This window comes from Adiantum capillus-veneris, chromosome 21 (genome assembly GCF_014529385.1).
Source record: "Adiantum capillus-veneris isolate H3 chromosome 21, ASM1452938v2, whole genome shotgun sequence".
NCBI lineage: Eukaryota > Viridiplantae > Streptophyta > Polypodiopsida > Polypodiales > Pteridaceae > Adiantum > Adiantum capillus-veneris.
In genome coordinates this window covers 62,345,954-62,418,042 of record NC_140951.1, presented here as the reverse complement: position 1 = coordinate 62,418,042, position 72,089 = coordinate 62,345,954, and the positions used below count along the sequence as shown (strand labels likewise).

The following is a 72,089-nucleotide window of genomic DNA, read 5'->3' as shown; positions in this document are numbered from 1 at the left end:
TATTGGGAAGTGGAATTAGTAAATGTGAAGGCAAGCTCCTTGGATGCAAATTGACATTACTATTTACTTATCTTGGCATGCTTGAGATACACAACAAGGTATTTCATTGAGACTTCATTGAGAGTGATTTTTACATAAATCTTGGCAAGATATTCTCCACTCTTACTTCCTCTCTTTAAAGGGAATCCAAATTATTGATGGTGTGGTTTAAAATGACAAATACACTCTTTCATTTTTGAAAGCCTTTGGAAATATGGGGCATGCATAAACCAAGCATTGGTGGCAGAATGTTGTATAGGGCATTCGGCACAATAAGAAAAAAGCAAGATTTCCTATGGAGAAGTATTGTTGGTGTTTTGCCTATTGCAAGCCTTCTTTATGCTTGAAAAATTGCAAGTTCTTGATGTGCAATGTTCTTTTACGCCTCATTCTGTTCCTCATTTCCTATGTTTTGCAAACATACCTGATCCTTGGTCTTTCAAATTTGTATGTTTCTTCACACTTGTTCATTGGGTAGTGCTTTTCAAAAGCACTTCTTAGCTGTTTGGTGGTATCATCTCTTACAATTTGGACTTGAATTACAAGAATCTTAGTGAGTGTGTGTGTGTGTGTGTGTGTGTGTGTGTGTGTGTGTGTGTGTGTGTGTGTGTGTGTGCGCGCGCGTGCACGCGTCCTAGCCATTTATTGTGTGCAATGGCCCAAGTGATGGTGTTCAATAGTTCATACCTTTTATAACCATTTAGGAAAAAATTATGAACAAGGCAATAGATTTTGTCCCATGCAATAAAAAAGTTGGATGAAGAGTATAGGATCATGTGGAATAAACCTAGACAAGTGTTAATGGCATCTTTAGCAGGCCTATTACTTTTCTTCTTATTAAACTCAGCAAGGGTGATTTTTAAATTGTCTCTTTTCCAAACAAATCTTGTCATAATTTCCAGTATATGGGTTATGCAGGTAATATAGAAATTTAGAAACTATATAGAGGTAGAAAAGAAACCAGAGAGAGTTTTCAAACCTAGAACCAAACATGGCTTCTATTTTTAAATAATTAGGCTAGATTGAAGAAATTTATGATTGAAAAGGATCTATTATTGATGCTAAGTAGATCATCCATGTATCTATAAGTATGTGAAAAGTGAGCAAGGCTCTATTTGTTCTCCATGGTACTTAAACACCATATGTATTCAAAATAGGCAAGATAAAGATTGCACATTATAGGTGAACAAGAGAAGCCCATTGGAATGCCTTGACATTGTTTAAAATAATGCCCACCAAATTGTATGAAGCAGTTTTTAAGCACCCAAGAAATGATATTACAAAGTTCTTGCTCATGAAAGTGTGATGGTGGTTTTAATATTAGATTTTTTTAACTATCAGGCTTTGTGGAATAATGAAATTTTTGAGAATCCATGGAGCCTAGCATTATCAAACACTAATTTGACTTTTTTTTTTTAAATGTTCATAAACCAATATCTCTGTCAAGAGGAATATTTTCATAGCATTGAGTAATATCATCCAAAAAAAGGTGATAAATTTGATTCAAGAGATTAAGAGTAGCTTTTGTGAAGTTTTTGATCAGCCAAAATGGATTGTAGTGGATTTTTAGAAAATCTTTACACATGTTTTGTTTTTTAGCACACTCAAGTTCAAACTCGATGAGGATAAGATCAAGACACGCGGTAATTTTTGTGATTAAAGGCATCAGATATTCATCTTAACTTATGCTTGTGAATTTTATAAGTAGGGAGTAAAATAGGAAGTTTACTTAAATCCATAGAATAGCCAATATTGTAGTAATGGTCTAAAATATTGGTGGAGATAGCACTATGAGATATGTTGAGGGGAATGAATTCAACCCTAGTAAGTCGGATGTGGGTGGCAGTCCAAGCTAGGTTTTTATATAAAATTGTAGGCTATTAGAGCATTTATCAAGTCCCACAATTAGCCATCTTTGTGAAAGCATTTGAAAATAGTTACTAAATTCAGGGGTAATCCAACAGTTCATGGTGGATAACCACATAGGTGACATTAGAGCTATTTTTTGTAAGAAGAAATATTTTACCAGATTGGCTAAGTCCTGTTGGACTGTCATCTCCAATCAAAGAGTATTGACAAAGCAAACAGCCAAGTAAATTTGAAAGGGCAAGATGTGGATTTTTTGGAGAAACTGGGGTTGTTTTAACCCTTTAGCAAAAAAATTTGGAGTTTGAGATTTTCTAAGGTCTTAAGATCACAAGTACAAACTTGATTGCCAAGATCATCAAAGCTTTTATAGAACTTACTATATTGTGAGCAAAAGCACTCTAGAATAGTCTTATTTTGTAAAAATTCAGTGTTGCAAAAGATAGATCTAGGTAAGAACCAATCCAGGAGTTCATTGTGATAGAGATAGTGTATATAAACCAAATCCTTCTTGCACGCCTTCTTGGAAATTGTATTTCTCCCATACGACCAAAAATGAATTGGAAATCACTTTAAATTACATGTCATGGAGGTGTCAACTAGGGGCATTCCTTCCTCTCCCTCTAGTAACACTTCGAGCTTTCCTCTTTAATGGCTAGTTGAGGAACTAGGGTTTAGAAAAGAAGTAAAAAAGCTATTGGGTGTAGTAAGAGAATTTGGCCTTTTAAGAGAGGGAGTTCTATCTTCATCAATGCATGGCTTGAACAAACTAGTGGCAGTTTTGACTCCTTTATAATTAGCATAGTTAGTAAGATAAGTGGCAAGTTCATCTAATTTTGAATTCTTTGAGAATATCGAGTATCATGCCTCTAAAAGAATTCAAATAAGTTTTGGGGCCCACCTCATTTGCTTATCACTTAATTTAGTTTGGGTCAAAAAGTACTTAATACTTAGATGGTCTGTGCACAAAATGAATAGAGTGCCTATGAGATAATGCTTCCAAGCATCTAGGGCATGTAAGATATTTAAAAGCTCTTTTTCATATATGCCTTGATTCTTTTCTTGGTCATCCAATCTCCTACTTTCATATGATATGGCATGCCCTTCTTGAAGCAAAACAGCTCCAAGGCATTGTCCACAAGTATCACAGTGGACCTCAAAAGGGCTTTGAAGATCTAGTAATATTATAATGTGTTGAGAGATAAGCTTTGCCTTTAAATTTTTAAAAGATTCATTCTCTTTGCAGTTCATACAAATTTAATTTTCTTCTTAGTTAGATCATACAATGGACCTACTATGAATGAGAATTTTTCTATGAAGTGTCTATAATATGCACACATTCCTACAAAGCTTCTCAATTCATGTAGATTCGTTGGTATAAGTCATTCCTCCAACTTTGCAGGTTCCATTTGCATCTCTGCTTGAGAGATAATATGACCTATATATTGAATCTCTTTTAAGAAGAACTCACATTTATTTTGATTAATGTAAAGCTTATTGTCTCTCAAAACTTGAAATAATTACCTAGAGAGGTTGCTTATGTTCCTCAATAGACTTTGATTAATGTAAAGCTTATTGTCTCTCAAAACTTGAAATAATTACCTAGAGAGTTGCTTATGTTCCTCAATAGACTTTGAGTAGATGATTATGTTGTCAAAAAAAACTATTGTGAAGCTTCGATGAGGTCTGACGTTGGTGAGTCCAAAAGGGAGTACGAAGAATTCATATAGGCCAAAAGTTGTCCGAAAAAGGCCGTCTTATAAACATCTTCATACACTATCCTTATTTGGTCATAGCCACTTTTGAGATCTATTCTACTAAAGTAGATAGACCCTTGTAGCTTATCAACTAGATCTTCTATTCTAGGAATAGAAAATCTATTCTTTATGGTTATTCGATTAAGCGCCCGATAGTCCAAACATTCTATAAGTACCATCTTTCTTTTGTACTAGTAGAATGGGTGAATAAAATGGAGATGAACTAGGCTTGACTATCTTTTTTTCCACAAGCTCGTTCACTTGCCTCATAATCTCCTCTTGTTGAGCCGGTGGTGAGACTCGATAAGGAGCAGGGATTTAAAACTCACGTAATTACTCAAAATGACATTAGAGTGAACATGTACTTGGTAAGGTGAATCTGTTGTTAACATTGACAAAGTCATGCATTTAAACTATTGGATGAAGGGGAAAGAAATCAATTTTGAAAAACTCCAATTTATATGGTTGTTAACATTTCTTAATGCTTTGTGATCACATGAAATTTTTTAGTAATCATGTAAATATTAAATCAAGGATAAGGAGACTTATTAGGAGGTATAAGTTCTATGGAATGATCATCTTGTCCCCTTTTGGGAGGGAACTCTCTGAAAATGTCATCAATAAACACATCTGAAACTTATTTACGAAACTAGAAATTTCTAACTCCTCTTTAGTTTCATCTTTAACTTCATTAGAAACACATGCATCTTTCTTAAACTCCTTGACAAAACCATGTAACAAGAAAAAGATCTTTTCATTACTTTGTCTAAAGTTTGAGTCTGTACAAGAGGTATATTTTTTCCCACACTATTAACAGAAGTGAAACATCCTTGCCTCATTAGGAAAAGAGGACTTTTCTCTCAGGAAACTTCATAGTGGCAGCCATGCGATCAAACCAAGGTGCCCCTAGGATAACATCTCTATGCTTGAGTAGAGAGATGAAATCTTCTTTATCAACATAATTTTGTGCATGAAGCCTTAGCTTTCCAATCAACGGAGTGGCTGAGATATATTTCACTTTGAAGGCTCCGTCTGCTTGTACTACATCTCCCATCTCAAAGTCATGAATTTCAAACTTGGTAACTAGCTCCACAAAAATGAATTTGTGGATAGAGCCAAGGTCAAACAATATGAAAGTATCATGCTCTCTTAATTTTCACCAAGCATACAAAAGTGGTGCTCCTTTGTAATGGCCTTCCTCATTTGGAGCTTCCATCATGGTGACTCTAAGAGGGTCATTATGTTCATTTCTTTTAGGACATGCCCGAGAAACATGACATTGCTCTCTACACTTGGAACACTTATTATCTTTACGATAACGTTCAACCTCTTCATCAAAAAGTTTATTTCTACCTTTATAGCCCGTTTCTTTTGCCTTTCCTTTGATGTTATTGTGGTTATCCATGGGAGCGTCGCATTATACTTCCCCTTTGGTTCCGTTGATTCATTTGCTTTTGTTGGCTTTGTGCCCTTCTTGGTCCCTTGTTGGAAATCAATCCTCGAAGCAACCATTATATGATGTATGACCTCTGTAATAGTTTTAGGTCTTTTTAAGTTGGCATACTCACTCATCTCCTCATATAGGCCAGCACAAAACTATTGTTTTTGTTCCGCAAAGTCTATCTTTTTGTAGACAGTGGCTTTAGATGTAACTCCCAAAACTTATCCACATTTCACAACTTCATATCAACGGAGTTGGCCACCAAGTTGGGCATTCAACCTTTCGAGATGGGAGATATGGTGATGGCTGATGTAGCTTTCAAGGGACAGCAAGCCTCCGTTACTCCCTTGATTGGGAAGTTGAGGCTTCATGTCCAAAGCTATGTCGACAAACAAGACTTCTTCATCTCTCCTCTCCAACATGAGGATGCTATCCTAGGGGAACCATGGTTTGATTGCATGGCTACCAATATGAAGTTCCCTGAAAGGAGAATCTACTTCACCTATACAGGGGAAAGAATATGTATATAGATGCTAGTGAGCATGGTCGCACTATTCCACTTGTAAATTCTCCTACTTTTGATAAATCAATGAAGAGCTCAGTTTCTGCGTATACGATTTTTGCCAAAGAGTCTCCAAAAGATCCTAATATTTCATCAAATGTAGATGAGAGGAATCAAGAAGAGTTAATCTTGTCTAATTTTCTAAAAGGATTCCAAGATGTGTTCATCGATGATATCCCTATGGACTTACCTCCAAAACGAGGGGATGATGACCATCGTATTGAGCTCCTTCCAGGAAGCTCACTGCCTAACACGCCTCCTTATCGAGTCTCTCAAACTCAACAAGAGGAGATCATGAGGCAAGTATAGGAATTGGTAGACAAAGGGATGGTGAGGCCTAGTTCCTCTCCCTTTTGTTCTCCAGTCCTTTTAGTGCAAAAGAAAGACGGTACATACCGTACGTGTGTGGACTATCGAGCACTAAACCATATTACTATCAAAAATAGATTTCCCGTACCTCGGGTAGAAGATCTGTTTGATAAGCTACAAGGCTCTACCTACTTCAGTAGGATTGACCTTAAGAGTGGATATCATCAAATAAGGATAGTGGATGAAGATATCCTAAAGACCGCGTTTCGCACAACGTTTGGTCTTTATGAATATATAGTCATGCCTTTTGGTTGGACTAATGCACCGGGTACATTTAATCGTCTAATGGAGAAAATTTTTAGACCGTACCACAAATTCACTGGAGTGTTCTTCGATGATATCATCATCTAATCCAAGTCTTTGGAGGAACATAAGCAACATCTCCAAGTGATTTTTCAAGCATTGAGGGAGAATAAGCTTTTTATCAACCGAAAGAAAAGTGAATTTTTCCTTCAAGAGATTCAATACTTAGGTCATATTATCTCTCAAGATGGTATCCGTATGGATCCATCGAAGTTAGAGGTAATAAATTCATGGCCTAACCCAAGGAATCTACATGAGCTAAGAAGCTTTATTGGTATGTGCGCATAGTATAGACGCTTCATAGCAAAATCCTCCCAAGTAGCAGGACCACTACATGACTTAACTAAGAGGAACGTTAAGTATGTATGGACTGCTAAGGAGTAAAATGCTTTTGACATGCTTTCCTCATGCTTCCCGATCTCTCAAATCCATTTGAGGTCCAATGTGATGCTTGTAGTCATTTCCTTGGAGCAGTTTTGCTTCAAGAAGGGCATGCCATAACATATGAGAGCCGACGACTCAATACTGATGAACGGGTCTTGGGCATTTATGAGAAAGAGTTTTTTAGTTTTTCTACATGCCCTAGACACATGGAAGCACTACCTATTGGGGACTCCATTTATTCTGCGAACCGACCACCAAAGTCTCAAGTATTTCATGACGCAAACCAAGCTCTCCGACAGACAAATGAGGTGGGCAAATTTTCTTTCGCAATTTAATTTTCATATTGCTAACATTGCCGGTAAGCACAATCAAGTGGCCAATGTACTTTCACGACGACCAAAAGTTAATGCGGTGTCTATAGCTACTCACAATGATCTATCTTCTATGATAGATGAGTATGCTACTGACCCTGACTTTAAAGACATAATGCCAGCCCTTGCTTTGGGGAAGAAAGAGGAACCATTCACCTTGCAGGATGGTTATCTTTTCCATGGCAATAGGCTATGTGTTACCCATTCCCTTCTTGAGAAAGTGATGTATGAAGCCCATGCTCCTCCCTATGAGGGGCATAGAGGTATTCAACCTACTCTTCGAGAAGTAGAGAAGTATTTCTATTGGCCTACCTTGAAAGTGGACATACAAGAGTATGTTTCAAAATGCGTAGTATGCCAAAAAACCAAATATGATAGAGGGAAGCAACCTGGATTACTCCAGCCATTGCCTATCCCAAATTCACCATGGGAGAGTATATCCATGGATTTCATCTTTGGATCACCCAAGTCTATCCATGGGAATATGGGAATATGGACAATAGTCGACAGGTTTAGCAAACAAACAAACTTTATTCTTGTCAAAAAAACTATTAAGGCACACCAAATAGCAACTCCCTTCATATCACAAATTTTCAAACACCATGGATTACCCACATCCATTGTGTCAGATAGAGATCCTAGAATGACCAGTAATTTCAGGAAAGGTCTCTTTGAAAATCTAGGAACAAGATTGAACTTCTCTTCGGCCTACCACCCACAAACGGATGGCCAAAGAGAGATAGCCAATCTTACGATACTTGATCTACTAAAGACTTATGTTACAGAAGTAGATTAACGCTCACAAAATGGGAAAAGTACTTACCACTTGTAGAGTATGCTTACAATAATATTGTACATACTTCTACGCGAAAAGCACCTTTTGAGATAATTGAGGAAAGACCTAAAAGTCCCTTGCTACTGAAAGTACATGGGAAGATCTTCGTCACCGATGAGTATAGCCATGATCTACAAGAATCTTTTCAAAAGATTAAGGAGACTATATCCATCTCTCAACAAAGGCAAAAAGTTGTTGCTGACAAGCAAAGAAGGGCCTTAACATTCCAAGAAAATGATTGGGTCTTACTTAAGTTTCCTAAGGCTCGATTAAGGCAAACGATGGGAAAAATCCTACGGGCCATCAAAAGTATTATGCTAAGCTAGCAAAAAGATACTATGGTCCTTTCCAAATCTTGAAGCCTATCAATGAGACGGCTTACCAACTCAAATTGACCAACCATTGGCTCATACACAATGCTTTTCATGTGAGCCTACTCAAACCCTACAAAGGAGATCCACCAAGTGAACCAATTATTGAAGACCCTCCAGAAGTTAAAGACCAAGAAGAGGTGCTACAACCCAAAGTTATACTTCGGCATGAAGACAAGGTACTATGGCATGGTAAGATTATCCAACGGTATCTTATTAAATTCAAAAATTATCCTTTTGAAGATGCTAGATGGATGCAAGGAATACAACATAAGGAGAGTATGAACCTTGTCAATGCTTACAATGCTACATTAGAATAAGCAAATGTACAAATTTCTTATAAATGACGCATGTTTTTGTCTTATAAGACTAATTCTCTTTTTATTGTGCATAAATTTAAATAGTATGCATGCTTAGAATCATGTTTGTGAGGACCACGTTTCTCAAACACCAAGTAGAATTTGTCACTCTACTTTGGGAGAATGAAATGGACTAAAGAGCAGACATGCTTGCGGCAGCTATGTCCCCCAAGCACCAAATGGATTATTCATCCATCTTGGAAAGATTTCGTAGGGTAAAAAGGGATCCTCTACCCGCTAAGTAAAATTGACTCATAACTATGAATTTATCTATTCTACCTCGTAGTCGAGGACGACTATGATTTCAAGAAGAGAGGTAATGTCATAAAATCTAATATCTAACCAACCCAAATGATTTTATCATATTAAATTGATCACTTACTGTGGGAGAATAAATGGGAACAAGGGTTAAGATACAGATATGCTTATAGATCTATTTCAACACGGCGCCAATGGTAAAGGGGTCCATATGGTCTATCAAAGAGCAAGGTTAACCAATGGAGCAAAATACCTTAGGGTTGGCTTCATTAAAGCCTCCAAAGGTAAGTGTTGAAAGCCTTAGGACATAGTGTTTAAACTTTAAACTTTAGTCAAGTATAGTCCAAGCAGGCAAGGGGGCAGCTTGCTTAAGCAAGGGCTGTGCTTAAGCAGGGGGCCTGCCTGCTTACCAACATCAAATATCTTGCTGCAAAGAGGGGGGCGAACCCTACAAAGGAGGGATGCATGTAGTAAGTATGCACCTCACCAAGGACCCATACTCTTATGAAAGAAAAGGGGCCACATGTCAAGTGTAGAGGCACATTGCTCAAGCAGGCAAGGGATGTGCTTAAGCAAGGGGGGTGCTAGCTTAACCTCACAAGAGGGAAAGAAGAACACTTGTCAAGAGACTACACATCTTGCCCCAAAGGGAGCCAAGCTCTCATTGGCTAGAGGGCTACATGGCCCAATGAGCTTCAAGGAAAGCCTAGGGAAGGGGGTCGACCTAGCTACCTCTCTCTCTCTCTCTCTCTCTCTCTCTCTCTCTCTCTCTCTCTCATTTGAGCATCCCACGAGCCCTCTCTCTCTCTCTCTCTCTCTCTCTCTCTCTCTCATTCTTCTCTTCACACACTCTTGTGAAGCAAGGACTCCATCTCCTTCTCAAAGCTTGAGAAGTTGAGTGAGTACTACCACAAACTCTTGGCTATGGACACAAATCTAGACAAGAGGATACTTATGCTTGCTATCAATCTCTCTAATCTCCTTAACACTATGCTAAGCTATGCTACAAGAGCTATGAGTGATTATGTGCAAGGGGTTATTGCTTTCTCGTAGAGCTACTTCTACTTCTCTCTTCTTCTTCACTCCCTGCCAGCTCTCCTCACATTTCATGGTGTTTGAGGTCTTGGGATTGAGGATGGGCATTCTTCAAGTTCATGCTAATCATGTTTATTGTTGTTACCAGGCTAATGCTTGGTGAGTGAAGTTTACCATCTTCACCTTATCAAGAAGATTTCAAGGAAATACAATGAGTTGTATTGTAAACAATTATTCCGTCATGGAAGAATCTATAATACAAATGCGTATTGGAGGGGGAACGGCTCCAACTAATCCGGTCCTCTATTGGTGTCAATTTCTCTAAACTCTCACTCTCTTTTACAAGTATTGTTCATGCCATGTTAATGAAGTAATGTGTTAGTGTTGCTCTTTCCATCCAAGCACTTTCTTTCTCAATCTACATCTACACAAAAAGAAATGCTCAATATGTTATTCACTTTCCGCTCCAACTCAAGTTAAAAGGCTAATTCCATTACATAGCATAACATAATAGAATAGAATAGTAGAGATGGAGAAGGACAAGATTTCGTTGGCTTGGATTTATATCCATAGCTAAGAGCTTGAGCATAGTGTCTTGTCTCTAGAGCTCTCATGAGAGAGAGAGAGAGAGAGAGAGAGAGAGAGAGAGAGATTGCTTTGCCAACTTAGACACTTGAGAGTGTGTGAGAGGAGCAAGAGCTCTAAAATCCAACGAGCCCTCTCTGATATACCTATACAAGTGTGCAACTAGTCTTGAATGAGAATGTTTTACACTTGACCAATGAGGTGGGAACACCTCCTAATACAACTCAAGATGCCTAGCACTTGTCCACTCTTACCTTGCATGCTAGAGCTCGCCCCCCCCCCCCTTCTTGGAACTCATCTTGACAAGTGGCACACTTGTTAAGTTCATTTACCTTACTAAATGAGGAAGGGTTGATCTAACCTCAGTCTTTAACTTTCCCCTTTCATTTAATAAAAACCATAAACTTATCCTTTTATTAATTAGCTCAGGTGCAAGACCTTTGCACAAACCTTGAAAGCTTATGAAGCTGACCCGAGGATATAGCTTACCTATTAATTTAGGACTCCTAAACTTCATATTTAAAATCTAAGAAGTTATTTAAATGACTTGAGCTTAACATAATCACTTTCTATTTTTAGACTCCTATAATTGTCCGAAATTGCTTGACTTTTACCTATAACTGAGACAATTAATTAGTAATTACCCTTGCTCTTTTATGAACTTTCCCCTTTTGATCCCAAGCCTTGATCAATTGATCCATTAACACTTAATCAATTTCACTCGTTCTCTTTTTATTTGCCCTAAACTTAAGTGACAAATTTAAGTTGAAAAATACTTTTGGAAGGCCAGATTCATATTTATGACAAAAAATCACCATTTGAGTGTAATTTCAACAATGTCTCACACACATTTATACAAAGATACCATTTTTTCCAATCCGCAAAGTATCCTAAAAAACCAATGAAGTAGGACGTAATCACAACTAAAAATTCAACATTTCTTTGTACCAAGAGGACCAAATCTTGGCAAAGGGGAGCGATTTACATTTTATCGAGGTCGGATTACGTCGATCACAATTATTGTAAATCAAAAATGCCTAGTATAGTAGGCTTTTTTTTTAATACAAGAGTATTGAAAATAGCAATTCATTTAATCGAGACGACCAATACATTACCAATGTTTTGTATACTTAAGTTTAATTCCGAAATGAAAGCATGAATAGCTTAAGCACAAGTGATACAACAATTTCCAAAAAGGCGAAAGCTTTTATACAATCAATAAGCGATCCAAGTTATTAAAACATAGCAACAGATTATCCTGATTGATTGCAAAGGTGATAGATAGTGAAAAAAAAGAAACCTGGGAAGCAGGAGGCTTTTCTATGATGTCGAAAGGAGTGCCAATGACACGTGTGTGTGTGTGTGTGTGTGTGTGTGTGTGTGTGTGTGTGTGTGTGTGTGTGTGTGTGTGTGAGAGAGAGAGAGAGAGAGAGAAATGTTATATTAACGTCTTCAAAAGGCCAAAGTGACCTATGAGACCAAAAAGTTACAATGTGGTGGATCTGATACAAAGTCAGAGTAACAAAATGACAAAACAAATATACTATGGAATCCTGGACTGCTAGGTGTGAACGGGGGAGAGCAGCTAGCTGGGGTAGATAAATCACAAGAGATCCAACATCGGTTCGCTGGCGGATCTCATCAATCTCCTCCATGGCCAGTAGTCTGACCAAGCGTCGTGCATGTCGAGCCAAAGTGATCCGAAGCCTCTGATGCAACCTTCATCGATACTGTGTAGTCCTCCGTAGTCGTGGGCGTCTGGATCTCCCCAGCTCGATCGCCCGGTCGATCAGTGTGCCTCTGGTGTGAGGCGATGGGCTCTGCTGTGGTAGTGGCTCCTCCGGGTGTCCAGTGTCTGCTCTAAAGAAGTCTGTGATGTGTCTCTGAGACTAACTAGCCTCTCCTCTCATCAAGCTCTCTCTGTGTCAACGCAGCTCGAGTAGAAACAAACCCAAGCATCTCTGATCCTCGTACTGCATGACTCTCGAGAGTTGTCCAAAGCCTTCTCTGAACAAGCAGTGGAAGCGGCCTCGTATCTCGTAGTAGACGGGGCAGTGGCATGTGTAGTGACAACTCTGTCTCTGGCTCCATGCCACACAGGGGGCGTGTCCTAACCTCTGCTGGTACTCCATTGTATCTCCCAATCTCGATCCGCAGCTGGTGTGAAGATGTGCGTATCTGGCCAATAGCACATCGTATCCCATGAGACAAGTGAGTGTCCATGTATTTGGGCCTAGCCACAAAACCGTCCTCTGCAAGCTGGAGAAGATGCTCTCTGTAGAAAGTCATCTTCGTGCCCAGCTCTTGCGCTGGTTGTATCCATGTCTTCTTGATGTCTAGCTGAGCCAAGTCTTGTTGGATGAGCTTGGTGATCTCGGTCTGTGTAAGAGTCAGAGAGGGCGCCTCTAATGAGTACTAGAAGGGGGACAATCTGTCTATGTTGAACCCATGCGCCTAAAACCATGATGTCATTTCACCATACCAGCATGCTGTATCTCCCTACATGGCTAACTGTCAAGAGGACTCAAGTGCAAGGCGGGCATATCTGTCTCTGGGAAGCTCCCACATGCAGTGTATGAAGGAGACAAATCTGGTAAGCGCCTCGACTACTAGTGGGGGGGCAGCAAGCTCTGCTCGGATAATGGCACGTGGTACTGAAGCCTTGGCTCTAATGAGCCGTGAGATCATAGAGACCAAAGGCTTCTCCATGTCCCCCCACCTATCAATGCGACCTGTCCTCCCGTGATGATCCAATGAGAGAGAGAGAGAGAGAGAGAGAGAGAGAGAGAGAGTTTTAACATTGTAGGAAACTACCCCAAGAGACCTTAAATATCTAGCCGACGAGGATTTGAACTCAAGACCTGTTAAATGGCATAACCAATCTACCACACTTGGGAGAGAGAGAGAGAGAGAGAGAGAGAGCATGCTCAATAACGTGTATAAAATGTAAATAGAGAGCACAATTTTCCAAAAGAGAGAGAGAGAGAGAGAGAGAGAGAGAGCTGCTCAATAACGTGTATAAAATGTAAATAGAGAGCACAATTTTCCAGAGAGAGAGAGAGAGAGAGAGAGCGCATTTTGAAGTGCCCTGTTAAGATCAAAATTGATTAAAAAAGGAATACATTGCCGCATCCAATTTACCAAACTCTCCAACAGCTCTCTTCAGAATACTTATATGACGAAACAGGCAGCCAGGTCACCCAACTCGTGCATCTAGTAAAATTTCCAGTCCGGGCTTGGCTTCTGAGAAGCTTGGCAAAGCCGCAGGATCTGCTTCCTCTTCGACCAGCCTAACTGGAGTATCAGCTGGATATTTATCAAGGATGAGATCTAGCTCATATCCATACAACTCATCTTTTTCCAGAATGACCTGCAGATGAAATCCCTATTGTCAGAAATTGCATACATATATTTTGCAAGAGAGCTTCTATACACTTAGATGAATCCAGGATAAGCCCAGATTCACCTTTAAAGGAAAGTGCAAGGTAGATTCTCATGGTAATCACCCATAAGACAATATAACCATCAGCTCCATCAAGCATAATATTGACTAAATACCATGACCCACTAATGTCATCAGTGCCGAATAGTGGGTGTAGAACTAGGTACCAATATATGTGCTCTCTCTCTCTCTCTCTCTCTCTCTCTCTCTCTCTCTCTCACACACACACACACACAAGCATACATCAATACAAAGATCTGCATACAGAAAGCCTAACGTCAGAAGAGCTTACATTTAGTGTTTTAGATTTAGTTCTTTGTAACTCTGTAATTTCCATACTCAGACATGGTATCAGATTCTCCAGTTGTAACTTTTTGGTCTCATAGGTCATTTTGGCCTTTTGAAGACGTTAATATAACATTTCATTTCTCTCTCTCTCTCTCTCTCTCTCTCTCTCTCTCTCACACACACACACACACACACACACACACACACAAGCATACATCAATACAAAGATCTGCATACAGAAAGCCTAACGTCAGAAGAGCTTACATATATAGCTTTTGTCAATGCAGCTCGATGCTGTTGCAGCATTGACAAAGTCTTCTTGTACATTCTATTCATCAAGGCTTCGCTGTACTTCGCCACTTCATCATCCATTTCAAGATTGAGCGTGCGCTCTGTAAATCCGTAGTCATCATAAAGCCATCCTTCGAAATTAAGAGGTGGGCCAGTAAAGGAGACATCACTCGACCAGGGAGGTTCCTCTCCACGAACAGTCAATGGTCCTTCTAGGTTGAATCTGTCAAGAGCATGAAATCAAGTTTGTCACTCAGCTTGAATGGATTTCGTGCTAAAACTCTGTATTAGTCATAACCACAATAGCATGTTAGCAAAGCAATGCTTTTTTTTTTTTTTTTTTTTTTTTGAGAGAGTAGAACTTTGAAATTACAACACACACACCCAACCCCCCTAGGTGGAGGCAACCCAACTCTTAAGGTGCGTCATCCCAACCGGGTTAGGGTGGTCAATCCATCATTTGGACTAGGGAAACAGCCCCTAAGGGCTACATGTCAAACGAGCTGTCAAGGGGGTTTGAACCCAAGACCTTTGACACAAGGGGCTCTTGCTCTACCAACTGAGCTAGCTCTCGTTGACTCAAAGCAATGCTTTAATGGGACTCTTTTTTAATTTGGGTATTCAACTGCTGACTTTGATATGAAAGATAAAGCGCTTACATCGTAACAATCTTCCTAGCCAGCCATGATGCATCCCTCAAAGCCGACACTGACCAATTGGAGGTGTCCCTTCCATACAATGCCTCTTCTGCTGCTCTCCCTCCAAGAAAGACCTGCACATTTCAATTACCTCGTCATGAGAAAGTGGTGACCACAGGCAGCATTTGCATTAGCATCCCAAAGCCTTCATGACCTGCAGTCTATGAAGAAGCTGTGGCCTCCTTTCAAAAAAGTAGCCTTCATCATCCAAACGCTGAAAAATTGTACGAGAGAGCGTCTGCAGGGTTGCAAGAAGTAGAGCTCAGAACACCGTATTCTCTAATGTGCATTGATTCCTGCTATGAAGACCCAGGAGTTGCAAAATCAACAGGACCCAAATAAGCTAGTGGGAAAAAGAAGAAACCTCGCCACGAGGAACAATTGATACACGCTCGCAGTATTCCAGTTTGGCTCCTTCCAAGCGACGAAGTATGTGGGTAGTCATCGCCAGCCCAACTTCAAGGGTTGCCATTCGTCGATGCACAGGAAGCCCACGGCCGACTCCGAATCGTTGTGGGCCAACAGTGATCCGATCGACTGCAAGGTCCAAGTCCTTCTGAACAATGTGAGGATGCCCGTTCCTTACAGCCATCATCGCACCTTCTTGTAAGAGCTGTGCCAACTCTGCACCTGTCCACCCTACATTCACAGAGGTAGAACGACATTTAATCGTAAGTCAATCCAAAGAAGTCTCTCTGAAAATTCAAAACCAAGGGATTAAACTCCTGCTCATGTCTAACAAGCAAAGCAAGTACATAGCAAAAGAAACCTGGCAGATTCTTGGCGACAACCCAGAGATCAACTTCTGGGGCAAGCTTTACACTCTTGGCATGAACCTTAAGTATTTCTAGCCTGCCCTTTGCTCGTGGGGGTTTGACTTTTATCTGCATAAAGAAGTATTCATTCATCAAAAACTAAGCAAAATAATTTTTCTCTGAAGACAAAGCTGTCCAAGGTCTTCATACATGCAAAGAGAAGGTGTTCATTTCTAAATCCACTCATGCCAATTGATTAAGAATACCAGTGAAGTGAGCTCTCTTGTACCTTTCGGTCAAACCTTCCTGGACGTAGCAGAGCTGGATCCAGCATGTCCCTGCGATTTGTGGCACCAAGAAATATAACTCCCTTGCCAGTATCGAAACCATCGAGCTCTATCAAAAGTTGGTTCAGGGTCGTTTCCCTTTCCTGTGAGCCTGCATTATATTCCTCCATGTCCCCTCCGTCTGCTCCTTGCCGCCTGTGGGAGAAAGCAGCAAATGCATCATCATCAAACTCTAGATGCCACAGAAGTTCTTAAGTTGGATTTCTTACATTGAACCAAGAGCATCAATTTCATCAATAAATACCACCGAAGGATGGTTGATCTGTAAAGTTACACAGTTGCAGATGTGACATAACCTCAATAACAGACTTACTTTCTAGCTCTGAGATACCAAACTTGCAGTACCACTGTAATTCAAAAATTCAACAAAAAAACCACCTTAGCCCGTTTGAAGAGGTCCCGAACACGGGCAGCTCCTACCCCAACAAGTACTTCCACAAATTCAGAACCTGCCATTTGATAAAAGGGAACTCCAGCTTCCCCTGCAATAGCTTTGGCCAGCAAAGTCTGCAATACAAACAACCCACGGGCTATCAAGAACAAACTGTTCTGATCAGCTTGGCGTAAAGCGTAACAAAATACAGATATCTTGAACCTTGCCACAGCCAGGAGGCCCTTCCAAAAGAACTCCGTGTGGAGGCTTGGTACCCATCTGATTGAAACGCTCAGGATTTTTAAGGTAATGCACAAGCTGCAGGGATCAAAGAGATACTGTCAATAACTCTGGCATGTATATATCCTCACTGGCCCACTAGAAAAAAACCAATACAATCTTCTCAGAAAAAGAGAAAAGCCAAACCACCTAGGAAGACCTTGAACCTTTTGGAAATAATGCTTGGACCAATGAGACTACAAGTGACCAACAGAACCTTTTCTATGCACACACACTTATGTGTTTAAAGGACCTTGGAAGCTTGCTTCCTGATTTACCAACTCCAGACACCAGAGTCGGCTATTTTAAGTACACTGATGAGAATACACAGATCAACCTTTCAATCATCAGCATCAAAAATTTGCTAATCCCTCGATAAAGATATCCTCCTTACAACCATATTGGGAGATAGTCGGCCTACATATTTTATCTTTCCAAACTGAAGTGCACAAAGATAAAGTTATAACATGGGCTACTTAAGAGGCACAACTTGGTATTTACAAACCAAATGGACAGTGGTCGATCTTGCACATGGTTAGATAGGTTCCAACCACCAGTATTCCGATTTCCAAAACCTATGTCAAGATTTACCATCTCCCGTGGCTATCTCTGTATGAGTCCTTTCCCATCAAATTCAGCTTCTTTACATTATGTGTCCATACTGTACATGCTCTGCAATAAACATGCTGAATATGCATGTATGAATTGCACAGGGTCAGAAATAAATGGTTTATTTGGTAATGTGAGACCCCTTGAATGATTAAAATGTAATTTTCTTGAACATACAAGCTATATTACCTTGAGAAATTACATAAGAGTCATGTATGATATCTAGTTCTCTATACATTTGATTCCTTATAATACATAATGTTTGTGAGTGTCACTGTGTATAGTATACAAGCAAGTGATCGAAGGTAAAAGAAGATTTTGGTGCAGCAAACCCCAAAAAAATGGAGCAGAGACAAAATGGGCCCAAATTTTAGAGCTTCCAACTCTATGCATGTGTAAGTACTTCCCCAAGGTCTCTAGCAACGTAACCCACGGGTGGCTGCCATAGACGACCATGGAATGGTCTTGGCTATATAGAAAATCTCCCGCAAGAATTGCCATCAAATCCTGCTCCTTTTCTCAATATTACAGTGAAATTATGTAGCACTCCAAAAAAGAGCAGAAACTTTCAGTAGATTTTCAAGGATAGGTGTCACCAGCGTGTGACTACTATCTATCCTTTTTGTTGATTTCTTTCTTATTATTTATTTACTTTCACTTTTTGGAAACACCCCTCGGGAAATCTAACTGCCCTACATTGCATAGCTAGTGTGGAACTGTTCAGAGGGAGTCCAGGCCTAAGGGCAAGAGAGCACTAAGGTTGGACAAGGACTATGGTTAGCCAAAGTGGGGTCATTGACTAGCCAAAGTGGAATCCTTCGCTACAGAGGCTACATTTCAGTTCTGGGTGTGGCTGCAGTGTACAAAGAGGGTCGGATGACCTAGAAAGATACAATGGCAGCATCTCCTAAAATTTAGGGAACTGCTATTTTGGGACCTGAAAATGTGTTCGCGTCATTACCTCCGGAATGACAAGGGGAACATTTTATTACTCTGCCGTGAAGTCAACTGGGCAACCGGTCGGGAGATTTTTAGGCGGCAACCCCAAAACGGGAAATGGCCTGTAAGTGTGCCAAGTGGCACATTTCTGTGCAGTTTCCTCATGCATGAAGAGGGGGCGCTGATTTTAGAGAGGGGAGGGCTCATTTTCTCTCTGTCACAGGTTGAGAGCTTCAATGGAGTGCTTGCTTTCCCTCTTATGTACAGTGCGGTGCCAAGAGTGATGCCCTGCACGCTACGCACTGCTCTCTCTCTCTCTCCCCTATGGCAGTATGTTATGCCCCACTAGTGGGCTTTTCATTTGACCAATGTACAGTTATGTGGGTTCATGCGCGATTGCCGAGGCAAGAGCCTCTTGCACAGGTACTGGATTAGCTAGCAGCTAATCCCCCGTAGGTACAAGTGAATTCGGAGAGGTTTCACGTCAGAAATCTCGTCCGATTCAAAGGGCAAGCAGCCCTACAGGTGCGGGAGCTCGAGGGCTTGCTACGAATGCGACCGGCACGCAAAACGGAGCCCGAAACAGTGAATTACAGCCTGCTGTGTATTTTTTGCAGGTTTAGGGTTTTGGCCCTAAACGGACCCTAATACCCCCAGGAGGTTTGGGGATGCGAGGGGACCGCTGTACAGGTGATCTGGCGCATTTTCGGGGCTGAAAACAGAGAATTCAGCGTGCTGCAGATTCTCGCCAGGTTTTGCAAAGTGCCCGTATGCGTCGGAAAGTCATTCAATGCGTGGGAATACTGACTGTGAAGGGTCCTAGTACAGTTATGCTGCCGAAATCGGGCCGGAACAGTTGAAATTCAGCCAATCTTGTGCAGGATAGCTTGTAGGGAACCACAGCGTTTATTCCAGCGTTTATTCCCTCTTTTAAACAATAAAGAAATACCGAAAGGGGCGCCTAAGTTCGAGGCCAATCTGGTGTCGGTCTTCTCATACAGGTGCATTCTAGCAACATGTATCCCTTTCCCCTTTGAAAGTACAGGTAAAGTGGGCGACAAATTAAATGGGTGAAAGCAAATAAGGTTTAAGTCTAAGGTCTACCGCCCTTTTTGAAAGTACAGGCTGGTTTCATGGTTCCATCGCCGGGATTAAATCACTTTTTCCCATAGAAGTGAGCCTTGGTCAGGTTGGGCTTGCAGACACAGGGGATCATAGACCAGACACGGGGAATTACAATTATGGCTGACAGACCAGATGATGTGACTGAAGAGGTTTTCTCTTCACAGGGTCAACAGACACATGAAGTGGGTGAGTCTTCAAGACCACCACAGACGGATGATGATATATTCAGGACCCAGTTGGCTACTACTGTGGCTATGTTCACACAAGTAATGCAGAACCCAAGGTTTTTAGCCTTTCTGCAACCTTCTCTTCCGTCTCAGCAAGTTGGGTCACTGGATCATATTCAAAAGCCTGTTAAGGCTCGAGCACAGGTGATTCATACTGCAGAGTCAATGGAAACACCTGTACACTTGACGGAGAACATGCAGTCTCCACAACCTCTGCCTAAGGTGCAAGAACAGGTGGCTGAGATGCCAGTCTTTCAAGCTGTACCAGTTCGGCCAGCCACTTTTCAGCAGCCTATAGCTGGTTCTAATGGGCAGCGAAGCAACCTACAGGCTATGCAACAAGTCTTCCCACCACCTTCAGTACACCCTGGCTATTTTGGAGGTGGATCGGTATTCCAGAGCATGGCTGGTCATGCACCTGGAAATCAGTTTTACACGACATGAACAGTGTTCGGGGATGCTCAAACAATGATGCCTAACCCCATGTATGGTGTCACGGGCATGCTACCAGGGTTTCTCAGGGCCAATTTGGGATGCCACAGGCAAATTTTGGTATGGCTAGAATTTTAAATATGGCATTTCCAGGTCCACTTAATAGCGGTCAAGGAACACAAATGAACCCTAACAGTGTTCCCATGTTTCAGTCACTTCCATATGACAACTTAACGCCGCTGGAGAAGCCAACTCTGTACAAAGAAGGTGGCAAAGGTGTGACATTCACGACCTTTACAGGGTTTGATGACAGGAAGAAGGCTCTCTCCTTCCTCCAGCAGTTTGACAAGGCCTATGCAGGGGGAAACTTTACAAAGGCTTCAAAGGTCCACAAGGCAGCCACTTTCTTGACAGGGAAAGCGGGACAATGGTGGACAACTTTATTGCTTCAAGGGCAAGCTCCGTCCACATGGATTTACTTCAAGCAGATTTTTGCAGCAGCATGGTTATCTGATGACTTTGAAGCAGATGTCATGACAGAATGGCACCAGCTTAATGCTGCCATTTGCAAGAATCTAGATGACTACAATCGGAAGTTTTGGAAACCTCTACTTCCAGTAACTTCCTATAGGTTTGTGCCATTGACAGAACAGATTGAAAAATATTGTTGTGGCCTACCCAAAGGATTGAGAGAAGTACTGCACGAAGACCAAAGTCACTACTTTGACGCAGCTCATCGAGGTAGCAAACACTGGCAATGGTTTGCTCAAGGGAGAAGATTGTGAATTTAATACTGGCATCAAGGAAGGATCAGCCAAGAAAAATTCAGCGAAGAAGTACGTTCCCAATGAGGTTCCTAAAGCGACTCAGGAGCCAACCAACGCAGGGAAAGGCAAAGCTACGGCTGAATCAAAAAAGGGACCAGCAAAGAAATGGAAAAGACGTTTTCCTCGCAAGTCGAAAGAGCAAAAGAAGGTCCTGAGGTCAGAGAATAAATGCTTTATCTGTGAGCAGCCTGGCCACATTGCTTACAATTGTGCTCAAAAGAAAAGGCCAGCTGATTCTGAAGACAAGGAAGACAAGGAAGACAAGAAAGGAAAGAAGCCCATGGCTGGTCTAGTACCAGATATGGTGGGCGACAAGCCAAATTCAGATGCAAGTGAGCTTTGCAAAGCATGGGGAAAGGTCAGGGATCAAAGAGTCCTTATCTTCTTTGATCCAGGTGCCAAAGCCAACTTCATTTCCCCAGAATTGGCTTCAAAGTTGGGAATCAGACCTGAAGAGATGAGGTATACAGCAAAGGCAGGTTTGGCATGTCCTGGCCATACAGAGGCTGTGACACCCATCATCGGAAAGTTGCGCCTACATATCCAGTCCTATGTAGATGCCGAAGAATTTTACATCATGCCACTGGACGGATGTGATGTGTTGTTAGGTATTCCTTGGTTATTTCGTGTACAGGGAATCATGGATGCCTACAACAAAAAGATCATTGTACAGAGACTCACATTCTGGATGTAAAGCTTAAAGGGGAGTCTATTCCCACTGTATCAGCTTCTGCTATTACTTCTGTAATGAAAAAGCATCTTTCTACGTACTTGGTTTTTGCACGTAAAGTGTCAGATTGTGATGAATCAAATTTATCTGTGTTAGATAAAGAAAGGTCAATGTTTTTACAACAGTATAGTGACTGTTTTTCCGATTCATTACCATCTCAATTACCGCCAGAGAGACCCGAGGACCATGCGATAGATTTGGTGCCAGGCAGTAGCCCACCAAATAAGCCTCCGTACAGGGTTAGTGCGGCTCAGTAGAAAGAGATAATGAGCCAAGTACAGGAGCTGTTAGAAAAGGGGCTGATTCAGCCCAGTTCATCTCCATTCTGTTCTCCAGTGTTGTTGGTGCAGAAAAAGGATGGCTCATGGCGTATGTGCATCGACTACTGTGCACTGAACAAGAATACCATCAAGAATAGGTTCCCTATACCTAGAATTGATGATATTCTGGACAAATTAGAAGGAGCAGCTATGTTTAGCAGGATAGATCTAAAGAGTGGGTACCATCAGATCCGCATTAGATCAGAGGATGTGCACAAGACTGCTTTTAGAACAACGTTTGGCCTTTGTGAATTTTTAGTGATGCCCTTTGGTCTCACAAATGCTCCTGCTACGTTCAATAGGATGATGGACAGAATTTTCCGTCCACACCAGCAGTTTGTTGGTACATTCTTTGATGACATGATAGTCTACTCAAAGAATGAAGAGGAGCATAGGCATCACTTGGCCATTGTGTTCAAAGAGCTGCGCAGTCATAGGTTGCTTATCAATGCAAAGAAAAGTGAATTTTTTCTAGAAGAGATTCATTTTCTCGGACACATTGTCTCAAGGATGGTGTCAAAATGGATCCTGCAAAAGTTGAAGCCATCAAGTCATGGCCAGATTTGAAGACGGTGCACGATGTCCGAAGTTTCTTGGGACTATGCTCCTATTACATAAGGTTTATCCGAAATTTCGTTGAGATTGCTTCACCTTTACATGCTCTTCAAAAGAAGGCAGTCACCTTTAGATGGACACAAAAAGAGATTTCAGCTTTTAATCTCTTAAAGGAAAAGATGACTTCAGATCCAGTCATTGTGTTGCCAGATCTTAGGAAGTCATTTGTGGTCCAGATCTTGCAAGGGCCAGAAAAGACTATGCAAGTCTATGAAAAAGAACTGCAGGCCGTCATTCATGCGCTCTTAAGTTGGAAACACTAACTGCTAGGTGCAGATTTCATTGTCCAAACGGATCATCAGACCTTGCGATACTTCTTGACACAGGCAAAGTTATCTGAGAAGCATATGCGATGGGCAAATATCTTGTCCATGTTCCACTTTCAGATTGTGCATGTGGAAGGCAAGAAGAACGTTGTGGCTGATGCCTTGTCAAGGAAGCCACAAATTTCAGCTGTGTCAATTCCTTATCATCATGAACTTGATCATATGAGGGAACAGTATGCAAATGATGAAGATTTTGCAAGGGTCTTCGAGCAGCTAATGGATGGACAACGTCATGAACACTATCTTCTCAAAGATGGATTCATGATGATGCATGGCAGATTGTGTGTCACAAAGCCATTGCGACGCAAAGTTATGGAAGAGAGTCATGTCCCACCGTATGCAAGGCATCGTGGTATCGATGCTACAGTTAAAGCGGTTGAGACATTCTTCTACTGGCCTACATTGAGAAGAGATGTGGATGCCTTTGTGCGAGAATGCCTAATATGCCAGAAGGTCAAGTTTGACAGGCAAAAGGCACCAGGGTTATTGCAACCACTACCTATTCCAGATAAACCATGGGAAAGTATTGCTATGGATTTTATCTTTGATCTTCCGAGAACGCAGACAGGAAACGATGGTATTTGGACCATCATTTGCAGATTCAGCAAGCAGGCTCATTTTATTCCTGTCAGGAAGAAGATAAAGCCAGATCAGATGGCACGCTTGTTTATGAGCAATATTTTCAAGTATCATGGCATGCCACAGTCGATTGTTAGCGACCGTGATCCACGCATGACAAGTTTGTTCTGGAGAGGCTTGTTTGAGAATATGGGCACAACGCTCAAATTCTCTTCGTCATTTCATCCTCAAACAGATGGGCAATCAGAAGAAGCAAATTCTACTGTCTTAGATCTGCTGAAGTGCTATGTGTCAGAGCATAAAGGAAAGTGGGAGCAGTATTTGCCATTGGTGGAGTATGCATACAATAATACAGTGCATTCATCAACTGGTAAGGCACCTTTTGAGATAGTTGAAGGTGGCAAGAAAGTTCCTCCTATACTGCATACAAAGGACAAGATATTTGAAGCAGATAAGTATGTTCAGGACATGGATGAAATGTACAAGAAGGTCAAAGTGGCCTTAGAAAAGACTCAGGCAAAGCAAAAGCAAGCAGCTGATCGTCACCGTCGTGAAATGGTATTTTCACTTGGTGATTGGGTGCTTCTGCACTTTGATAAGGCAAGGTTAAAGAAGATGAAGGGCAAGGAAAGACTGTTTCCAAAGCTCAGCATGCGTTACTATCGGCCTTTTCAAGTATGCGACATAATCAATGATGTTGCATATAGGCTGAAATTGCCTGAGAGTTGGAAGATTCACAATGCGTTTCATGTGAGTCTTCTCAGACCCTATGTAGGTGATGTGCCAGAGGATATGCCAGCTGAAGATCAGCCGGAAGTCGAGGAACTTGACGAGATCTTGGTCCCAGAACAGATTTTGGCACATAAAGAAAGAAAAGTGAAAGGCAAGGTTGCTAGGCGTTACTTGGTGAAGTTCAAAAACTATCCACCAATGGATGCTAAGTGGATGGAAGAAGGTGAACTTACAGAGTCACCAACTGTGTTATCACTTTACCTTGAAGCCTTCGATTTGCAACCTACCTTGACCCCTTCAGTTTCAAAGCTACATGGATTGTCAGTGTGACAATGGCTTCTGAAAGAAATGATGTACATGGTATTTAAAGTGAGCTCAAATCAAGTACATGTTACATGAATGTTAGAGCTGTACACATTGTCAGTTTGGCAATTGCTCTTACGGAATGTCCAAAAGTGTGGTTAGTGCTATAGAAGTGAGTATTTCTTGTCAGCTTGTCAAGGATACAGTAATTGCTTCTATTATAGGGTACATGTGTAATTGCATTCTTAAACTGTCGGTTTGGGTATGCTCGAAAGTGTTACTGGATCCAACGTGTACTAAAAGACAGTCGCAAAATGTGAAGCTACCATTTTGTCATTGGAAAGTTAATGACTCAAAGCAATGGCAGAGTGCGAAACTACCACTATGTCATTGGGACAGGGTTCACACGTAGGCAATACATGTGTCAACGAGGTGCTGAATACACCGGGGCTGACAATGAGCATGTATATGTCTTGCATGTGTCGACAGGTGTGTGCACACCCGAGTGTTGACTGTGAGCATGTACGACATAGATGCAAACGAGGACGTTTGAGATTTCAAGAGGGGGGTATGTCACCGGCGTGTGACTACTATCTATCCTTTTTGTTGATTTCTTTCTTATTATTTATTTACTTTCACTTTTTGGAAACACCCCTCGGGAAATCTAACTGCCTTGCATTGCATAGCTAGTGTGGAACTGTTCAGAGGGAGTCCAGGCCTGAGGACAAGAGAGCACTAAGGTTGGACAAGGACTATGGTTAGCCAAAGTGGGGTCATTGACTAGCCAAAGTGGAATCCTTCGCTACAAAGGCTACATTTCAGTTTTGGGTGTGGCTGCAGTGTACAAAGAGGGTCGGATGACCTAGAAAGATACAATGGCAACATCTCCTAAAATTTAGGGAATTGCTATTTTGGGACCTGAAAATGTGTTCGCGTCATTACCTTCGGAACGACAAGGGGAACATTTTATTACTCTGCCGTGAAGTCAACTGGGCAACCAGTCGGGAGATTTTTAGGCGGCAACCCCAAAATGGAAAATGGCCTGTAAGTGTGCCAAGTGGCACATTTCTGTGCAGTTTCCTCATGCATGAAGAGGGGGCGCTGATTTTAGAGAGGGGAGGGCTCATGTTCTCTCTGTCATCACAGGTTGAGAGCTTCAATGGAGTGCTTGCTTTCCCTCTTATGGACAGTGCGGTGCCAGGAGTGATGCCATGCACGCTACGCACTGCTCTCTCTCTCCCCTATGGCAGTATGTTATGCCCCACTAGTGGGCTTTTCATTTGACCAATGTACAGTTATGTGGGTTCGTGCGTGATTGCCGAGGCAAGAGCCTCTTGCACAGGTACTGGATTAGCTAGCGGCTAGTCCCCCGCAGGTATAGGTGAATTCGGAGAGGTTTCACGTCAGATTTCTCGTCCGATTCAAAGGGCAAGTAGCCCTACAGGTGCGGGAGCTCGAGGGCTTGCTACGGATGCGACCGGCACGCAAAACGGAGCCCGAAACAGTGAATTGCAGCCTGTTGTGTATTTTTGCAGGTTTAGGGTTTTGGCCTAAACGGACCCTAATACCCCCAGGAAGTTCGGAGACGTAAGGGGACCCCTATACAGGTGATCCGGCGCATTTTCGGGGCTGAAAACAGAGAATTCAGCGTGCTGCAGATTCTCGCCAGGTTTTGCAAAGTGCCCAAACGTGTCAGGAAAGTCATTCAATGCGTGGGAATACTGACTGTGAAGGGTCCTAGTACAGTTATGCTGCCGAAATCGGGCCGGAACAGTTGAAATTCAGCCAAGCTTGTGCGGGGCAGCTTGTAGGGAACCACAGCGTTTATTCCCTCTTTTAAACAATAAAGAAATACCGAAAGGGGCGCCTAAGTTAGGGGTCAATCTGGTGTCGGTCTTCTCATACAGGTGCATTCTAGCAGCCTGTATCCCTTTCCCCTTTGTTGTGTCTTGAAAGTACAGGTAAAGTGGGCGACAAATTAAATGGGTAAAAGCAAATAAGGTTTAAGTCTAAGGTCTACCACCCTTTTTGAAAGTACAGGCCGGTTTCAATAGGCCATGCCATTTGTACATTGCATAGAAGATTAGAGGGGATCCTTCCAAAGTTTTCTCAGCAGAGTTTCTGAAATACACTGGTTTACAGACATAGCAGTTATTTACTTTCCGTGATGATTTACAGTAGGCAGTTATCGCTCGGATGAGGAGACTAGGAGGCTCTAAACTCTCAAGACTTCCATATATTGCATACACATTTGTGAAATTATACAATTGGTTTGACGAAGTGGTGCCACTATATGTTCCCAGGAGATGGCACTTGAAATGGACGTAGTATAGGCATCTCTTACGAAAACACTCAAGTCACAGACAATGCGCTTTATACTCGGTGGGTTGCTGACATCCAGCGAGTTTTCTGGTGGAGCTTGGGGCTCACACCTACACAAAAAAAATAATATCATGATCTATTGCTCCTTCAAGTTTCTTTCCTTCGTAGCCTTGCACTACTGCATGGTTGATTGGTATAAAGGAAATTTACCATGCAAATTGGACAGTAGCATGGACATACACATCAACAGTTACACAAAAAGAGTGTGCCTTCCGACAACGAAAGTTCTAGGGGTTTTGAGAGGTTGGGTCTTCCCCAACCCGACGTGAAACAAAACCTACAGCCGTACCAATGGGGCCATGCCCAAACACTCGAAGCCAAGCTCCACAGCCAAGTAGCCAAATCAAGTTATGATAATCAATGGTTAAGAGTTTTTGTCAACAGGGTTCATGAGCAGAGCCCCATTAGATGCAAGCACTTTAAAGTTCCACTAGGAATGCTTTCTCCGCATTATCAAAAACACCTTGAGAAAAATTGTATCCAATTAACTTTGAATTGATTACCTCTTGTAGCTCCTCAACAACCTCATCAATCCCAGCAATGTCTTCAAAAAGAACACCCGTAGTTCCCTGACAGTTAAAAATAGTCATGGTTCTACATGCTGTTTGCCAACATCAGGGAGCACAAAATGTTGGAAAAAAAAGAAGAAGAAAACCTCTATTCGAGCCTGTGGCTTTGATTGACCAAATTCAATAGCTTGCCACAAATCCTGCAATTGACTTTAAAAATTCACTCATCATCTTTTTAACTAACCTGAAACAGAAATCAAATCACTTACGTAAACTTACCCATTTTGTAAAGTCTTTTGGTCTTCTTGTGAGGGTAAATCGGGCAATTGATGCCATTAATCCACCTACAAAAATCATTATTGCCAGGAGACGTACACTGGTCGTGAAGTCACCTGATGTAAACACTCCATATATGCTAGAAATGATGCCAAGGAAACCTCTCTTGCCAAAGGTATCCTGTGTAAAACCACCAAAAAGTACTGTCCCAATGCCCTCCAGAAGCTTTACAACAATAACTCGAGCGGACCACATCAGCGGGGTCATCACTGAGGGCACCATGTATGCCAAGCCGACGGTCACAGCGCTAACGCCTGCAAAAACCAATGCTGCCAAAAAACCACCGACTGTATATGCCATTGTAGCTATCAGCCCACTTGCAACCGCCAATTCCAACATCACTTTTCCAGAAATGGATGATGCCACTGGATTTGGATTCCGTGGCGGAACTACTACAGCTGGCTGGACATCCCGATGAGGATAAACAAGGACCACGAAACAGCATCAGCTCAATATAACAAACATCGTGACCCCTTTACAGTTTCTCTTGAACAGGACAAAGAACCAATTTTCCTAACCAATCTTGTCAATCAATTTTCCCTATTTATAAAATGCAAGTGCATTTATCAGTTAAGAGTACAAACCCCATTGGAACATTTAAACGGTATCAGTGATTACCTCTAGTTGTCAATCCTTCTGTAAATGATTTACTTTTTTGCTTCAAAACAATTTCCTTCCGAATTTCCATTACGTGACATGTTGAGGTCTAGATACAGGTCAGTATGAACAGAAACTTCGATAGAGATGGATCATCTAATCTATGGTGGTATCACTTGCCGCTTGTTCCTCATCAGTGCTTCCATAAACTCCTCATCTCCTTTTCTCAAGATTCTCAAACCTTTCTGGAGAGTCTGTCCCTCACACCACCCGCACCAAACCGTGCCAGCCAGCTCTACATCACTCAAACAATTCTATTGAAGAAGTTATGAACAACCCAGCTTTTTCCTCCTCATTACCTCCCGTCTTCTCTTACATTACAAATATGGAGACGAGGAGAGTTCAACCAGCCATTCCAGTTACTAACTAGTAACATGAAATGGACATAGCAACAGGGACAAGCTGCATGCCTGAAAATAGTGCTTTTTCTGTAATCATCGAAAAATAAAGCTCTTTCATTCAATGGAATGGATGGAGGCATGCTCATATGAGTAGATGTGCAATTTTTTACGTGGACTTTGACGCGGCAGTAGTCCAAGTGACACCACATGGTGATGGCAACAATTGATAGGACAAGTGCCTTCAGACGGTTCATAAAGTGGACTCCCAACGACATGGCACTGTGGTGTGGCAGATTGACATGAGGCGGTGAGCTCACTGTGCACAGTTGACGGGACAGTTACAGAAGACATGGCCAGACTGTAATATAGCAGGGATGTTTTGCTGACACGGCAAGGCTGAAGCTACAGGACAGCAGAGGTACAGGTGGCAGGCTTGCTGATGTGGCAGTTGCCAGATGGCATACAGGACAGCAAAGGATGTAAAAGCGACCACCTGGCAAAATGCAGCCTTGCATTGAATTCTCAGCCTGCAAAAAACAGAGAGAGAGGAGGCATGCGCAGCAGAAAAGTATCAAGGGGAGAATCACACTAGATTACGGAGGAGTATGCTGAGTTCCTGGTAGGAGAATTACAGGACCTTTTAATTGTCCAAATTGTGCACACAGAGGAAGCACATGAGAGAGAGAGAAATGAAATGAAATGAAATGTTATATTAACGTCTTCAAAAGGCCAAAATGAAGACCTATGAGACCAGAGCGTTACAATGTGGTGGATCTGATACAAAGTCAGAGTAACAAAATGACGAATGACGAAATGAAATACTATGAAATCCTAAGCTGTCAAGTGTGAACTAAGTAGCTAGCTGGGATAGCTAAATCACAAGTCACAAGAGATCCAGCATTGGTCGCTGGCGGATCTCATCAATCTCCTCCATGGTCAGCAGTCTACCCGGGCATCGTGCATGTCGGGCCAAAGTGATCCGAATCCTCTGATGTAGCCTTCGTTGATGCTGTGTAGTCCTCCGCAATCGTGGGCATTTGGATCTCCCCAACTCAGTGGCTCGGTCGATCAGTGTGCCTCTAGTGTGAGGCGACAAGATCTGTTGTGGTAGTAGCTCCTCTGGGTGTCCAGTGTCTGCTCTAAAGAAGTCTGTGATGTGTCTCTGAGACTAGCTGGCCTCTCCTCTCATCAGGCTCTCTGTGTCTGCGCAGCTCGAGCAGAAACAAACCCAGGCATCTCTGATCCTCGTACCTCATGATTGTGGAGAGTGATCCAAAGCTCTCTCTAAACAAGCAGTAGAAGCGGCCTCGTATCTCGTAGTAGACGGGGCAGTGGCATGTGTAGTGTAACTCTGTCTCACGCTCCATGTCACATAGGGGGCATGTCCTAGCCTCTGCTCGTACTCCGCTGTATCTCCCAAGTCTCGATTCGCAGTTGGTGTGAAGATGTGCGTATTTGGCTAATAGCACACCGTATCCCATGAGACAAGTGGGTATCCATGTATCTGGGCCTCGTCACAAAACCGTCTGCCGTAAGTTGGAGAAAGCCATCTTCGTGCCCAACACGTGTGCTGAGAGAGAGAGAGAGAGAGAGAGAGAGAGAGAGAGAGAGAGAGAGAGAGAGAGAGAGAGAGAGAGAGAGAGAGAGAGAGAGAGAGAGAGAGAGAGAGAGAAATGAAATGAAATGTTATATTAACGTCTTCAAAAGGCCAAAGTGACCTATGAGACCAGAAAGTACAATGCGGTGTATCTGATACAAAGTCAGATTAACAAAATAAATTAATCTAGGATAACAAAATATAAATACTGCGGAAACCTAAACCAAGCTGACAAGTGTGAAAGGTGAAAGGCGTGAACTAAGCAGTACAATGTGTATACAATATGAGAGAAGTGGAGATCCATCTTCATAGAGATCCATCTTCATCTGCACTCTAGACGACGAAAAAGTATGGCTCGAATCCTTTGCTGAAGCCTCCTTCGGAACTGTGTAGCTCCTCTTCTCCATCGGGGTCGTCTAGATCTTCCTAGTTCCAATGCTCGGTCTATGAGAATGCCAGTAGTGCGGGCAGACGTCTCCACTGTTGGCTGCTCCTCTGTCTGTTCTTTTGGGTGTACAATATCTAGTGTAAAGAAATCTGTGATCTGTCTCCGGGGTTGTCTCTCTTTAGCTCTCCTCAGTAAAGTTTCTCTATGCCTGTGTAACTCAGAGAGAGAGAGAGAGAGAGAGAGAGAGAAATGAAATGAAATGATATAACAAAAGAGAGAGAGAGAGAGAGAGAGAGAGAGAGAGAGAGATGAAATGTTATATTAACGTCTTCAAAAGGCCAAAGTGACCTACGAGATCAGAAAGTTACAATGTGGTGGATCTGATACAAAGTCAGAGTAACAAAAATAACAGCAATAACAACATAACCTAGCAAAATACATATACTATGGAATCCTAAGCCGCTCGATGTGAAATAAGCAACTGGGTGGGATAGCTAAATAGCTAAATCACAAGAGATCCAGCATCGATCGCTGGCGGATCTCATCAATATCCTCCATGGTCAGTAGTCTGACCAGGCAGCGTGCATGCCTCGCCAAAGTGACTCGAATCTTCTAATGTAGCCTCCATCAATGCTGTGTAGTCCTCCGCGGCCGTGGGCGTCTGGATCTCCCCAGTTCAATCGCTCGGTCGATCAGTATGCCTCTGGTGTGAGACAAATGTGAGCTCTCTTGTGGTAGTAACTCCTCCAACTGTCCAGTGTCTGTTCTAAAGAAATCTGTGATCCGTCTCTGAGACTGGCTAGCCTTTCCTCTCATCAGGCTCTCCCTGTGTCTGTGCAGCTTGAGCAAAAACAAGCCCAGGCATCTCTGATCTTCTTACCCCATGACTCTGGAGAGTGGTCCAAAACCCTCTCTGAACAAGCAATGGAAGCGGCCTCATATCTCGTAGTAGACGGGGCAGGGGCATGTGTAGTGCAACTTTGTCTCAGGCTCCATGTCACACAAGGGGCATGTCCTGGCCTCTGGCGGTACTCTGCTGTATCTCCTAGTCTCAATCCGTAGCTGGTGTGAAGACGTGCGTCTCTAGCCAATAGCACATCGTATCTTATGAGACAGGTGGGTGTCCATGTATCTGGGTCTCGTCACAAAATTGTCCTCCGTAAGCTGGGGAAGGTACTCTCTGTAGAAAGCCATCTTCGTGCCTAGCTCATGTGTTGGCTGTATCCATGTCCTCTTGGTGTCTAGCTGAGTCAAGTCCTAGCGGATGAGCCCGGTGATCTCGGACTGTGTAAGAGTGAGAGATGGTGCATCCAGTGAGTACTAGAAGGGTGGCAGTTTGTCTATGCTGAACCCATGCACCTGAAACCATAATGTCATCTCCCCGTTCCAGCATGCGGTATCTCCCTGCATGGCTAACTGTCGAGAGGACTCAAGTGCAAGGCGGGTATATCTATCTCTGGGAAGTTTCCACATGCGGTGTATGAAGGAGACTGATCTGGTGAGCGCCTCAACCACTAGTGGGGGGGCCGCTAGCTGTACTCGAATAATGGCACGTGGTATTGAAGCCTTGGCTCTAATGAGCCGCGAGATCATAGAGACTAGAGGTTTCTCCATGTCCCCCCATCCATCAGTGCGACCCGACCTCCCGTGGTGATCCAATGAAGGTCCCCATATCTCAGCTCCATAGAGCAATGCAGAAGCCAACAAAGTGTCAAAGAGCCAGAGCTTCGTCCGAGGCCCCTGAAACTGAACCTGCGAACACATCCTGTCCAATCTACCCAATGCTGCATGGGCTCTAGTCAATCTGGTCTCTGCTGCCCTCCTTAATGAAAATGCTGGTCCGCTAAAAACCACTCCAAGGTAAATGTAAGCATCTGTATACTCCACTATCTCTTGTCTGTATGTGAATGTAGGTGCTGATCTCCTGATCCACTATGGGTTGGTATTAAACACCATAACCTTGGTTTTACCAAGGTTGACAAACAAACCACTTTCGTGGGCAAACCTATGCAAAGCATCCAAATGACGTTGCATCCCCTCCGGGGAGTCGGAGATCAACACAAAATCATCAGCATATAACAATAATGGAATCCATGTCCCTGCCAGCTGTGCACCTCTATCACCATCGCTCTCAATGTAGTCAGCAACCTCATCCACATACATACCGAATAGAGTAGGAGAGAGCGGGCAGCCTTGCTTTACCCCAAATTCCAATGGTGGAGTGGACCGGTGTAGATAGACCCTCTGAGGTGCGTACATGCCCCACTACTGCCCTGTATAATGCCATGATCCCCCAAATGAGCTCTGTGGGTACTCCCATCTCCTGTAGTCTGCGCATTCTGGGTGCTGTGTCAAATGCTTTGCGGAAGTCCGCAGAGCTACAATAGATCCGTCTCCCATGTGATCTGCCCTCCTCAATGATGGCTCTGAGTGTCAAGACATGGTCAAGAGTAGAAAGCCTCTCCTGAACCCTCCCTGCCCGGCTGCGCGCAATCTCTTCCTCTCTGCCCATCTACTGAGCTGTTGCTCAAGAATGGATGCATACAACTGTGCCAGTGTGTGTCCAATCATGATAGTGAGATAATTCCCAAGCTCCATAGGGTCTCCTCACTTGAAGATAGGTACAATGGTAGATAGGCTCCAAGTATCAGGCAAGCCTTCACACATGGCACGGTTAAACATGACTGCTAGAAGCTCTGCTAGTATATCTTTGGCATGCATGAAATGCTCAGCCACTAAGCCATCATGATCATATGCTCTCCCAGTCCTCATCTTGTAATGGCCTTCTTCACCATCTCAGCGGTGAGAAAAGCACATGCTTGTGGGCATGGATCGGAGGGGTCGGGAAGGGGTGGCTGTCCAAGAACTGTGTACAAAGATGAGGCGTACTGGCCCTTGGCCTCTGTAGAGATAATGGTAGGGGGGAGAGTGCTCATGAAAGAGCCGCCATGCCTCTCGTGAGTCCTGACTCAAGAAAAGCTGGTATAGATCCTGTTCTAGTTGAGCCAAAAAAACCCTCTTCTTCCGCCACACTGGGTGTCGGAAGTCAATCTGTGACTGTCTATGAGTGATGCCCCCCAAAAGCACCTCCCTCTGAAGTCTGGCTCTAGTCTCATGGCATTCCGCATCATACCAACTGTCATGTGGCATGCTCCTAAAACGGCGTCGCTGCTCAGGCTGAGTGTGTGGATATGCCTCTGTTGCTGCCTCACGTAATGTATGAGTCAGTATAGTAGTAAGCTCCTCCAGAGGTCGCCCTGGCTCCTCAGTGCACAGTCGTCTGTAGATCCCATCTATATAGACAAGAGTCCGTCTCCCGCGTGAAGATGTAGCGAGTAGGTGATGCTGCCCATGGAGTGTGTGCTACATTAGATGGTCATCGACAAAAGGGCATGATCCACTGCCACCCCAACAAGTCTGGGCCCAACCGTGAGATCCTGGATACTAGAGATGACACTCGGCTGTGCCATGACATAATCCACTGTGCTGGCTCCATGCCTGTGAGGAAAGCATGGAAAACCTCCTGCAACGGGAATGCAGCGGGAAATCTCTGTAGGCCATTCAAGATAGCCAGTCCATGTGCAGTTCCCATGTCTATCAAGTGTCGTCCATACTCAGTATGTTCCATATCCTGTGACAATCTGGACAGGCCCGTCTCTACAGCAAAGTATCATAGAAGACTGTCTAGTGATGGGCAGTCCTAGCATTGAAGTCCCCCAGAATGATAATGTCACCATCTCTAGAGAACTCCCATATGTCATCATCCAAAATAGAAAAGGGGGACTGGCCTCTGGGTGATGCATAGACTGACATGCTCGGGGGAAAGTAGCAAATAGCGATGTAGAGATATCTGCTTGTCTCTGCTTTCAATCTTACCCACATGTACCTAGCCTACTCATCCCTACGAGCTATACGTATCAGCGGCTACAACTCCTCTCTGAAATTGCCACTCCCCCTGATGCCCGCCCTCTGTGCTCTGATAGAGAGAGAGAGAGAGAGAGAGAGAGAGAGAGAGAGATGAAATGAAATGTTATATTAAACATCTTCAAAAGGCCAAGATTACCTATGAGACCAACTGATACAATCCTGGTGGATCTAACACAATGTCTGGGTACAAAACAAAATTATAAAATAAACTGAATGAAAATGAAGTAAAATAAAAGCTAAAATGAACATCAGTGTCCGAGGATGTCCCACATCGGGCGCTGTCCGAGGATGTACTGCATCGGTCATCGCTGAAGAGCATCATCAATGTCTGCCTCTGCAAATAGTCGAACTAGACGTCTCCCATGTCGTGCTAGAATAGTCTTGATCCTCTGATGGAGCCTCCAATGATGTCCTGGTGGCCCTCGTACACGTGGGCATCTACCTCTCCAAAGCTCAATGGCTCTATCAGTCAATATATCTCTGGTATAGGTGGACTCTGAAGTCTACAGTGAAGCTTGCATCTGACTGCCGAGTCTCTACTCTAGAGAAGTCAGTGATCTCCCTCTATGAATGCCTCCCACTGTCTAATCTCCTCAAGAGACTCTCCTTGCGTTTGCGTAGCTCTAGCAAAAACAACCGGAGGCATCTCTAATCGTGATATCTCATGACTCTAGCCAACAGTCCAAAGTCCTCTCTGAATAGACAGTGAAAGCCCCCTCATATCTCATAGTATTGTCACGTGTGCACTTCACTTGTGCCACGTGGACATGCTTCTGCCATGGTCTGGCATCAGTCATAGCCTAGCTTAGGACTGAGCCTGGCACTTTGTGAGCCTCTAGCAGGACGTGCATGCCCAGGCCTATCACACTTGCATACCCTCTCTTGCACAGTACGGTCATTTCAGCATGAGCATTTTCTACCGTGTGAACCACCACTTACAGGTCATTTATTTATAAGTGACTCTTGGAATTCTTTTTAGAAATTGTCGGTTTGTTGGGAATCTTGCCCGACCCAGCATATAATTCCTATAACTAAAGACCTAGCGCTTGCAGAATTAGGCAGAGGAGCAGATGCAGCAAAGCCTCTCAAACAGCAGTACCCACGCAACAGTACCCCAGTAGCATTAGCGTTTTTGGAGCAGTTTTCAGCCATCATTGTTTTTGCAACAGTACCCTTCCCTAGCCTCGTTGCGTACCAAATCCCATTCCCGGTAGCACATCCTCGCCGGAAAGCCATCCCTCGCAACAGAATTCAGTTTTCAGCATCGTCGTCGCCACAACACAGTACTGCCTTTTCAGCCCCTTACATCAGTGCCAGTTTCAACCCTACAGATCAGCCAGCGTTTTCAATTTTCAGCCCTTAGTACGCGCGTGCAACAGTCGTCATCACCGCGCAGCAGTCGTCGTCACCACGACAATCATCGTCGACATCGTCATCGACATAGTCCCAGATTTCAAGAGATTCTTAGTGATAGCAGATTTCAGCCCTAGCATTTTCAGATTTCAGCCCTAGCCTCGCATCGTCGTCGCCACGGCTACATCGTAGCGACCGTGACGGTCGTCGTCGTCGTCATCGACATAGTACCTCCAGCACCTCAAGCATCCTAAGCATCTCAAGTATTCACAGCATGACTAGAATGACCCCGTCGTACACCTCCCCGTCCTCGACATAGAACCGCATGACCTCGTCGTCGACATAGAACCCGCATGACCTCGTCGTCGACTTCATCGTCTTCAACATAGACCAGCAGTACCCGTTGTCGACATCTCCGTCTTCGACATAGACCATCAGTACCCCGCCGTCATCAACGTCATCGTCGTTGACATAGTCCCCATCAGTACCTCGTCATCGTCGTCGTCATCGTCGTCGACATAGTCCCCATCAGTACCTCGTCGTTGTCTTCGACATAGAGCTCGTCGTCGACATCATCCTCATCGACATAGAACCTCTCAGTACCTCAGACCCCAGTACCTCAGTACCTCAGTACCCTTCAGTATCACAATACCAATACCCAGCATCAATACCCATAAGCATCAGCATCTCAGCACTTAGTCATTGTAGTAGCATTTGTGCAAGAATAAAGAAAGTACTTGCTTTGGCAACAGAGCAAGGGGGCCCTTGAGGGTTTTGAACCCGACATTCGGTGTTGTCTCTTTTCTCTCTCTTGTCTCTCTCTCTTTCTTTCAATTCAATTCAGTCTTTCAAGTGAAGTAAAGTGTCCCTTACGACAGGACTATTCCAGTGATAGTACTTGCTCGCAGGTAGAGTCAGTATCAAGGTTGGTATTCTACGACAGTAGTAAGGCTACCTAGTAGCTCGTATGGTCGGTCTTTACAACGCAGCAGTACCTAGATCCGTAGTATCCACCGGTTTGGAGGAATTTTCATTGGTATGCATCCACAAGCATCAGAAGCAGTCAGCATCAGCAGTACAGATAGAAGTTCGGCAATTGTGCCTCACTTTTAAAAGAGGGGGATGTCACCTGTGCACTTCACTTGCGCCACGTGGACATGCTTCTGCCATGGTCTAGCATCAGCCATAGCTTCGCTTTCCGCAGCCCAAAAGCACCTCACTGCTTTCCGTAAATCACGCAAGAAATTCCGGGCGTCGCCACATGGCATTTCTGCCGCCAGATTAGGGTTTCCAGCCGTAGTTAGGGTTTCAACAGCAGTTAGGGTTAGGGTTTCCATAATCGCCCTCGATTACGCCTGCAAAACAAACAGAGCCCATAAACCGTCTTAGCACACACTGACTGTTAGTACTACATACTAGGAACACACATCTAGCACATGTACCAATCGACAGTCACATCACAGGACATCACATAACATTCAACATTCATTCGGATCTTAGACCATGATTTATCGGCAATGTAGCTAGCAATCGCATCTAGATCCAATCGGGATCTCATCGATGTCCGATTGACTAACCCCTATTGCAACCATATCTATTCGAGATCAATCAGACCAAAATGTTGCAGTCATTTCGTCTATCAATTCTTGCACTTAAAAGAAGTCAAGAACAAATTAGTATCATAATCAGGAAATCCATTTCATAAAGTCATCCAGAAGAATACTGTCAGCTCTCAGTATCCATGAAGCTCAAAGAGACATCAGTGACTTTAGTATCAAAATCGAGGCACTATTGACAAAGGAGCGGAGTGACTCCCCTCTTGTGCATCCCACTGCACCAGATCTCCGGCCAAGCTGAATTCTGGGTTCCATTTGGAGTAGACTATGCTAAACCTAAAGCATCGAGGTCAAGTTTCACAATCCAAGGAGTATCTGCTAGGTCCTCCTCCATCCACTTCGCATCAAATGCAGGATAGTTCTTGAACTTAACCAAGAACCGCCTTCGGACTTTACCTTTCTTCGTATCCTTATGTGCCAAAATCTGTTCAAGAACAAGGATGTCACGTGACACATCCCAACCCTATGTGTCCGTGGACAAGCTACAGCATGATCAGGGTTCAGTCAGTCCAATCAAGTCTAGATTAGAAGTGATCTGACACTTTTTGTGAGTCTATTCGTAGACCGTGCATGCCCAGTCACTTAGCATAGATGCATATCCTCTGGTTGCACACAGCATGATCATCGGAATTCCCATCAGAATCCATTAGAATCAGTCAGGGGAATTTTCCAGTGCATTTAGCCTATTTTCCCTATTTTTGGTTATTTTCACTTATTATTTTTAAGTGACTTTCCAACAAAAGTAGGTAGGGCAATTTTCCTAAGTTAATATATAAGCAAACCCAAGTTAGCACTTTCTGGCAGAAGAGGCAGCAGGAGCTTCCCGTTCAACAGGCAACTTCTCAGCAATACCCCCCCTCAGCACCCCTAGCGTTTTCTAGCGCTAGGCCAACCTCCCCTTACTGACGTTTTTCCCCCGACTTGCATGATCGTCAACATCATCGACAGCCACAGCCATTGCAGATTTCCCCATCGCCAGATGCATCAATTGCTGGCGTTTTTCAACCTCAGAAAAGCAGCAGCGTTTTCTGCCAAAAACGCCAACAAGCCTCTGCAAGTACTCTGCGTTTTCAGCCAGCGACATCAGCCTAAAAACGCAGATCTACAGCAGTTAAAAACACAGATTTTCAGCCTATGGAATAGCAGCAGATCAGGCCCAGATTGGTTGCAGGAGTCCCCCCATTTTCAGCCCAAGAAAACGCAGCCAAAACAGTCATTTTCAGCCCCCAAAACAGTCCCGAATTTCAGTAGATAGAAGACCACAGATTTCAGCCATCAAGTCGTCGTCGTCACCACCGTCGTCGTCATCGGCATAGTCCAATTGCATCAGTCCATTGCATCGTCATTGTACCACTTTGTGCAATCAATAGTAGACCACTCTCGCCGACGAGAGTGGGGCCTTCGGAGGAGGGTTTTACAACAGTTTCTGGTGTTGTATCTCTCTTCTCTCTCTATCTCTCAGTCTCGTACACTTGCACGCACAGTGTCCATTCACTTTGTTCGTGATCATAGCACTTTCCATTAAGAACGGAAGGCTCTCCCTTCCATAAGAACTAAAAGGAACCCTTGAGCACAGTTCGGAGCACTCACCTTGAGCAAAGCGCAAACAATCATTCCGCTGCACCTAACATTTGATCTCCTCGTTTTCTTCCACTTTGGGTTGCTCATCAGGCTCCCCATCATCAGGCACATCACCTTTAAAAGGTTTCAAGAGACTCACATGAAATGCATTGTGAATCCGCCAAGTATCAGGCAGTTTCAGTCGGAAGGAGACATCATTTATCTTTTCAGTGATCTGGAAAGGTCCGTAGTATCGCATACTAAGAGCACCCAATCATCCTCCTTCAATTTCAAGTTGCGACGATGGCGATCCGCTGCCTTTGTTCTGTTGTTCTTGAGACTTCTGCAAGGTCTCGCGAACCTTGGCAAAAGCTGTATCTAAGTCTCGCGTATATTCATCCGCTTCAAAAATCTTATCTTTCGTGCTTAGGAAGGGTAGAACCTTCGCAGCACCTTCAACAATCTCAAATGGCACCTTCCCCGTCGAAGAGAGTATCGTGTTATTGTAGGCAAATTCCACCAAAGGTAGGTACATTTCCCATTGAGTCTTTTGATCCGAGATATAAGACTTCAATAAATCTAGAACCATTGAATTGACAATCTCAGATTGCCCGTCAGTCTGCGGGTGGAACGATGACGAGAACTGCAACCGCATGCCAATGTTCTCCCAAATTTCCTTCCAAAACAAACTCATAAATCTGGGGGTCTCTGTCGGAGACAATCGTCTCAAGCATGCCATGTAATCTGAAAATCTGGGCCACAAACAGTCTCGCTAAGTGATCCAGCTTGACTGTTTTCTTCACTAGAATGAAATGAGCATGTTTGCTAAATCTGTCAATAATAGTCCAGATACCATCATGACCACTCTGTGTTCTCGGGAGATCAAAAATGAAATCCATTGCAATACTTTCCCAAGGGCTGTAACAATCCCTGTGCTTTATGCCTGTCAAACTTGACCTTCTGGCATACTAAGCAACTGCGCACAAACTCTTCCACATCCTTCTTGAGTCTCGGCCAAAAGAAGTATCTCTCTATCCCTTTCATGGTGGTAGCAATGCCGCGGTGACCCGTAAGAGGTGGACAGTGGCATTCAACCATAACCTTTTTCCCTCAACGGCTGTGTAACGCATAACATGGTTTTTTCTCATCAAGTAGCCATCCCGAATGGAATATCCCGCTACTGTCTCCCCATCCCGTATCCGTGTGAAAACGTCTGCAAAATCTGTATCTGTGGCATACTGGTCGACCATATCCTCGAAGCTCCTATGATGTATCACGGAAATAGCCAGAACCAACTGCTTCCGAGACAAAGCATTTGCCACCACATTCTTCTGTCCCTGCACATGGACAATCTGGAAGTGAAACTGTGACAAGATGTTCGCCCACCGCATCTACTTTTCCGAACGCTGCTTCTGTGACAAGAAGTAGCGTAAACTCTGATGGTCTGTAAAGACAGTAAAATCCGCTCCAAGTAGGTAATGCCGCCACTGAGTAAGAGCATGGATAACCGCCAAAAGCTCTTTTTCATAAATCTGTGACGTCATCTCCGGCCTTGAGAACAATCGGCTCTCGTAAACAATGATATGGCCTTCTTGAATTAAGACCGCACTCAAACTACGACCACAAGCATCATAATACTTCAAATGACTTCTGCAAGTCCGGCAAAGTCAAAACTGGTCCCGTAGTCAATTTCTCTTTCAATGTCTGAAAGGCAGTCACCTCTGTGGATCCCCACGAGAAAGGGACTCCTTTCTATGTCAAGATATGCAAAGGGGAAGCAACCTCTGCAAACTTCCGAATGAACCGCCTTGAGTACGAACACAGTCCCAAGAAGCTTCTAACTTCATGGACATTCTTCAAATAGGGCCAATCACGGATAGTCTCTATCTTGGCCAGATCCATTTGCACTCCTGCTGCTGAGACAATGTGTCCCAAAAAGTGTATCTCTGGTAGGAAAATTTCACTTTTCTTTGCATTAATCACTAACTTGTGATCTCGTAATGCCTGAAAGACCTGAAGCAGATGATCTTTGTGTTCTGCCTCATTCTTGGAGAAACAATGATATCGTCAAAGAAAGTGCCAACAAATAGCCCGTACTCTCGAAAAATCATATATACCTAGATGAATCCAGGATAAGCCCAGATTCACCCTTGAAGGAAAGTGCAAGGTATAGACCCATGGTAGTCACCCACAAGACAATATAACCATCAGCTCCATCATGCATAGTATTGACTAAATACCACGACATCCCCACTAACGTCGTCAGTGCCCAATAGTGGGTGTAGAACTAGGTACTAACATATGCTCCCCAACACAACACACACCACACACAACATATGCTCCGAAAAGCTGTCTTGTAGATGTCTCCCGACGCGATCGTGATATGATGATATCCACTCTTCAGATCAATCCTGCTAAAGCACGAGGATCCCTGTAATCTGTCAAGTATATCATCGATCCTAGGAATCAGAAATCTGTTCTTGATGGTGATTTTGTTGAGAGCTCTAAAATCGATGCAGATTCTCCAAGATCCGTCTTTCTTCAAAACCAACAATCCTGGAGAGCAATACGGTGAAGTACTAGGCTGGACAAGACCCTTTTCCATGCTCGGCTCACATGGTAAGGTGGCCGGTTCGGTGGTGTGCTTCCACGTATCAGATCAATGTATGATCTTCAGGCCCAAGCAATCGGCATGAGTGTGGAGAAAAATCTTGGCGTTCTTTTGTTCGGGTCAAAACATATTCAACCTTTATCCATCGTTCAGTTCTCTCCCAAAAGAATGAGTAAAGAAACTGAAGTTCATCAAGTACAATCTCTGAGCCCTTCATTTGTCAAAGTCGCTTTCTCGTCCCGGTAGTCAACCACGGCATAGTTCTTGTGTTACCAAGGGATTCCGAGTAGAACGTCACTCGCATTCCCTGAACACCCCTGCCATTGCAAACGAAGTTTGCCAATGCTCGGTGTAATGGCAACATCCCGTATCCAGGTGCCAATCGAACTACCTCCACCTGTGGCCTCAGCCTGTTGGGCGTAATTCCAAATCGAGCCGCCAATTCCATGTGAAAAGAAGTTGGCCTTGGCTCCTTCAAAAGAGCTTCCTGATCCTTCACTTTGCCCCAAAAACGGCAAAGTTTGTACTTTTATTCATTTGATTCGGTTCACGTCCCACGCCATGTGGTACCAATTCTGCTTTTTATCTACCTTCTCTGCCACGTCTCTCAGCTGCTTTAGAACTTTCTGGCCTTTCTTCATCTTGTTCATTCACTTCGGGGAGATATGTCCATGTTCCCCGCATTCAAAACACTTCCCCTCCCTGATGAAGCGAGCTCTCTCCTCAGGAGTAAGCTTGGGTCGTGCATCCTTCTTTTCTGGGTTGCTCTTTCTCTTTCTAGTTTCATTCCCTGAAGTCTGTTCGGCTCGGTGTGTCATGACCTCATCGGTGAGGTAGGTCAGACTGCCAGAGTGAATGGCAAAGCCTCGCTTCGCATGACTCATCAACTCCTGAATAGAAGCTGATTTCTGTTTCAAGCAGTCATCTCGGATCTCTGTAGGTAGACCCAAGGTAAACCGCTCAATCTGTTCTCTGAATGAGATCTTCTTGAATGAAGAGACGGGTAGAAAAGAGCTCCAGAATCTCTCACAGTAAGCATCCACTGTATCTCTCTTGGTCATCCGAAGATGGTTCCAAGCAGCTCGTACATCACGTTCATACTCTTGCGTCAACCAAGAAGAAATAAAAAGTTCCTTAAATTTCAACCATTTAACTGGCGCAGTCTTGTTTAAAAGAAGCGTGGACCACCAAGTTCGAGCATTCCCCTTAAAATAAGAGGTAGCTCTCCGAATCTTGGAGTGCTCTGAGTAGCGTCCTCCCACAAAAGCGATGTCAAACTGCTGTATAAAAGACAAAGCCTTCGAAGTATCTTTGTATCCTGAAAAAGTATCAAATTTGATTGACTGTCCACCTTCCTTAAACTCTCGGAAAAGCCTTCAAAGTATCTTTGTATCTTGAAAAAGTATCAAATTTGATCGACTGTCCACCTTCCTTAAACTCTCGGACTTTCTTGCTTTTATCTTCCAGAAAGTCATACTGGTTGGCTTTATAAAAATTCTTCTTGTTCGCATAAAATTTGCCGTCATCAGAGTCTGAACTATCCGTAGACGAGTCCTCTGTAGAACTGTCACTCATTGGGCGAGATTTAGACTTCTTTGCCTTTTTCTTGCCCTTTCCGAAGCGTAGTTTCTTGCTTCGCTTTTTGCCTTTTTTGTCTTCTTCGCTCGAATCTGAAGAGCTAGAAGAACTGTCAGAAGAAGAAGAAGAAGAAGAAGAAGAACTGGGTACTCCTTCAAATCGAGCACGCTTCTTCTGTTTCTTTGCTTTGTCAAATGCCGACTGACGACCCAAATTACCCAGGAAGTCGGTGGCTTTCTTTTGCTTTTTGCCGTGCATTTTGGCTTTCTTCTGCGCGTCAAAAAGCTGAGCAATCCGTGCATCAACCACCTCTTCTAATTCCTTCTCTGAATATTGCTTGTGATTAGAAGGTTTCTTGAGAGCGGGTTTCGGGGGTGGTGTTGTGGTTTTCTGCCACTGCGCATGCACTTCTTGAAAAGAAGTCTCGCTCATATATTTTGCCAATTTCGGGTCCTTCGCAAAACTGAGCATCATCTTTGTTGCATCGCCGATCAATTGACGACGCTTCATCTCTCGCTGCTCCACTTGAGTAGGCCGAGGCGGGCCATAACTTGCATGAAGCATAGGTGACACGGAAAAAAAATTGGGGATTGGATTTCCCATAGAAGAGAAATCGGTCGTGCTCTAATACCACTGTAACAGACTTGGACACTCCAAGTCAAGAATCAATCACAACAGCACCAAATAACCACTTCAAAACAGTTCACAATAGATTTTCACTGGCCCGGCGGAGTTCCATGCCTAGAGATATTGGCCCCAAAGACAGGCGCCCCTTTCGGTATTTCTTTATGTATTAATTAGTGCTCACAGTACAAGAGAGCGGTTAGGGTTTCACTCTCAGACTCTGCGTCCAGATTATCTGCAGAGTGTGCACAAAACCACTTATTTAAAGTTTTACAAGGGATGCCAAAAGCAGCACCCCAAAAGCTTCAGAATCAAAAACAAAATTTTCTCTCTCTCACACAAGAGAGCTTTAGTAAAATAAAGCAATGAAATCTTCTCTCTCTCCTTGTATTTGCGTAGAGATAAAGCAATGCCCAAAAAGCTGCCTGGCGTAAATTCCGCAGCCCAAAAGCACCTCACTGCTTTCCGTAAATCATGTCGGAAATTCCGAGCATCCGTACTGCTGCCACGTGGCATTTCTGCCGCCAGATTAGGGTTTCCAGCCGCAGTTAGAGTTTCAACAACAGTCAAGGTTTCAGCAGCAGTTAGGGTTAGGGTTTCCAGAATTAGGGCTTCTGCAGATTAGGGTTTCTGGCAGAAATTAGGGTTTCTGCAGTCGAGCAACCACGTCATCACTTTTTGATATCAGTCCCTCTCTTGTTGAGAAAGCCTGCCTAGAGGTTAGTCAGAAATCTCCTCTAGAGGTCTCTGGCTTCGCTCCCAGTACAAACTCTCTCATCATGAAAGAGTGCCTTGATGTGTTGTTTACAGTTCAACAAGCTGCTTTCCGTAGAAAATTTTTTCTCTCTCCTCTCTCAAGATGTGATATGATTTTGAGCATTCGATGGTTTCGTGAGCATAACCCTCTCATTGATTGGGCGGAAAATACGTTCACTTTCAATGCCAAAAGTGACTCCCATTGTCATTCGTGGAGAGCAAGTTGTTCATTCTCCATCTCTCATTCCTAATGTGCAGGCGAAAATTGAACAGATTCAGGAGAAGGAGACTCTCTCGTCTCGTCTTCTCCAAAGCATGATACACAGGATTTGCATAATGATAAGCATGATGATTTGAATGATAATGATGAGCATGATGATTTGGATGACACTGACAAGCATGATGATTTGCATGATGACCACGATGTGATTTCTCACAAGCATGATGATTTGCATGAAGATGATGTGATTGTTCACAAGGATGATGTGTTAGTTGATACTTTCTTTAGTAAAGCTAACCTCGTTGCAGATTCGATCAATCACGAAGACTCGATCTTGGCTTTCGAGTTGAGGTCCACAGCATCCCCCCAGGCATATTCGATCAAACACGACGAACCAATCTTGGCTCTCGAGCCTAGGTCCAAAGAACCCTTACAGGAAGTATTATGTGTTCGAATGATTCGTCCGCACGCATTGTTCAAGTATTTCATTCGTGATCGTTTCCTGTATTTTAGTCAACGTCTTTATGTGATCCCTTTTCCTAGGCATGACATATTGTACGTTGAGCACGTTTCACTCATGAGTGAGCACGGATGTATGCGGATTATTCATGAAAAGCTGAAAAGTATGCATTCAAGGATGTCACATTCCATGTCTCTTCCTTGGCACGCAACAGTTGTAGAAAGAGCACACGAAAATATGAGCACCAAGCATGGGCATTTCCGTTGTGAATTGCCACCGTTGATTGATTTAGATCAGAAGAGAAAGATTCGATCTCATTGTTTGCGTGTGTGTGGTGAACGGTTTGGCACTCCGTCTCTATGTTCATCTACATTGCATGCACAGTTTGTTCGACATACGAGATTTTTTCCATTCACTTTACATGGAATAGGTATGTTCATGTTTTTGTGTTGGAAGTGGTTTCAGGAATTTTCAGCCATGGAGATTCTTGAAGAAGAAAGAAGCATAACTCTAGAGGAAGTTGAAGCATTGAAGGAGCCACAGAAGACTTTGTGTCGCTTTTGGCGCGGCCCAAAGAAGCAAGCGTTGCAGACCTTTATGAAGTTCAAGTACAGCACGACCCAGAGTGGGCCGGCAAAGAGTCCCTTCCAGGATTCCGGATGCTATTGGCGATCTCCCTCGACGCTATACAGTTCAGTACCAGTATCTCACTTTGAAAAGGAGGGGATGTCACGTGACACATCCAACCCTATGTGTCCGTGGACAAGCTACAGCATGATCAGGGTTCAGTCAGTCAAATCAGTCTAGAATAGGAAGTGATCTGGCACTTTTGTGAGTCTGTTCGCAGAACGTGCAAGACTAGTCACTTGGATTAGATACATATCCTCCGGTTGCACACAGCATGATCATCAACATTCCCATCAGAATCCATCAAGAGCATTTTCCAGTGCATTAACCTATTTTCCCTATTTTTGACATTTTTCGCTTATTTATTAAGTGACTTTTGTTGGGAACTAGGTAGGGCAATTTTGCTAAGATAATATATAACCAAACCAAAGTTAGCACTTTTTGGCAGATAAGGCAACAGGAGCATTGCTCAGCAGGCTGACTCTCAACAAGAACAACGACAAGAACCTCTCTCAAGCAAGACTTCCCCTTGGTGGCGTTTTACCCACAAGCTCCCTAGCGTTTCCCAGCCTTGCCTTGGGCGATTCCAGCCAGCCAAAGGACAATAGCCTCAGCGTTTTTGAGCCAGAACCCATCAGCGTTTTTGGTTACCAAATTCAGCAGTTGACAGCACCAGCAAGTAGCGTTTTTGCATCATAGCTGCAGCTTACACCTGGCGTTTCCAAGCAAGCAACAGCCAGCCTATCCAGTGTCTGAAAGCACCAGCAGGCAGCGTTTTCTGCCAGCATTTTCTCAGCTGTTAGGTGCAGCGGAATGAATGTTGTATTTTCTCAAGATTAGTGATCTATATTTGCTCAAGGTTCCTTTTAGTTCTTAGAGAAGGAGAGAGCCTTCCCTCTTTATGGAGAGTGCTATGATCACGAACAAAGTGAGTGGATATTGCACGTGCAAGTGAATGAGACTGAGAGAAGGAGAGAAAAGAGATACGACACCCGAGAGGTTGTAAAACCCTCCTCCGAAGGCCCCACTCTCGTCGGCGAGAGTGGTCTACTTTGATTGCACAAAGGTGTACAATGCGTATGCAATGGACCGATGCAAACGGGGACTATGTCGATGAAGACGATGAAGACCTTAGGCCTGAAATCGATGCTTCTTTATCTACTGTCCACAAAGGGGCAAGGCTGAGAATCTGTGCCACTTTTGGGGGCTGAAATGACTGGTTTTTCACTGCTAATTATGGCTGAAAATGACTGTCTTGGTCGGGGTTGATGTGCTGAGGAAAAACGCTGGTGAATCTGCTCCTTTAGGCTGCGTTTTTAGGTTGACAACCTTGGCTGAAAAACGCTGCCACAGCAGGATCTCTAATGCTGAAAACGCTGGTCTGGAAGGGGTCCTAATGCTGAGCAAAAACGCTGAATGGATCTGTCCTACTGGCGTTAGTAAATGGGCTGAAAACGCTGATGTTGGTGCTAGGGGAAAACACCAACTGATGGAGGATGCTGGCGATGGCTGATGGTAATGAGAACGCCTAGATCTGCTAGAAGAGGGCGATTCCAAAACGCTGATGGTTGCGGGTGAAGGGGCCTCACCAAGTTGGCTTGGAGAGGGTCATGCTGAGAGAGGGAGGGAACACCTGTTTCTTGGTAGCCTGCTGTGCTCCTTGGCTCATCTGCCAAATTGTGTTAACTTGGGTTTGCTTATATATTAACTTACCCAATTTGCCCTACTGAGTACCCAACAAAAGTCACTTAATAAACAAGTGAAAAATGTTAAATATAGGGAAAAATAGGCTAAAGTCACTTGAAAAATCTCCAAACTGACTTTGATGGAATCTGATGGAATCTGATGGAAATGCTTATGCTTATGCAACCAGAGGATATGCATCTACATTAAGTGACTCAGCATGCACGGTCTACGAATAGACTCACAAAAAGTGTCAGATCGCTGCTAATCTAAACTGACTTGACTGACTGAACCCTGTTGGGGTGTAGCTTGTCCACGGACACATAGGGTTGGGATGTGTCACGTGACATCCCCTCCTTTTCAAAGTGAGGTACTGGTACCGAACTGTATGGCGTCGAGGGAGATCGCCAACAACATCCGGAATCCTGGAAGGGACTCTTCGCCGGCCCACTCCGATGTGTGGGTCGTGCGGTACTTGAACTTCATAAAGGTCTGCAACGCTTGCTTCTTTGGGCCGCGCCGAAAGCGACACAAAGTCTTATGTGGCTTCGTCCTTGCTTCAACTTCCTCTAGAGTCCTGCTTCTTTCGTCTTCAAAAATCTCCATGGCTAAAAATTCCTGAAACCATCTCCAACACAAAACCATGAACAAACCCATTCCATGTATTGTCTTCTCTAAAGTCTGTGTATGCAATGTAGATGAACAAAGAGACGGAGTGAAAACCCGTTCATCAAACACATGCAAACAATGCGATCGAATCTTTTCTGTTTGATCGAAATCAATCAACTGTGGCAAATCACAATGGAAATGCCCATGGTTGGTGCTCATACTATCATGTGATCGTTCGGAAACTGTGTCATGCAAGGAAGAGACCTGGAATGTGACTTCCGTACATACAAACTTTTCAGCTTTTCATGAACAATCCGCATACATTCGTGCTCATCCATGAGAGAAACGTGCTCAACATACAATATGTCATGCCTAGCAAAAGGGATCACATAACGATGTTGACTAAAACACAGGAAACCTTCACGAATGAAACATTCGAACAATGCGTGCGTATCAATCATGCGAACACATAATACTTCCTGTGAGGGTTCTTTGGACCTAGGATCGAGAGCAAAGATCTGTCCTTCCTGAATGATCGAATCGTACTGTGGGGGTTCTTTGGACCTTGACTCGAAAGCCAAGATCGGTTCTTCGTGATTGATCGAATCTACAACGAGGTTAGCTTCGCTAGAAAAAGCATCCACTAACACATCATCCTTGTGAACAATCACATCATCTTCATGCAATTCATCATGCTTGTCTTTTTCATCCAAATCATCATGCAAATCATTATCCTTCATATCATCATGCTTCTCATAATCATGCAAATCCTGTCTGTCACGCTGTGGAGAAAAAGAGATTGAGAGAATCTCCTTATCCCGTCTCCTTTCAACCTTGTCCTGCATATTAGCAATGAGAGATGGAGAAGGAGCAATGTCCTCTCCATGAATGACAATAGGAGAATCACTGTCGGCATTGAGAGTTATAGTGTTAGCCGAAAATTTCATGAGAGCGTCATTATCACGAAACCATCGAATGCCCAAAATCATATCACATCCTGAGAGAGGAGAAACAACAAATCTTCTAGTGAAGGCAGTCTATTGAATTGCAAACAACACATCAAGGCATTCCTCCGTGATGAGAGCGTCCATACCAAGACGAAAGCCAGAGATCTCGATAGGAGATCTCGGACTAACCTTGATGCGGGCTCTCTCAACAAGAGAGGAACTGATCACATCATGCATACTACCTGGGTCAAACAATATGACAAAACGGTGCCCCGACGTACGACCATAACATTTAATAAGAGAATCATCAATGGGAGGGTCCTGAGAAACTGTGGGCACAATCGTGTTATCATTCATTGCATTGACAGATGTAGTGGGTGTTGTGGGTTTCTTTAGATTCATTCGATTCAAGCTTAGGACATGTTCTTTTTATGTGACCCTTAATGTGACAATGAAAACAACGACCTTCGTTCGAATAAGTGCTTTGTTCTTCCGAAGTGATGTAACCTCCTACAATTCCTTGTGCTACCTTTCCATCTGGAGTAAGCTTAGGTTTAGCAATTGTGTTAGCCTTACCCTTAGATTCATTGGAAGAATTCTTTGATAAGAGACTGTTGGAAGATTGATTAGAAGAGTTATCATTCTTACCGTTCTAAGGGTTCTGAGAAGTCTGCGAGGTACTCGTTGAAGTCTTGTTCTCCTTAGGCTTTCCCTTGTTGTGCTTCATCTCGTTGGCGAGAGCAATTGCTACCGCTTTATTGAAATCGATTGGATCGAGTATCTCGGCATCATACTTGATATACTCGTCCAATCCGTAAAGACATGCCTCCTTGCGCTTCGCATCCGATTTGCGTAATTGAGTGCCGAGCTGCAAAACACGATTAGAGAAAGATATAACCGGCATATCGTTTTGCTTGAGAGCTCGCCAATCGTCCTTCAATCGTGCAAGGTACTGAGGTGGCATAAACCGTGCCTTGATCAGCCCAACTATTAGAGGGGCGTGAAATCGTCGGCTGCCTCTAGGTGCGCGGCTAGCTGTGCCTCTTGCCATGCCTGGTACCAATTAATGGCATCACCGGCAAGGTACATAGCTGCCGTCAAAACTTTGTTATTGCCTGTTTTCTTAGTTGTCGCAAAATAAGCATTAAATTGATGCAACCAAGAATGAATAACAGTAGCATCCATCTTACCGTCATACTTATTGAAAGTCAACTTCTCTGTGACTGGATGGTGTGAATCCGCATCGTGGCTTACGCCACTTGACGAACTCCCACGATCTTTGGGTGGTTCAGTCTTCGAGGTTAGGACTTGGGCAAGCAATTCTTGTACGTAGCTCTCGTCGAGCTTCACGCTCAATCTCCAAAGCCAATCTATGAGCGGCACGATCGGCCTCCAATGCCGCGTTTCTGGTTGCCGCTTCTTCCTTCCTTAGTTCTTTTCTTTCGTTTCTTGCGTCGCGCTCGCGCAAGGCGCTTGTCTTCCTGTCTATCCATCATGGCCATCATCTGCTTCATCATTGCCTCCATAGGGTCTGGTGCACTTGGTGGCGTAGATGGCGAAGGGGGAGGGTTGAAGAAATCATCTCCGGGTGGGGACGAGTCTCCATCGCCTCTCTCATGCTCATCACTTGTATGCGAAGTATCCATTCCGCTTCGGGTGACGACCATGCACTATGATCTTGGGTTCTTAAGCTCGCGAGGAACTTGGGTTCTTGAGGGTCTTGAGGTTTTCTTTTGCTTGCAAATCGCGTTGAGGAAGGCTCTTCTCTTCACCCGAGTTCTACACTTTTCTGCGGGCGCACCCCTTGGCGGCCTTGCGCTCACACTAAGGTTGCTTTTTCCCACCTCACGTCGATTGGCCGGCCAGTAAGTGCACAGTCCGCTCTCAATGAGTGAAAAGAGACACAAGGGGAGGCTGGACAAGCCCTTCTTTCTTGGGATTCCTGTCACTCTTCAACAAAACACGATTAGGAATCGACACGCCCAAGCAAACTTAGGTTCGTGCAACCGCAACAAGCAAAAAAATTTCTTGTGGTTCTTGTGGTTCTTCCCTTGAGTAATGCAGAACACTTCCAAAGCTCTGATACCAATGTTAGGTGTAGCGGAATGAATGTTGTATTTTCTCAAGATTAGTGATCTATATTTGCTCAAGGTTCCTTTTAATTCTTAGAGAAGGAGAGAGCCTTCCGTCTTTATGGAGAGTGCTATGATCACGAACAAAGTGAGTGGATATTGTACGTGCAAGTGAATGAGACTGAGAGAAGGAGAGAAAAGAGATACGACACCCAAAAGGTTGTAAAACCCTCCTCCTAAGGCCCCACTCTCGTCGGCGAGAGTGGTCTACTTTGATTGCACAAAGGTGTACAATGCGTATGCAATGGACCGATGCAAACGGGGACTATGTCGATGAAGACGATGAAGACCTTAGGCCTGAAATCGATGCTTCTTTATCTGCTGTCCACAAAGGGGCAAGGCTGAGAATCTGTGCCACTTTTGGGGGCTGAAATGACTGGTTTTTCACTGCTAATTATGGCTGAAAATGACTGTCTTGGTTGGGGTTGATGTGCTGAGGAAAAACGCTGGTGAATCTGCTCCTTTAGGCTGTGTTTTTAGGTTGACAACCTTGGCTGAAAAACGCTGCCACAGCAGGTTCTCTAATGCTGAAAACGCTGGTCTGGAAGGGGTCCTAATGCTTAGCAAAAACGCTGAATGGATCTGTCCTGCTGGCGTTAGTGAATGGGCTGAAAACGCTGATGTTGGTGCTAGAGGAAAACACCAACTGATGGAGGATGTTGGCGATGGCTGATGGTAATGAGAACGCCAAGATCTGCTAGAAGAGGGCGATTCCAAAACGCTGATGGCTGCGGGTGAAGGGGCCTCACCAAGTTGGCTTGGAGAGGGTCATGCTGAGAGAGGGAGGGAACACCTGTTGCTTGGTAGCCTGTTGTGCTCCTTGGCTCATCTGCCAAATTGTGTTAACTTGGGTTTGCTTATATATTAACTTACCCAATTTGCCCTATTGAGTACCCAACAAAAGTCACTTAATAAATAAGTGAAAAATGTTAAATATAGGGAAAAATAGGCTAAAGTCACTTGAAAAATCCCCAAACTGACTCTGATGGAATCAGATGGAAATGCTTATGCTTATGCTTATGCAACCAGAGGATATGCATCTACACTAAGTGACTCAGCATGCACGGTCTACGAATAGACTCACAAAAAGTGCCAGATCACTGCCAATCTAAACTGACTTGACTTGATTGAACCCTGTTGTGGTGTAGCTTGTCCGCGAACACATAGGGTTGGGATGTGTCACGTGACATCAGCCCTCAGAACCAGCGGTTTTCAGCAGCCTTTACACAGCGTTTTTACACCATAGCATCAGCCAGCAAGTAGGATTTGCAGCAGTGAAAAGGACAGCGTTTTAAGGGACAGATTTCAGCAAGAAAAACCCAGCAAAACTCAGCGTTTTTACCCCAGCCATATCAGCGTTTTTGTCACGTGCACATGGCTTCGTGTGCCACGTGGACATACTTCATCGACTTCCAGAGCCAGTTTTCCCCTTCTTCCTAGATAGGGATGTCAAGAATCCTAGGAGGATTAGTACCGGCAATTTTGTGAGCCTGTTCGCAGGACCTGCATGTCCGGACAAATCCATTAGGTTAGGTTTTCCAGTTTGGAACCCTCTTGCATAAATGGTTTGTATACGCGTTTTGACAAATATTATTACACTACGGTGGGCATCTGGCAGGACGAGCATGTAGTTCTAGGTTAGAGGAATCGGACGTGCCAGACCGCGCGTCAATCGCATTCCCGGGTGGGCGGATGTGCGACAGTTGCACCCAGATTTGGATTCCCTGGACTTGTTTTTAATAAATCATTTTTATGATTTAATTGTTGGAAATCTTGGTGGACAGTTGCCCAACCTAGGCCTTAATAATTACTTAAGGCCCATTCCCCACCTATGAAGGGAATCATCTGCCATCACTTGGAGCAAGAAGATGGTGCTAGCGATAGGAGAAAGCTAATTCAGCCAGCATTTTCAAGCAATTAGTCCTAGCGTTTTGGGAAGGCAGCAACAGCCAGCGTTTCTCAGTTTCAGCCCCTGGCGTTTTTAGGACAGCAGAAAAAACAGCTAGCGTTTGTTGTTTCTAGCCCAAGCGTTGCAGCAGCAGCAGATCAGTCCTGCGTTTTTCAGTTTTCAGCCCATCCCTCGCCGGGTGTGTAGGAGATACGTAGCGGTTCCCATTGACAGATGCGGTCCGGTACTTCGGCAACCATTGATCCCTCTTCTCGGCAATTCCCTCGCCGAAATCGAGTGCTCCATTGTTGTCAATCATCGGCCTCGTCAAGATCTGCGTTTTCAACCCATCATCCTTCTCACATCGGAAGTGCAAATCAGCCCGTGGTGGTCATCCGCAATTCCCACATCGAGAAGGATCCAAGGTGCATCAAATCAGCTCCGGAGGTGCCTCATCTTGAGGAGTTACCGCGGTGACATTCCCTAATCGAGTCGGTAGAGTCTACATTGAGGTATTGCATTGTGTATACATTCCATTTACGCAATCTAAAGCAAATACCACATCAGTAATAGTGTGGGGGGCTCTTGAGAGGGTTGGTTGAGACCCCATAGGGTGTCGCTCTCTTCTTCTCTCTCTTTCTCTCTCCCTCTACACATCTCTATTGCATTCTCTCAACCCCTCTCTTCAGGGGAACATAAAAGGAACATTCACTGAAGTACAAAACATTCACTAACGCAAGGAAAGAAGGAAAGGATTTTGTGGAAGTGTAAACCTAGATCTTCACCGTTTTTATTCCGCTGCACCTGACATTGGTATTAGAGCTTTGAAGATTTAGATTTTGCACTAATCCGGTAATCCACAACAAGTTTTTTCTCTCTTGTGTTTTTGGTTGTGTTGGCAGCCCTTCGGTGTATACTCCTCCCACTCTTGGAACAGCAGGCCTGCCATTGCGCGTAGAGCCGTGCGCCTTGAGCGTCAGCAAATAGCAACCAATTGTATACCGGGTGTTGCATGCGGGGTGCGCCGACGAGGGGGTAGATTGTCTCCCGAAGATTAGTCTGCGACCTTCCTTGAACCAAGAGGAGAAATCCTTGCATGGTCAAGACTCGTAGCGGTATAAATACCTCCACAAATCAAGAAGGCGAGCAAGAGCCACCTATGGATCCTCCAAGCCCTCCACCAACTCTCCACCTTCTCCATCAAATCCCATGGATGCTATGATGCGCATGATGATGGAGATGATGATGCGGCAAGACGAAGCTCGGCGACAAGAGTGTGTGGAAGCGACGGAGCGTGAGGAGCGTCGATTGGCGGCCGAAGCCGAGGCTCGTATACTGGAATGGGATTCCATGCGTGATCTCAACACCACCTTGGTGGTGCGACCCGATCCCCCATCTTCAGAGCCCGATTATGAAAAGCTTGCCAAGACCATCGCGGAGGCAACCATTGCTACACGGACGACCAGTGATCCAATTCCCGAGAAGATCACATTCAGTAAGTATGACGGTAAGATGGATGCTATTGTCATTTACTCGTGGTTGCATCAATTTACATCCTATTTTGCGGTTGTTAGAAAATCTGAAAATAACAAGGTTCTCTTGGCTTCCACGCATCTCACGGGTGATGCCATCACTTGGAAGGATGAATGAATGGAGAAGCAAGAGGTGGCCCATGCGGCTGCCCATGCCGAGTCCTACCTCGTTCCCCCTCTCGAGCTTAGTTGGGAGGAGTTCGCGGAGGATCTCAAGACTCGCTTCCTCCCTCCACAGTACTTGAAGCGTTTGAAGGAGGATTTTCGGGCTTTGTCTCAACAAGGTAAAACCGGTGATGTCGTATGCTAACCGTGTGTCACAGCTAGGTGGACAATTGCGAAAATCGGATGAGGAGAGGTTAGAGGCTTTTCTCTTTGGATTGGACCATTCGATCAAGTTTGACGTGGAGGCCGGTGATCCAAAGACACTGCAAGAAGCAATCCGCTTGGCTCAACTCCAAGAGATGAAGCACAACAAGGGTAAGCTTAAGATGGCCTCAGGTAATGGTACTCCTTCCTCTCCTGACTCGTCTAAGGAAAAGGACAAGAATTCTAATGGGAATGGCAACAATAAAAAGAACTCTCAAATTCTTCTCAATCTACTTCTACCTCTCAATCTCAATCTAAGGGCGATAAATCTAAGGATAAGGGCAAAGGAAAATCGGATAAGCCTCAACTCACACCTGATGAAAAGATTGCCCAAGGGGTTTTAGGTGGTTCATTAAGTAGAGAAGAACAAGCATTGTATGCAAAAGAACGTAGGTGTTTCCATTGTTCAATCGTAGGTCACATGAAACAAGTGTCCTAAGAAAGAATCTAAAAAGGAAATCTCTATTGCGTCCACTTCTGACGTTACCCCTCAGGTGAATGCCATGAGTGTGGTAGAGAAAGAAGCTAAGCAGGAGGGGACTTTCGAAGAGGATGAACTCATAAAATGTTATGGACATGTTAATGGTCAAAGGGTCATTGTGTTGTTTGATTCTAGAAGTTCTCAAGATGTCATAAGTGAATCTCTTGTGAAACGTGCACGTCTTCAGTCAAATCCAATTCCCACCATCCTGGTGCAAGAATTTTCTCAAGGCATGGACGCCTCTCTCTCTCACGAAGTTAATGATGTCAATTTAATTGTTCAACAAACTCAATTTACTCGTCGTTTTGTAGTCTCTAAACTTGCAGGATGTGATGTCATTTTGGGCATTAAGTGGTTTCGCATGTTTAAGCCCATTGTTGATTGGGAGAAGTGCACGCTTCTCATCAATCACAATGTGTCGCAGCCAGTCCTCATTCGCAGCGAGAGCGGCACTCCCTCTCTCCCTCTCATTTCTCATGTCCAGGCTAAAAGAGAGCTATACCGAGGAGCCCAAGCGGCGGTCATCTATGTCAACCCCACATCCAGGAACTTGGGCATTCCCGACAGGTATGGTGAGTTATTTGAAAAGTTTGAGCATTTATTTCTCCAGGATGATCTCCCCCCTACACTCCCTCTCGAGCGATCTGAAGATCATGTCATCGACCTGATGGACAACCTGTAAGTAAGTTTCCATATCGTATGAACAAGGCTAGTGAAGAAGAGCTAGAGCAACAACTAGGTGAGTTGTTGGATAGGGGTTTTATACGTCCTAGTGTAAGTCCTTTTACTGCTCCTATTCTTTTTGTTCGTAAGAAAGATGGCTCATCGCGGTTATGTGTGGATTACAGGGCCCTCAACAAGATGACAGTCAAGAACAAATTTCCTATGCCTCGCATCGAGTACACTTTGGAGCAACTCAATGGGGCAGTGGTGTTTTCAAAAATCGATTTGAAGAGTGGCTACCACCAGGTAAGAATCGCAAAGCGAGACATCTACAAGACCGCCTTTCGGACCAAACGCGGGCACTACGAGTTCATTGTTATGCCGTTTGGTCTAATGGGCGCACCAGGTACGTTTAATCGTATGATGATGCGTATCTTCATCGACTTGGTCGGTAAGTGTGTGTGTATCTTTTTGGATGACATTCTCATTTTCTCCTCTTCTTGGGAGCAACATGCTATTGATGTGGAGAAAGTTTTAGCCCGCTTGGATGCTAACCGTCTTTGTATTGCAGCAAAGAAGTCTGAATTTTTTCTCACTACTGTATGCTATTTGGGCTACATTCTCTCTCCCGAGGGCATTCGACTTGATCCCGCAAAGGTAAGTGAGGTAAGAGAGTGGCCTATGCTTGAGACAGCATATGATGTTCGCTCATTTTTGCATTCGTGTCAAGCATATAGTTCTCACATTAGGCATTTTGCACATATTGGCGCACCATTATCTGACTTGTTAAAAGGTGTCAAGACATGACGTCAGCGCGTTGTCATGATCGATGCCGCTAAGAGTCCTTTTGAAGCGCTGAAAGTAGCAGTAACCAAGGCGCCATCCCTCACCCTCGCCTCTTGGGATGAGCCTTTTGAGGTGTGGACTGACGCTAGTAACATTGCCCTTGGCACAGTGTTACAACAAAACAACCATCCAGTGGCATTTCTCTCTCGTACACTCAATAGTGCTGAGAAGAATTATTTTGTTTATGATAAGGAACTTCTCTCTGTCATTCATACATTAAAGCATTGGAAGCATTTCATTTATGGGCGTGAGTTTGTTGTTCGCACAGATCACCAAACACTTAAATGGCTTCAATCTATGCCTGGTGCACATTGGAGTGATAGGCAAGCACGATGGTCTCAGTTTTTTGAGCAGTTTGGTGATATGATTGAGTATGTCCCTGGAAAAGCTAACCCCGTTGCAGATGCACTTAGTAGGAAAGGACAAGTTCTATCTCTCGAGTCTCATTCTTTTCTTTCTATTCAAGGTGTTTGTTTTGATGATGTTAAAGACAATTACATGGGTTCTAAGTTTGAAAAGCATTGGTTACAAGCATTGAATGCACAAGGTCCGTGCAATTATCTCATTCGTGATGGGTGGCTTTTCTTCAGGAACCGCTTGTGTGTGTTGTCTTCTCACCAAGCACCCATTTTGCATGACGCACATGATGCTTTGACAGGTCGGCATAAGGGTATTAATGCTACATTAGAAAAGGTTGAACGTTTTTTCTATTGACCAAAGATGCGTAAGGATGTGTATGCTTATGCTACTAAGTGTGTTGTGTGTCAAAAGGTTAAAGTCCCTCATGGTAAGCAACAAGGGCTACTCATGCCGTTGCCTATCCCTGACGGACCATTTGAGGACATTAGCATGGACTTTGTAACTAATTTACCTCCTTCCACGTATGCACGAAACACGCAATGTCTAACCATCGATGATCGGTTTAGCAAATTTTGCATGTTAATCCCTTGCAAGGCTAATGTTAATTCACAAGATGTTGCACGATTGTTCATCAAGAATTGGTATCCATTGTGTGGTCTACCCAAGTCTATTGTGTCGGATCGTTTACTAAGTTCACATCCCATTTTTGGCGTGCTTTGTTTGAAAATTTTGACACTCAATTGAATTTTTCGTCTGCATTTCATCCGCAGTCTGATGGACAAACTAAAATTTATAATCAATTGGCATTTGATGTTCTCAAATCGTATGTGCATGATAAGCAATCTAAGTGGGAGCAATATTTGCCATTAATTCAAGCTGTCCTCAATGATTCTTTTTCTAGTGCTATTGGTCACACTCCATATGAGACTGCATTTGGCCGACCTTTTCAATCATTGTTGACTAGGTCAATTTCCAAGGTTAATGATGCTAATTGTGTTAGTCAAACCTATGCGGAGGTACTCGAGAGTGTTAAGCTTCGGCTTAGCAAGGCTCAAGAGTCCTATTCTAGGCATGCTAATAAGCATCGACAAGATGTCTCATTTAAGGAAGGTGACTGGGTGTATTTAAGGATCATGACGCAACGGCTCAAGCAAGTTGGTAAGAGGTGTCCTAAACTCTCTTTTCGTATGTATGGTCCATTTCCAATCGTCAAAAAGGTAAATGATGTTTCCATGCAATTACATTTTCCATCTTCTAGGACAATGCATAATGTTTTCCATGTTTCTTGGCTTAAATTGTTTCAGGGTGATCCTCCAAGGAGCATTCCTAACGAGGACCAACCGGAGATAGTTGATGAAGCCCAAGTGATGGAGCCTGAGCAAATCCTTTTGCATCGATTCAAGCACGGCACGAAGAAGCAAGCACGATAATATTTCCTCAAATTCAAGGATCAAGGGACACATGAAGTGGCATGGGTGTCGAGAAATTCTTCATCCATTACCCGGATTTGCTAGCCTCATACAAGGAGGCCATGCAGATCGGTACCCGTACCTCACCTTAAGCAGGAGGGGATGTCACGTGCACATGGCTCTGTATGCCACGTGGACATAATTCATCGACTTCCAGAGCCAATTTTCCCCTTCTTCCTAGATAGGGATGTCTAGAATCCTAGGAGGATTAGTACCGGCAATTTTGTGAGCCTGTTCGCAGGACCTGCATGTCCGGACAAATCCATTAGATTAGGTTTTCCAGTTTGGAACCCTCTTGCGTAAATGGTTTGTATACGCGTTTTGACAGATGTTATTACACTACGGTGGGCATCTGGCAGGACGAGCATGTAGTTCTAGGTTAGAGGAATCCGACGTGCCAGACCGCGCGTCAATCGGATTTCCGAGTGGGCGGATGTGCGACAGTTGCACCCAGATTTGGATCCCCTGGACTTGTTTTTAATAAATCATTTTTATGATTTGATTGTTGGAAATCCTGGTGGACAGTTGCCCTACCTAGGCCTTAATAATTACTTAAGGCCCATTCCCCACCTATAAAGGGAATCATCTGCCAGCACTTGGAGCAAGAAGATGGTGCTAGTGCTAGGAGAAAGGTAATTAAGCCAGCGTTTTCAAACAATCAGCCCTAATGTTTTGGGAAGGCAGCAACAGCCAGCATTTCTCAATTTCAGCCCCTGGCGTTTTCAGGACAGCAGCAAAAACAGCCAGCGTTTGTTGTTTCCAGCCCAAGCGTTGCAACAGCAGCAGATCAGCCCTGCATTTTTCAGTTTTCAGCCCATCCCTCGTCGGGTGTGCAGGAGATACGTAGCGGTTCCCATTGACGAATGCGGTCCGGTACTTCGGCAGCCATTGATCCCTCCTCTCGGCAATTCCCTCGCCGAAATCGAGTGCTCCATTGCTGTCCATTATCGGCCTCGTCAGATTCTGCGTTTTCAGCCCATCATCCTTCTCACATCGGAAGTGCAAATCAGCCCGTGATGGTCATCTGCAATCCCCACATCGAGAAGGATCCAAGGTGCATCAAATCAGCCCCGGAGGTGCCTCATCTTGAGGAGTTACCGCGGCGACATTCCCTAATCGAGTCGATAGAGTCTGCATTGAGGTATTGCATTGTGTATACATTCCATTTACGCAATCTAAAGCAAATACCACATCGGTAACTGTGTGGGGGGCCCTTGAGAGGGTTGGTTGGGACCCCATCGAGTGTCGCTCTCTTCTTCTCTCTCTTTCTCTCTCCCTCTACACATCTCTATTGCATTCTCTCAACCCCTCTCTTCAGGGGAACATAAAAGGAACATTCATTGAAGTACAAAACATTCACTAACACAAGGAAAGAAGGAAAGGATTTTGTGGAAGTGTAAAACTAGATCTTCACCATTTTTATTCCGCTGCACCTGACAGTTTTTCATTAGTAAATTCAGCCGATAGAAGCCAGCAGATTCAGCCATTCCAAGCAAGAAAAGACAACCCGACAAGAACCTTCCCAAGCACTCAGTTTTCAGCCATAGACTCGGTCTCGTCGTCCACACCGTCGACATCAACATTGCCCAATTAGATTTGCATCAGCCATTCTACAGATTGTGCAATCAATAGTAGACCACTCTCGCCATCGAGACTGGGGCCCTTGGAGGAGGGTTTTACAACGTCTCTGGTGTCGTATTCTCTTCTCTCTCTATCTCTCAATCTCATGTACCTTCACGCACAGTGTTCATTCACTTTGTTTGTGTCCATTGCACTCTCTCATTAAAGAACGGAAGGCTCTCCCTTCCATAAGTAAAAGGAACCTTGAGCACAGTTCGGAGCACTCATCTTGAGCAAAGTTCAACATTCATTCCGCTGCACCTAACAATTCCTTGGGTAGATTTTTCATCACGTGTCAACTTGAGGGATTCCTTAGTTTTAGCCTTTCCCTTATTATCATTGTGAAAGTTCTATGTTTTAGGAGTAGAGGAAGATTAAGAAGAGGAAGAATTATTGTTCTTACCATTCAATGGACTCTGAGGGGTACTTGACTTGTTCTCCTTTGGCTTACCTTTGTTGTGCTTCATTTCTTGCGCTAGAGTAATTCTAACGGGATCATTGTAGTTCATAGGGTTGAAGACTTGCACATCGAACCTAATGTACTTGTCCAACCCAAAAAGGGAAGCAATCCTCATCCGATTTACGCAATTAAACGCCAATCTACAAAATACGGTTAGAAAAAGACATAACAGGAATGTAATTTTGCTTAAGGCCTCGCCAATCTTCTTTTAACCGATCAAGATACTATGGTGGCAGAAAACGAGCGTTCAGCTTGTCTTGGAAGTCGACCCAACTGAAAGAGAGGAGTACGACATCCGTGGAATGCTCAAGATGCTCAGCCAATTGTGCCTCCTGCCAAGCTTGATACCAATTAATCACATCACCCGCTAGATACATAGCAACAGTCAAAACTTTATTTACTATTGCTGGTTTCTTGTTAGTCACAAAGTAAGCATTGCATTGATGCAACCAAGAATGTTGGTCTTGAGGGCAATGGACTGAAAGTGCTACCATGCTGAAAAACACTAGGTCAGACTGATGGTTCTAGCCTCTAGGGCCCTTGTGTCCAAGGGTGTTGGGCATTGCATCTTATATCGTATTGGCTTCGTTGAATAATGACCCGACACCCTAGCCCGTGCAATCTGTACAACAAACTCTTGATGGCTATGAGTTTACAACCGCTTTGTAAGGGGTCACCTATATAGGGAAATAAAGCTCGGTTGAACAGCCTCATATATAACCCCATGACTTGGAAATTCTGGATAAAATGTCACTTGATAATAAGTAAAAAAACCTATTATGAGAGGTGCTTCATATGCAGATAATTTCCTAGGCTTGATACTGATGCAACTGTAGGGTAACACTCCTAGTGCCTACACCTAGCAGACAATGGTTGTGCTCATGTGCAATCAGTGGGTATGCAATTACGCTAAAGTGCCTAGGCATGCAGGTCTTGCATTGTAAGGTGCAGCGGAATGAATATTGTATTTTCTCAAGATTAGTGATCTTTATTGCTCAAGGTTCCTTTTAGTTCTTAGGGAAGGAGAGAGCCTTCCGTCTTGTGGAGAGTGCTATGATCACGAACAAAGTGAGTGGATATTGTGCATGCAAGTGAATGAGACTGAGAGAAGGAGAGAAAAGAGATACGACACCCGAGAGGTTGTAAAACCCTCCTCCTAAGGCCCCCCTCTCGTCGGCGAGAGTGGTCTACTTTGATTGCACAAAGGTGTACAATGCGTATGCAATGGGACTATGCCGATGACGACGAAGGTGATGAAGACGATGATTTAAGCTGAAATCTGTGATCTTCTATTGGCTGAATTTCGTGGACTGTTTTCGGGGCTGAAATTGACTGTTTTTGTCGATGGTTCTTGGCTGAATAAAAACGTTGATGTCAAGGAGGTCAGGCTGCTTTTTATATGGCTGTTGCAGGCTGAAAACGCTGCAGATCTACAAGTCAAGGGCTGCGTTTTGATGGGCTGATTACCTACTGCAAAAACACTACCAAAGGCTGATGTCTGCTGGTGTTTTTGGCTGATTTCGCTAATGCTCTGCTGAGGTTGAAAAACGCTGGACTGCAGGCTTTTCCAATGCTAAAAACGCTGAAATTCCTCATGGTGATGGCGATGGTCTGCAAATGAGGAAAACGCCAAGGATGGGAACTTGCCCGGCGAGGATGGAGATCCAAAACGCTGGGGGTGCTGGGGGGTACTGCTGAGAAGTTGCCTGTTGAGCGGGAAGCTCCTGCTGCCTCTTCTGCCAGAAAGTGATAACTTGGGTTTGCTTATAGATTAACTTAGCAAAATTGCCCTACCTACTTTTGTTGGAAAGTCACTTAAAAAGAATAAGTGAAAATAACCAAAAATAGGAAAATAGGCTAAATGCACTGGAAAATTCCCCTGACTGAATCTGATGGATTCTGAAGGGAATACTGATGATCATGCTGTGTACAACCGGAGGATATGCATCTACACTCAGTGACTGGGCATGCACGGTCTACGAATAGACTCACAAAAGTGCCAGATCACTGCTAATCTAAACTGACTGAACTGACTGAACCCTGCTGTGGTGTAGCTTGTCCACGGACACATAGGGTTGGGATGTGTCACATGACATCCCCTCCTTTTCAAAGTGAAGTATTGGTACCGAACTGTATGGCGTCGAGGGAGATCGCCAACAGCATCCGAAATCCTGGAAGGGACTCTTCGCCGGCCCAGTCTGATGTGTGGGTCGTGCGGTACTTGAACTTCATAAAGGTCTGCAACGCTTGCTTCTTTGGGCCGCGCCGAAAACGAGTCAAAGTCTTCTGTGGCTCCTTCAATGCTTCAACTTCGTATAGAGTCCTGCTTCTTTCGTCTTCAAGAATCTCCAGGGCTGCAAATTCCTGAAACCATCTCCAACACAAAACCATGAACATACCTATTCCATGTAAAGTGAGTGGAAAAAATCTTGTCTTCGCTAAAGACTGTGTATGCAATGTAGATGAACATAGAGACGGAGTGACAACCCGTTCATCAAACACATGCAAACAATGAGGTCGAATCTTTCCTGTTTGATCGAAATCAATCAACTGTGGCAAATCACAATGGAAATGCGCATGCTAGGTGGTCATACTATCATGTGCTCTTTCTACAGCTGTGTCATGCCAAGGAAGAGACATGGAATGCGACTTCTTGACATACGTACTTTTCAGCTTTTCATGAACAATCCGCATACATTCGTGCTCATCCATGAGAGAAACGTGCTCAATATACAGTATGTCATGCCTAGGAAAAGGGATCACATAGAGATGCTGACTAAAATACAGAAAACGATCACGAATGAAACACTCGAACAATGCGTGCGTATCAATCATGCGAACACATAATACTTCCTGTGAGGGTTCTTTGAACCAAGGCTCGAGAGCCAAGATCGCTTTTTCGGGATCTATCGAATCTTCTTGTGGGGGATTTGTGGACCTCGACTCGAAAGCCAAGATCGATTCTTGGTGATTGATTGAATCTACAACGAGGTTAGCTTCGCTAGAAAAAGCATCAATTAACACATCATCCTTGTGAACAATCACGTCATCTTCATGCGGCTCATCATGCTTGGGAGAAATCACATTTTGATCATGCAAATCATCATGTTTGTCATTGTCATCCAAATCATCATGCAAATCATTATCATTCAAATCATCATGCTTCTCATAATCATGCAAGTTGTGTGTGTCATGCTGTGGAGAAAAAGAGATTGAGAGAATCTCCTTATTCCGAATCCTTTCAATCTTATCCTGCATATTAGCAATGAGAGATGGAGAAGGAGCAATGTCCACTCCATGAAAGACAGTAGGAGAATCACTTTTGGCATTGAGAGTTAAAGTGTTAGCCTCAAAATCAATGAGAGCGTTAGTCTCACGAAACCATTGAATGCCCAAAATCATATCACATCCTGAGAGAGGAGAAACAACAAATCTTCTAGTGAAGACAATCTGTTGAATTGCAAACAACACATCAAGGCATTCCTCTGTGATGAGAGCGTCCGTACCGGGACGAAAGCCAGAGACCTTGATAGGAGATCTCGGACTAACCTCGAGGCGGGCTCTCTCAACAAGAGAGGAACTGATCACATCATGCATACTACCTGGGTCAAACAATATGACAAAACGGTGCCCCGACGTACGACCATAACATTTAATGAGAGAATCATCAATGGGAGGGTCCTAAGAAACTTGGGGCACACTTGTGTCATCATTCATTTCATTGACAGATGTAGTGGGTGCTGTGGGTTCTTTAGATTCATTCGATTCAACCTTAGGACATGTTCTTTTTATGTGACCCTTAATGTGACAATGAAAACGACCTTCCTTAGAATAAGTGCTTTGTTCTTCCGACGTGATGTATCCTCCTACAATTCCTTGTGCTACCTTTTCATCTGGAGTAAGCTTAGGTTTAGCAGTTGTGTTAGCCTTACCCTTAGATTCATTGAAAGAATTCTTTGTTGAGATATTGTTGGAAGATTGGTTAGAAGAGTTATCATTCTTACCGTTCTGAGGGTTCTGAGAAGTTTGCGAGGTACTTGTGGAAGTCTTGTTCTCCTTAGGCTTTCCCTTGTTGTGTTTCATCTCCTGTGCGAGAGCAATCGCTACCACCTTGTTGAGATTGATTGGATCGAGTACCTCGACATCGTACTTGATATACTCGTTCAATCCAAAGAGAAAAGCCTCTTTGCGTTCATCATCCGACATGTGTAATTGGGTACCTAGCTCCAAAACACGATTAGAAAAAGACATAACCGGCATACCATTTTGCTTGAGAGCGCGCCAATCGTACTTCAATCGTGCGAGGTACTGAGGTGGCATAGACCGCGCCTTGAGCTTGTCTTGGAAATCAGCCCAACTAAAAGAGGGGCGTGAAATCATCGGCTGCCTCTAGGTGCGCGGCTAGCTGTGCCTCTTGCCATGCGTGGTACCAATTGATGGCATCACCGGCAAGGTACATAGCTTCCATCAAAACTTTGTTATTTCCTGTCTTCTTAGTTGTCGCAAAATAAGCATTAAATTGATGCAACCAAGAATGAATAACTGTAGCATCCATCTTACTGTTATACTTACTGAAAGTCAACTTCTTTGTGACTGGATGGTTGGAATCCGCATCGTGGCTTGCGCCACTTCACGAACTCCCACGATCTTTGGGTGGTTCGGTCTTCGAGGCTAGGACTTGGGCAAGCAATTCTTGAGTGCGTAGCTCTCGTCGAGCTTCACGCTCGGCCTCCAAGGCTGCAGCTCGTGCTGTCGCTTCCTCCTTTCGTAGTTCTTTTCTTACGTCGCGTTCGCGTTCTAAGGCAATGCGATTTTCTTCTTGTTGTGCGGCAAATCTTGCGTTCCTTTCGTCGCGCTCGCGGTCCTTGGCTGCTTGGTCTGCGGCCATTCTTGCAATTCTGTCGTCGCGCTCACAGTCTTTGGCTGCTTGGTCTGCGGCCATTCTTGCAATTCTGTCATCGCGCTCACGGTCCTGAGCAAGGCGATTTGCTTCTTGTCTATCCATCATGGCCATCATCTGCTTGACTATTTCCTCCATAGGGTTTGGTGTACTTGGTGGCGTAGATGGCGAAGGGGGAGGGTTGAAGAAATCATCTCCGGGTGGGGACGAGTCTTCGTCGCCTCTCTCATGCTCATCACCTGTATGCGAAGTATTCATTCCGCTTCGGGTGACGACCATGCACTATGATCTTGGGTTCTTAAGCTCGCGAGGAACTTGGGTTCTTGAGGGTCTTGGTTCATGGGTTCTTGAGGTTCTTGAGGTTCTTGAGGTTTTCTTTCGCTTGCAAATCGCGTTGAGAAGGATCTTCTCTTCACCCGAGTTCTACTCATTTCTGCGGGCGCACCCCTTGGCGGCCTCACGCTCACACCAAGGTTGTTTTTTCCCACCTCACGTCGATTGGCCGGCCGCTAAGTGCACGGTCCGCCCTCAATGAGTGAAAAGAGACAAAAGGGAAGGCTGGACAACCCCTTCTTTCTTGGGATTCCTGTCACTCTTCAACAAAACACAATTAGGAATCGACACGCCCAAGCGAACTTTGGTTTGTGCGACCGCAACAAGCAAAAAAAATTATTGTGGTTCTTTCCTTGAGTAATGCAGAACACTTCCCAAGCTCTGATACCAATGTAAGGTGCAGCGGAATGAATATTGTATTTTCTCAAGATTAGTGATCTTTATTGCTCAAGGTTCCTTTTAGTTCTTAGGGAAGGAGAGAGCCTTCCGTCTTGTGGAGAGTGCTATGATCACGAACAAAGTGAGTGGATATTGTGCATGCAAGTGAATGAGACTGAGAGAAGGAGAGAAAAGAGATACGACACCCGAGAGGTTGTAAAACCCTCCTCCTAAGGCCCCCCTCTCGTCGGCGAGAGTGGTCTACTTTGATTGCACAAAGGTGTACAATGCGTATGCAATGGGACTATGCCGATGACGACGAAGGTGATGAAGACGATGATTTAAGCTGAAATCTGTGATCTTCTATTGGCTGAATTTCGTGGACTGTTTTCGGGGCTGAAATTGACTGTTTTTGTCGATGGTTCTTGGCTGAATAAAAACGTTGATGTCAAGGAGGTCAGGCTGCTTTTTATATGGCTGTTGCAGGCTGAAAACGCTGCAGATCTACAAGTCAAGGGCTGCGTTTTGATGGGCTGATTACCTACTGCAAAAACACTACCAAAGGCTGATGTCTGCTGGTGTTTTTGGCTGATTTCGCTAATGCTCTGCTGAGGTTGAAAAACGCTGGACTGCAGGCTTTTCCAATGCTAAAAACGCTGAAATTCCTCATGGTGATGGCGATGGTCTGCAAATGAGGAAAACGCCAAGGATGGGAACTTGCCCGGCGAGGATGGAGATCCAAAACGCTGGGGGTGCTGGGGGGTACTGCTGAGAAGTTGCCTGTTGAGCGGGAAGCTCCTGCTGCCTCTTCTGCCAGAAAGTGATAACTTGGGTTTGCTTATAGATTAACTTAGCAAAATTGCCCTACCTACTTTTGTTGGAAAGTCACTTAAAAAGAATAAGTGAAAATAACCAAAAATAGGAAAATAGGCTAAATGCACTGGAAAATTCCCCTGACTGAATCTGATGGATTCTGAAGGGAATACTGATGATCATGCTGTGTACAACCGGAGGATATGCATCTACACTCAGTGACTGGGCATGCACGGTCTACGAATAGACTCACAAAAGTGCCAGATCACTGCTAATCTAAACTGACTGAACTGACTGAACCCTGCTGTGGTGTAGCTTGTCCACGGACACATAGGGTTGGGATGTGTCACATGACATGCATATAGGCTCACAAGGGTGCCAGAACACTTCCTAGGTTGTCCTAAACCCTCGAAGTAGGAGTTAGTGTCACAAACTACTAACGTGTCAAGCCACTAAAGAACGGAGCCAACTTGCTGATCCGGGCCGAGGGGTCTAAACCCTACGAAGCAGCAGAAGAAGAAAGAAGGAGCAGCAGAAGAAGTTTTACCAACTTGCAAAGTCTTGCTGAGTGGCCTATTTTTAAAGAAGAGTTCCCACCAACTTACGGGATCCCGTCCGATGGGGCCCACGTGCCAAGAGCTAAATAAAATAAAGCAACACACACACACACACACACACACACACACAAGACTTGCGTACCCAGCAAATGACGTGGCAGGTCATTACGAACGTTCCACATTTTGCGTTGACTTGATGACGAGGCAGCCTGTACGGACTTCCGCATTTTACGCTGGACTATTGACGTGGCAGATGCACGGAATTTTGCATTTTCAGCTGCGGCTGCTTTTGGGCCAAATGCTTTTAGAGCTTGAAACTTTTCATGTAACTGCTTTTCATGGCCAAGGGCCTTTAAATATGAGCCAAGGGCTCATTCTCTGGCACGCTTCTTTGTGAAGGTGCAGAGGGCAGAGTACTGGCTTGTTCTGAGTTGAAGCAATATAAAGAAATACAGAAAGGGGCGCCAAGGTTTGGGACCGGTGCACTCTTGGGGTGGAACTCCGCCACTCTCCGTCTCGTGTGTCGTGCATCTCTTTCAGTTCAGTATTTGAAGTGCTTAAAGTTGTTCAATCTGTTATTTTCCGTTGGCACGTGGTGCCCGTTCCCATTACAGTTAGCTTGTCCACATGCACATAGGGTTAGATGTGCACGTGACATCTGTAATCTCTATACTAGACATTTGGATCATATAACGATAATGTAACTTTTAGGTCTCGTAGGTCTTTTTTAGGCCTTTTGCTGACGTAACTAAACACTTTATTTCATTCCACTATGTTCTCTCATATATTTTCTCCCATGTCTCTCCTCTCATCTGTGCTTTTGTGACCATAGTCATTCTGCTACACTTTGACACTATCATCCACATGAATCACGAGATGAAACAACTGATCTGAGGCCCCAGATGAACGAACCAAACTCAGATACGAAAGCATATGATAGGCCCCAGCAAGTCAATGAGGCAAACAAGTAGGCTGGCACTACTTACCCTGGTGGTGATTATGAAGGATATGCCGTGGAATGCAGACTGTGTCCTCTCAAAAGAATATAGACGAATCTAGAGCCATAGACCACCACTCCCCAGGGTCCCTATACATCCAAGAGAAAAACTGACTCTTACACATCCACAGCCACTGGCTTGTACCTGCCACAAGGAGGACAAAGTTGACAGAACACGGCCTTGATAGCATGGAGCCATAGCATGTCGCAGACAGCCTACCGATCCTCACCAAAAAACTCACCATCTTGTGTATTTATCCCCACCAATGCTGCCAATGATGAGTATCCTCAATCTTGCTATACGAGTAATGATGCCCGACAAACAAAATGTACTGACCAATGAAATCTGCATCAAGGTGTTGTGTTCACGTCCACTCCAACAGAGAAGAGGCTGCTCTTGATCCCAAGTAACCCAATTAATCTAAGTACTCTCAGCAACTGTCGACCCTCCAGTTCTTGAACATAGAAGGACCCTCCCAATGTTGAACCTAAGAGTTGGTGATCAAGGGTTGACTCTCAATCTCCTCAGCAATCCTCGCCACTGCTGTCAAATAATCCCTCTCGTCATACGCGGTCAGACATGCAAAAGAGAGCGCACATAGGAGAGAATCACCGAGGCTGAGTGAGGCATAGTAAAAAGATCACTTCTAGATACCAGGGTCAACCTCACCTATCTAGGAATAGCCCCAACTAAGGTATAGTGAAAGAAGAGCTTCCAAAGCTCAGCCCCAGGAAAGAGTCCCCAAAGCCTGGATAGCAATGGAAGGGTCAGTATCTCATATGGACCACCATCCATGCTCATGCTGAGCAGCTCTTCATTCAACATGCAAAGGCATAGTTTGCATGCTGGCCTAAGACTAACAAAGGGAACAGGTCCATGTGATTTGGTACCATTCAAAGCACAACCAAAAAAACTTATTTTGGGAATAACATCAATTAAGTTTACAATGTGTAACTTGCAGTCAAGCACCCACCGTATACTGGGTCTCAATTTCTACTTGTGGCCCATTATATTCTTTCAACACAGCCTCTGCCTCATCCTCAGACAAATGCATTGCCCTGTCAGAAAAGCAAAGAAAGCAAACCCCTTTCATATAGATATTGGTATCACTCCTTTGAAGAAATCATTTAAAGAAAAAGGAGAAACAGCCTTACCACTTTGTATGATGAAGTTCTCCCTCCCCAGGTATAGGATTTAGATTCACAATAAAGTCTCGATAAACAAACTTTCCTGGACCCAAGGCAGCTTTTGAAGTCACCAGATTCACTTGATTGGCCTTTACAGCCCTCACAAAATCTTCCCCTTTCATTATTGGCAGCACCTCTATCTCTCTCTGAAAATCATCCAGATCAGAAGTAGACCTAACAAATGCTTCCTCAGGTACATAAAGTTCACCTTTATATTCTCTAAGAAGATCAGATAGATAAACCGATTTCTTTGCCTGTGAAACTAGGTCTTCATCTGTACCTTCCTGAGCAGGTTTGATGAGTTCTTGTTGAGGAGCTTCCGTCTTGCTCTTCATAACCCTTCCAAAGTTTTCAAGCTTCAAAGCGGAAACCAATCTTTTCCAGGGAGAAACTCTCAGCATTTCTCTCTCTCTCAATGTATACAGCTGACCATCAATCAAGTACCTGGATTCTACCTGACTTGGAATGCTTTTAAGCACCTGAGTTGCAAAATCTGGACCACCTTCCCCTTCATTCATTAACAATCTCAGTGACTCTTCATCTGACAAACCACCTTTCTTGACCATAGAGTCTGTTTCCGACATTGAAGCCACCGCATTCACTCTTAACGACAACCGCCTTTGCCCATAACAGAGCAACCTTGGCATAAACAAGGGCCTACAGAACCGTATAGAAGTCGGACTAGCCCCAGTCTTATGAAATCCAAGAAGAGAGGTCTGCTTCCCTGAGCCAGAAAAATACGCAAGGCCTCAAAATATTATCACAAAGAGAATGAGATTATTCAAGCTGGAACTGTGCAGCTGCTTACACATATTGATGCACTGGAAATCTCCTCTACTATTACAAGACAAAGATGACCTGCAACAACAATTACCAATAAGGAATACTATTCTTGAATCATCCAGGTAGTTTCAATAGAAGGAGCACAGACCTTTCCATTACTGCCCAATTCCTCAATGCATTCACTTGGCTGCTGCGTAAGACCTCAAAAGATCAAACCTCCACTCTTTAAGCGTGGCTGCTGCATGTGAGAACCAAATCCAAACAAGAAAAGCTGCACTAGCTGAAGAGAAGCTGCACCTTGAAGTCCTGTATAGTAGCCAACTACGAGAGGTACGTCTTTATCTCTCACCATCTTGCAGAACCAAGCTTTTGTTGTAGCTGCCTCTCACGAGCAAAGGTTTTGGAGAAATCTGCTGGGAGAGGTGAATCCTCGAAGCGTGAGAACTCCCCCTCATAAGAAGAGAAATAAGTTTTTACTTGGTGAGCCAAAGGCCCTTTTTGGACTCTTTGAGCCCACAACTGACCACGTGGCGAATCTACAATATAGGAAGCAGTTAATAAAAGCATGTTATCAAAACTTGGTCAAAGAAAAAAGAAGAAATCGGCTCCAACACAGCCGCAGGATTGGGAAAAGCTTGCGAGCGCAGGTCGTCTGATTGGTTGACACACCGGAGATGCCAGACATGCCATCGGATGCAGACTAATTGCTATTGCAGAGCAAACGCAAGCAGATGTGGTTGGTTCGGTGTCTGTCTGCAAGAATGTGG

General features: G+C 44.1%; 1 protein-coding gene across 2 annotated transcripts; it reads right to left on the bottom strand.

The window, feature by feature from the left end:
* Nucleotides 1-13,538: 13,538 nt before the first annotated feature.
* Nucleotides 13,539-71,770, bottom strand: FTSHI1 (FtsH extracellular protease family). Of its 2 annotated transcripts, none has more exons than XM_086493720.1 (18): nucleotides 71,620-71,770; nucleotides 71,471-71,509; nucleotides 71,348-71,397; nucleotides 70,507-71,263; nucleotides 70,326-70,410; nucleotides 27,943-28,401; nucleotides 27,810-27,863; nucleotides 27,658-27,723; nucleotides 16,952-17,047; nucleotides 16,735-16,863; nucleotides 16,566-16,618; nucleotides 16,299-16,491; nucleotides 16,024-16,138; nucleotides 15,619-15,893; nucleotides 15,409-15,492; nucleotides 15,216-15,328; nucleotides 14,530-14,779; nucleotides 13,539-13,905 (listed from the first exon to the last, which is right to left on the bottom strand). In XM_086493720.1, exons 2-18 carry the CDS (start codon nucleotides 71,476-71,478, stop codon nucleotides 13,732-13,734), a joined length of 2,961 nt encoding a protein of 986 aa, XP_086349846.1. In that variant the 5' UTR covers nucleotides 71,479-71,509; nucleotides 71,620-71,770; the 3' UTR covers nucleotides 13,539-13,731. The 2 variants fall into 2 exon arrangements, with proteins under 2 accessions (XP_086349846.1, XP_086349847.1); XM_086493721.1 differs by having other exon boundaries at nucleotides 71,471-71,512; nucleotides 71,620-71,767.
* Nucleotides 71,771-72,089: the final 319 nt, after the last annotated feature.

Coding starts and splice junctions, on each gene's coding strand:
- FTSHI1 (XM_086493720.1), bottom strand. Junction 70,411..70,506: donor GAACTTCATCATACAAAGTG/GTAAGGCTGTTT, acceptor CTTTTCTGACAG/GGCAATGCATTTGTCTGAGG. Junction 28,402..70,325: donor AAATTGAGACCCAGTATACG/GTGGGTGCTTGA, acceptor CGGGATGTCCAG/CCAGCTGTAGTAGTTCCGCC.